Source organism: Tiliqua scincoides, chromosome 8, assembly GCF_035046505.1.
Source record: "Tiliqua scincoides isolate rTilSci1 chromosome 8, rTilSci1.hap2, whole genome shotgun sequence".
In the NCBI taxonomy this organism is placed as follows: Eukaryota; Metazoa; Chordata; class Lepidosauria; order Squamata; family Scincidae; genus Tiliqua; species Tiliqua scincoides.
This window is the reverse complement of record NC_089828.1, coordinates 29503558-29564505: the sequence shown is the minus strand read 5'-3', so window position 1 is coordinate 29564505 and position 60948 is coordinate 29503558. Positions and strand designations below refer to the sequence as shown.

Genomic DNA, 60948 nt, shown 5'->3' with positions numbered 1-60948 from the left:
TCGTCAGACAGAAGCATCAAACATAATTGGTGTAAAAAAAAAAAAATCTTGTGTTTAAAATCCCGGAAGTGACAATCAGCGTGTCGGTCTAGCGTGAGTCAAGTCTGCCTGAGTGTGGCCCCGCCCTTGTCTCTCTCCTGCGTCTGGAAGCCAGCCGCCGGCTTATACGTGGCCACGCCCTCCCTATCTGGCCACGCCCCTTTCCTCCCCCCTCCCCGCCTGAGCCAGAGGAGGCGGCGGCGGAAGATGGCGGCGCTCATCCCGCAGGTAGGAGGAGGATGAGAAGGAGGAGGGGTACGGCCTAGGCTGGGGGGAGGGGGCTGTAAGGTAGGCCCCCCTGTGTTGTGGGGGAGGGAGAGAATGAGAATGGGGCGTGTCTGGTGAGGGGTCCAACCTGGACCCCGACAGGCACAGAGGAGAGGGCAAGCAGCCCCGCAGGAGTCACCAGGACTCTCCTTCCTCAGAGCCCCCCTTCTCCGCCCCCACCTGTCGGCTTCTGCAGCCAGGCATCTCCCCCTCCCCAACACACACACGTGACCTTGGAGGGGGAATTTAGGCTGCAATCCTAGCCACACTTACTTGGGAGTAAGGCCCTTTGACTATAATGGGACTTACGTCTGAGTAGACAGGCATAGGATTGGGCTCTGAGGCTGCAATCCTGTCACACTTACCTGGGAGTAAGCCCCACTGACTATAATGGGACATATCTGAGTAGGCATGCATAGGATGGGGCTCTTATTGAGCTGGAGGGGCTCCCTCTCCCCCATCCTCCCACATGGTTCAAAAGGTGGTCTTGGACCTCGCTCAGGAGGGGCACTCAGTGCTTCAATCTTCCACTAATGGGGGAAGGGGCACCAGGGCAGGTGGGCCAGAAAGGAAATGGGGTCTGCTGACAAGGTCCCAAGTTCAATCCCCAATTAAAAGGATCTCAAGGAGCAGGTGATGCAAAAGATCCTTCTTTTGCAAGACCCTGGAGAACAGCTGACAGCTGGAGCAGACCTGGTTTGGCTTAGGATAAGGCTGCTTATCATGATGGATTTTGGTGAGGAAGCATCTGCCTTGAATTCAGATGGTCCCAAGTTCAGTCTCTGGCAGCATCTCCAGGTAGGTCTGAGAAAGAAAAAACCTCTGCCTGGAGAGCTGCCGCCAGTCAGTGTAGACAGCACTAGACTAGATGAAGCAGTAGGAATTGCCAAAAGTAACTGAATCTTGCCTGAGAAAGATGGGTCCAGAACCAGACTTTGGTGCAGGATGGAGACCTGTGCATGTTGAAGAAACTTGGGCTTGTAGCCTAAAGTCTGGTTCAGTAACCAGCTTATGAACATATGACTCATTATAATGACTCAGGCCATTGGGTCCATCTAGCTCAGTATTGCCTGTCAATTGGCAGCAAGTTCCCAGTGTCTCAGACAGAAAGCTATTTCCCAGCTCTGTCTGGAGATGCTGCTAGGTATGTAGCAGGTCTAGGATACTAGCATCTGCAGACCTGGAATCTGAAGGGGGTAGGTGGGAAAGAGTGTGTACAGTGTGAATTCTTTCAGTGTGCCAATGCCTTTCTGGAAGTAACAGTCATCTGGATTCAGCAGTGGAGCTTGAGCAGCCTTTATTGAATATATTTATATATTGCATTTTAGAAATCCAACTCTTCAGCAGGCAGTGAACATTAAAAACCTTTCTGCTTGTTGGGTCACTTCAGCTGTGCAGTAGCAGCCTTGCCAGAGAGAAACTAGAGGGAAAGGAAGATGGGTGAGAGGTCATGGAGGCCTCTGGCACTAGGCTTGCTGGTGTTGCATTGTGCCTGGGTGGGGCTTTTATGCAACCATGGGGTGACATGGTAGGTGGGGCCCACCACTATATTTACTGTTCCACAGATGGTGTTCTTATTAGTATTATGCTGCACTTTTCAGCCAAGGTGGGCTTGCAAAGCAGCTTGCAGTAAAAATCTGCACAAAAGTGCAATATAATTTTGAATATACTAGTGTAGGGGGCAGTCTCTCCAGGCCCCTGGGAGTTGATATCATAGTCTAGGTTCCAGGAACTTCCTTTTAGAGGGCTGGAGCAAGTGGATCCAAGGGCCAACCACTGCAAAGATTCTGCAAAGGCACAGAAGCAGTCCCTTCTCAAACTGTGACTTACCTACTTTGTGACAAATCAGTAGCCTGAAGGGTAGTTGAGAAATCAGCTCTCTTCAGGTTCCCAAATGCCTGGTCACCGTGCCTAGGTAGCCAGGCAAATAGCTCTTTATTGCCCATATTCACATTCTCTCTTGTCCAATCAGAAACTTAATATGAAACTAGGATGAATTTGTATACCTCTAAGAAGCTTCTGGTGCTGTTGGCAGAGCTATAGTCAGGGTGCTTGATTTTGCAATGCCTAGTTTGACTCTGGGTGGAAGTAGCAAAGCTATTCTTATGGGGGAGTGGTCTATTAATGGCTCTTAGTCATAAGGCTAGATGGAGTATCTAGGTTCTGAGGCAGTTCATCATTCAATACCAGATATTGGGGGACCAGCAAATAACAGGGGAAGTCTGAATTTTCTGGAGACATCTGACAGGGAACTGAGATGTTGGGCTTTTTGTTGGATTGATCCGGTATGGCTCTTCTTAAGATAGTTAAATGTTCAGGGCAGTGCACCTCTCAGTGAATAAGTTTGAGGGCAGATAAGAGGAATCTGGCCTTCGTGTCCTGTTTGTGGGCTACCCATCTTGATTTGACACTGTGAGAATGCAGGACTAATACAGGATGCAGGTCTAGTACAGGCTGCTTTGTTTTTATGCTTTGGTCACTGAGGAACTACAGAGTGAGAAAGATGTTCACAGGTTGACCATATGCAGTGGAGGACAGAGTGCCTTTTACCTTTAACCATCGTATAGAAGAGGGAATTTTGGCAGGTGGAGCTCAGCATGGAAGGGTTTAAAAAGCTGTCAAAATATCTTCTTCTATATGATGGTTAAAGGTGTAGGTACTCTGTTCTCCATTGCATATGGTCACCTGGATGTTCAGCTTGTGGAAGGTGGTATATAACATCTTGAGGGAAGACACTTTTGCATCTTTGTCTCAAGGGGGAGGAAAGTCCAGGGGTCTTTGAGCCTTAGTGTGTGTTTGTGTATGCAGGGAACAGATTAGCCGCCCATTATGAATACAAATTTGTAGGGTACAAAACTTTCTCTGCCTTGAGATTTGCTTTATTGTTGTAGGACTGGGGTACCTGATGCCAAGGGGCTGTTTTCTAGGACTTTTCTTGGACATAGCCCCAAGTTCACAGAGAGCTGACTGCATTCTCCTGCCCCAGCTGATTTGTATTCCTGTGAAGTTAATGGCTGCTGTCTAGCAGCGAAAGCATCTCCATGTTGGCTCGGGTTGCGGAAAAGGCCAGAGCCACGCAGAGCCCAGATGGCAAGCACAGCCATTCACTTATAAATTGCTCTTTTCAGAAGGGATGTTTTGAAGCGGAGCGCTTCTGGAAGCATTGTGTGCCTCTCACTTGCTCTTGTAAATTTCAAGCGCCAAGCAAAAGAGGGACAGGCAATCCCCACCACCAGCCCTGGCTGCTGCTTGGTGGTGCTTTCCCGATAGATTCTGCAACAGTTTTGACAGATATTCTTCCCATAACATTTTCAATATAACACAAATTGGGTGTGTTGTATGCATGCAATGTGCATTCAAGAGTGACCAATAATGTTTGTTTTGGTAATAGACTAGAGAAAGTTCTGGCTTCTGGTTTTCTTTATGCAGTATTGTTTTGGGGGATCTCAGGCCAGTTCAAAAAATAAATAGGTGGTTTTTGCTTATACTCAGGTTCCAATAGCCATTTATGGTTAAGTGAAACCTCCAGCTTCAGAAGCCACTAAATACTACTTGCTGAAGGAAAAACCAGAGGAGAAGCCTGTTGCCTTCCTCCTCTCTGTATGGGGTGTCTGGCTGGTCTCGCTGCAGATCTTCCCCTTTTCCCAGGGCCAAATTGGTAGGTTCTAGTGTCATCCCAAAGGACAAAGCTGGGCAGAGATTGATAATCCTCGAAAGCCTCTCTCAGTTATGTGGAGAATTCACCAAAAATCTAACCAATCCTGTGTAGCCAAAGATTGAGGAGGGCTGGGGCAAGGCTCTGACTGATTCCAACCAATCGCAGGCAGTTAAGGAGTGAAAGCATCAAGTCTCTTTATTTTAAACAAGGGGCAGAGGCAAACATATGGATGGTTTGATAATACAGAGAGGAAAAATTACAACAAGCAGGCATGAGAAATGGCTTAGGCATTAACATTGCCCTGGTGCGGATCTTATCGAAACTGCAAGCAGGTAAGGCAAACTTAAACACAGAATAATTCCCTGATGTGTCTCACTGTTTCCTATCTGGTATTTATTCCACTCTGACTTGCAAGGTCTATCGCACCTCTCTGTTTCCCAAGAGGCAGATGAAGCACACACAGATGCAGTTTCTGAGGAAGCAAGCTGGAATATAGCCAAGTGTCAAGTGTTAGGCTTGATGTTAAGAAATCCAGTGTTGATAATATCACTGTCCATCGCATAGGGTAGTTTACAACCTCCTAGGCATCCCTGCCTGTCCTGTGACCTGGTCAGGTGGGCTTGGATTCCCAGTTAGCTGGTGCACACCATTCCCAGCAGGAGCAGTGGCTTGGGGCTATTCCCTGAGTAGATGCTGATGAAGAAAACAGAGAAACCTCAAAATGACCTCTCTGTTTGCCCATACAGTATTTCTGCAATGGTGCTGATTTTCATATTGTTTCCTACTGAACTTTCTGCTGAGACTTTCTTTGTGTGTGTTGCATGTGGCTAGCGTTTGGTTTACCCTTGCTGAGTAAGAAACACTCATAGAAGCTACAGTGTATCCTTCCAGAGGCATTTGGAATGTATTTGCGGAACTTTGTGCTTATCCCTAGAGCTTTAAGGCCTACAAGCGAGATGAACAATGTGATTGCGCAACTAGGAAGGATGCTGTTGTGAAATTCTTTCTCTATTGTGGGAGGAACTGGTTGTGCATTGGTGCTACCACACTGGTTTATGGGAGTGTTGATGGTGCATGTAAACTTTTCCCTTCCCTCACTGACCCATATTTGGGTTCATATTATCATATTAACACTGCTGGGGTCATACTTTAGTTAGGGGACCTGGAACATGTGAGCTTTGCTTCCTTATTCCTGTTACTGTCACATTCCCCTGTTGGGTTTTGGCTGACTCCTGGGGATTATTTTGTTGGTTCAGTGTCTCACCAATGGCTTCTGGCTGCTCATTTATCTAGTTTCTTGTTTTGAAGGGTTTCTTATCTCATTCTGGCAGTTTCAGTGGCTAGTATACAAGAATTGAGCTTTTTTTTTAAAAAAAAAAATTACCAATTAACTAAGCACAAATAGATGGAGGAGAATAGGCTGTGGCTCCATTTATGTGGAGTACATTAAGAATGAGAAGAAAACTCCCTGCCCCAAGGAACTTACAGGCTAGAATTTAAGCACAAGGGATGCAACAGAAGAAAGGGAGGGGAATTAAGACAGGTATAAGCAGAGGAAGAATATGTGATTATTTCAGTTAATCATTTATTCCTTTTATCTACTATGTTCAGTTTCTCTAGTTCTTTCAATTTTTTTAATTGCTTCTTCTAGAATGAGATGTCTTGTTAGAAATAGAAAGTTATATCTTCAAAATTCTTAACCTGCCCTGTCTCCATTTACCCTGCACATGCCCAATCTTGTCTGATCTCGGAAGCTAAGCAGGGTCAGGCCTGGTTAGTACTTGGATGGGAGACCGCTTGGGAATACTGTGTACTGTAGGCTTATACCATAGTCTTTCGAGACTGAAGGTTGCCAACCATGTGCGGAAAAATGGTCCATAAGTTTTAATAAATAAATACAATTATTTGAGCTGCAGTTGTTTAAATGCATTGTCTGTCCTTTCTCATGGAAACTAGTCAGCTGTGAGGCAATGTTAGTCTGAACACTTGGGAGGGGGGAGGAACATGTTATCAGAACACTTGAGATGTCCTTGAGGCCATTTCAAAAAACAAACCTATGACTGTGGAGGGTGAATGAAAGACATAAAAGTGATAGAATACCTCCCTGCTTGCCTTGGGTAGGCTTCTGTGGCAGAGCAACAACTTTGCATGTAATCCCTGGCTTCATTGATAAAAGGATCTTGAATAGCAGGTGATGGGAAATGCATCTCTGCCTGAGACTCTGAAGGACTGCTGCCCTTATAGAAAGCTACCCTGCTGCTATAAGGCAGCTTCATTTGTTCAGGCACTGGAAAACTCCTTTGTCTGCTCTGTGTAGCTGGGCCAGGTGGACTGAGCAGCTCCTCCTAACCTTTGCTGTGCCTTCCCTGCAACTATTAGGCTATCCTATGGTCTCAGAAGAATGATGAGGGAGGGCGGTGTGGTGGGGGCAGCTGAACCTATTAATAGGTACAAGACACTGACCAGCTCTGGCTGTGGATGGGGATGATCTTCACTCTGGATTTCCCTCTCTTTCTCTTGCTTAGTTCTCCACTGGGAACCCTCTGTATGAGACGTATTACAAGCAGGCAAGTGTGAAAATATTTTTTTCTTCCATCTGTTGACATCTGTTCTTGAAATCTTGGTTTCCTTCCTCATTCATTATGAACTGTACCCATTGCAGGCAAAAGTGGTGGGCAGGGGGTAGTTGTGTTGGCCTATTAGGGAAAATGCAGAACTAACAGTAGCTCTAATGCCATTATTGGGGCCAATTTTAAAAAGTCACAAGTAATTGAATAATTGAGCACACTTCTGAGTTCCACAAAGTTCTTCATCAGACTGCCTGTTTATGCATATAAAGGAGGGGGAAGAAAAGAGATGCTTACAGCCAGTTGTAAAAGCCCTGAAGCTTGTCAGTTTTAAGATGAAGAGGGCAGCTAGTTTGGCTGTCCATCATGTGGGGGGGAGGGGGAGAGAGCAGTCTGCTTTTCCTGTTCTTCCCCCACTCCCTATTAATTTTTTTGTGGCTCTGTTCAAATGTTGATTTTGGTTTTTGCAGGTGGATCCATCCTGCACTGGTAGAATTGGGGCCAGTGATGCTGCCTTGTTTCTTAAGAAATCTGGCCTTGCAGATGTTGTTCTTGGAAAAGTAAGTTGAGTATCTACCCTGGAAGAAGCTGAGTGTAACCTATTTTGTATCTTTTCCTGAAGGAGGAATAATGCTGCATAGTGTGACTTCTGTAAATGTTGGTTTGAAAGCAGTCAACTTTGGGGAGCTCTGGCACTGGAGGCTAGGATGCAAAGGATCCTTTCATTGCCAAGACTTGGACCTGACCCAGTTGCTGCTACTAACTCACAGCCCAATCCTATCCAATATTCCAATCCCGGTGCAGTTGTACCAGTGGGGTATGCACTGCATCCTGTGGTGGGGAGGCAGTCACAGTGGCCTCCTCAAGGTATGGGAACATTTGTTTCCTTACCTTGGGGCTGTACTGCAGCTGCACTGGTGCTGAAAAGTTCAATAGGATTGGACCCTCAGTGGCTTTTGATTTTCCACACTCTGTGACAATCAGTCAAGCTCCCTCAATTGCACTGCTTCATCTCTACTGGTAACTTCCCATTTTGCAGCCTTCATGACAATGCACACCTAGGCAGCAGAGCACAGATAATCATATTCTGTTTGCAGCATCTCCTAATAAAGTATCTATAGAACCAGGATGTCCATACAAGCCCTTGGATTTGCCAGTTGGGTTATGGCAGCTCCTTCTGAATCTGTGCAGAAGAAAGGAAATTAGGGAGCAACAGGGCGGAGAGTTTACTATGACCATCACTAAGTTCTCTTTGGGTTACATTGTCATACATCTCCTAGTTCTCCTAGGAATATGTTTCTGAATGTATAAGCTCAGAGTTGTTCTAGACATTTATGTATTTTTTCAGTGTATAAACTGAAAAAAGTATCCATTCTATTGAAGAAAGACAAAGCATTTCAGTCCAGCCTCCCCTCCTCTTTGCCAGGTTGCAGTCATCTTTCTGGAATGAAATATACACTATGTGAGGGGCAGAACTCAATGAAGCAGTTTTTTTCTTCAGAGGGTTCCCTGCCTGGAAGAAGAGATTTTAAAATTTAGAATCTTTTCTTAACAACACACGCTTATTGAAATTATTGCAGGAAAAAGTTTGACAAATGTGAATCAAAACAATATTGGAAAAAAGTACTTTAAAAAAGCACTCAACAGAATGTGATGCAATGGTAAAGAGGATACTTTTGTCTTCCATGTTTGAATTTTATTTTCTTAAACTTTTGTTAAACTGTGTCAGCTTATATTTTTGTGTTCCCTTAGATATGGGACTTGGCAGATCCCGAAGGCAAAGGATTCCTGGACAAACAAGTATGTAAATGCATGCACAATCGGAGAGAAAATGATTTCATCAGCCTCTGAACCCCCCTCCCCCAATATTAGATAGGGAGTTTGCAGTTTCATTCTCTTCTGGGAGAGGCTTAAAAATGGATTCTAGACTTCAGTTTGTAGAGACAACAGGGCTTCTGAGCCTTCGACAGTCTTGTGAGAGTGGCAGTCTATCAACTAGTGTTCCTCTTCTAGGAAACAATGGCAGCCTCACTTGGGCCTGGGAACAGAAGGCCCCTTCTATTGCTCACATGCTGCCTCTCTACTTCATTCAGGGCTTCTTCATTGCACTGCGTCTCGTGGCCTGTGCACAGAGTGGCCACGATGTCAGCCTTGGCAGCCTGAGCCTGACCTTGCCACCTCCAAAATTTGTAAGTATCTGTTTGAAAATATTTTTTTAAGATTTTTTTTGAGAAGAACATAAGCTGTTTCTATCTTTGAAAGAGATGCAACAGTGTCTCTGGTTCCACTCAAATCCCACTTGGATAAACCTGATGAGGACAAGGCCAGTGGCATCTGCTGACTGTTTCATGTTGCCTCTGAAAGGCTTGTGCACTGAGAAAAAGAAGTCACAGGACGGGTTCTAATGCGTTCCAATCTGCTTCTAATTTCAGCATGACAATACAAGTCCTTTGATGACCTCTTCATCATCAGATGCTCACTGGGCAGTCAGAGTAAGTTTCCAAGAGTATTGCACTGTCTTATGATCCTTTGGAATTGCTTCTTCATTTGGGCTTTTATTTGTAAATTGGTATAGTTCTGCTACGAAAATGATGGGGTGGGCAACAATGGAAGCAGGGCTGAATATGGGAAAGAACATACATTTGTTTCAGTGCAAGTTGTCAGGTCCCTGCCCTGAGGAGCCTGGAAGCTGGGCACTGACTCAAGGGAGACAAAGACACAGCCCTGCTCCATTGTTGCCCTGCCAGCAACAGCTGTTCAGAGGTGGAACTGCTTCAGAACACTAAGCATCCGCTGATCTACCATAGTTAATAGCTGCTGATCAACCTCTTCTTACGTGAACTTATCCAACCACCTTTTAAATCAATCCATGCTAGTGGCCATCACGATGGCTAGTGGCCGTCATTTTTGTGAATTTTGATTAATTTGGCATTGTTTAAATAAATGTTTTCTTTGGTCTATCCTGAATCTTTGCCACTTAATTTCATTGAGAGACTCTTAGGTTCTAGTCTTATAAGAGAAAGAGGAAAAAATCCCTCGGTCACTTCTCCCTCTACATAATTTTATAAGCTCTCATGCCCCAACATCATAGTTGTTCGCTGAAGAGTCCCAAATGCAGTAGCCTTTTTTAGTAGGAAAAGGGCTCCAAACCCCTGGTCATGTAGGTTGCCCTTTTTCTACTCCTCTCCCAGTTCAGCAGTGTCTCCCTGAACAGTCTGTAGCTCCCCAGTTGTAAGTCTGAATTCAAGGGGAGTTCTTTTCTCATCATGTTTCTCTAAAGATGGATGTAAAAACTGCACCAAGTTGGTACTGCAGTCTGGACTCTGTAGAAACTCCCAGTGTGGGGGCTCACTGACACCTGCCTGCTTTTTAACGTATTCAGGCTCTTTCTTGCCAACTAGGTGGAAGAGAAAGCGAAGTTTGATGGTATTTTTGAAAGTTTATTGCCGGTCAATGGTTTACTTTCTGGAGACAAAGTGAAGCCAGTATTAATGAACTCAAAGCTACCTCTTGATATCCTTGGAAGGGTAAGCCATTCAACTTTCTTTTGCCCTATATATATATATATATGTATATACGTGTGTGTGTGCGTGTGCGCGTGCGTGCGTGTGAGAGAGAGTGATGTCACTGTTTTAGATATGACTTTCAAAGAGTAAGGAAATTAAAGCGAAGCTGAAAGGGCATTGTAACTCAGCTTAGTCTTGAGAGATAACTAACTTTGTGTGGTTTGCATCTTTTTGTTTAAAGTCTTGTCCAAGATGGTTCTTAAAATATGAGGGCTTTTTCCTTAGCAGTCATCCTGTATTCTGACTGCCTTGCTTTCTCCATCTCTCTGTCCGCCTGCTCTGAATGTTCATAGGTCTGGGATCTGAGTGATATCGACAAAGATGGACACCTTGACAGAGATGAATTTGCTGTGGTAAGTTTTCAGGTTCTTGCCAAACTGACCAAGGCAGCTGTACAGAGACAGCTGGTACTTCCAGCCTTAAGGCCTAGGGGTGGGGATATACCATGTTGGGGGGGGGGGGGGATTATTGGACTTAAACCTGCTCCATCTAAACTTTTGGACTGGTTCCATTTTTCCCAGGGCTGTGCCTACCTCAACTCTTTCTGTTCCCCCTCTTGCCTTGCTCTGTGCTTGTCATGCTTGGAGCCCATCGTCCTATCACTTTCTCCCTTCCTCCTCCTTGTTGACCTCTGAAGACATCTTTTTCCCTCTGGGCCTTGCAGGCAATGCACCTGGTGTACCGAGCCCTCGAGAAGGAGCCTGTCCCCTCTGTGCTGCCCCAACCTCTTGTCCCACCTTCCAAGCGGAAGAAGGCACCCATTTTCCCTGGGGCAGTCCCGGTCCTTCCTGCCAGCCCTCCCCCCAAAGACAGCCTGCGTTCCACCCCCTCACACGGCAGCGTCAACAGCCTGAATAGCACGGGAAGCCTCTCACCCAAACATAGCCTCAAGCAAGCACAGGTAGGTGTGGCTGTTGCATAAACCTCGGTATCAGTGTGTGTGTCTTGTGTCCATGAGTACTCTCTCCTTGTGCGTCTTGGGATCATGCGAAGCAGCCTTATACTGCCAATTCATGTAGTACAGAGTGGCAGCTGATTACCAAGCTCTCAAGTAGTTGGTGAAGTTCCTTGTCTAGTCTTCCTACCTGAGGGAAACGGGAAATTGGAAAATGCTGGTGAAGGTGGAGAGGAGAAGTAATAGTGTGAGCCTTTGTCGGCCTTTGTCAGAGGGGGCTTGACAAGGGGGTGTTGCTCATGAACTGGTTTGGTAGATCCCCTCCCCCATTTGCCTGGAATTTTCCTAAAGCAATGGATGTTGCATGGGTGTCATTTCAGCCATCTGCAAACTGGGTGGTGCCCATGACAGACAAGGTTCGCTATGACGAGATCTTCTTGAAAACAGATCTGGACTTGGATGGCTTCGTGAGTGGCCAGGAAGTGAAGGATATTTTCATGCACTCCGGTCTCTCCCAGAATGTCCTCGCACATATATGGCAAGAATCCTTTTCTTTTTCCTGCACCCATGTTATCAGAAAATTATATTTTCTCAGTCAGAAAGCATGATGCTAGTGACAGTGTTAGAGCTGTCACTTGATTAACAGGTAATGGTTGGTTGAATCTGAATAAACTGCCATGACAAAAATAGTAACTTTGAAGGCAAAGCATCTTTATTTTTTGAGGCACATGTATAATACACATCATCTGGTATGAGAATGAAGGGAGAATGTTTCTTCTAATATATGCAAGTAGATATACTAAAAATAATAGTAAATACAGTAATACCTCCTTTAACGCCAGGGATCCATTCCTGGAAAACAAGCACTGTCTGAAAGAGAACTATGGGACCTGTCATTGGAGGAAATGGAAACTGATTGGTCCTGCCCTACTGAGAATGCACTGCGCCCTTAGGCGACACTCAACCTTGCGTTACGGGAGGTTTGACTGTATTATCAGTAAGTAGATATAGTATTAAAAATGATGACAAGGAAAGAAAATATTTACTGATTTGGAATGCCTTTTATAGCCTATAAAAGTGTTTTAATAGACCCTAACCAATTTAATGGGTTCAGCCCCAATAAACATGCACTGGACAGCACAATGTAGTGAATGGCCCCTTTTTCTGGCAGGGCATTAGCTGACACGCGGCAGATGGGGAAGCTCAACAAAGACCAATTTGCACTGGCCATGTACCTCATTCAGCAGAAGGTCAGCAAAGGCATTGACCCTCCACAGGTCTTACTCCCAGATATGATTCCACCGGCAGAAAGAACCACGCCCATCCAGGTGAGTTCTTCTGGTGTGTGACACTTCCAAGGATGAATGGTTGACCCTGTCTCTCTTGTAAACATAAGGGCAGCCCTCAGTTACTCTCAGCAGGGATTCTTTCCCTTTTCTGCTGCTAAATGATGTATTGAAACTTGTTCCCTTAATTAGTAAACAAAATAATTTGCTACATTCGTACGCTGCCTTTCTTCCAAAACACTTAAGGTGATCTGAAGTCTAAAATGGCAGTTAACAATCTCAGAGAGATGGTATAGCACGTGAATCTGCCTTATAGTGTGTCAGATCATTCAGATTCATTCAGCCCTGTATTTTCTACACTGACAGCAGCTTATAGGGTTTTAGACAGAAAGGGGTCTTTTTTGATCCTACTTGGAGATGCTGCTAGGACTTGAACCCAGGACTTTCTGTATGCAAAGCAGGTATTCTGCCTCAGAACTATGGCTACTCCACACCAAATGGAAAAGGACTAGAAAGCAAATAAGTGAATTCATGTTCCACCTTGGTGGAGATAGTTCTGGAGGTAGAAGAGCCAAGTGTCAGCTGGTTCCAGCTAGACTGGTGGAGGCTTGACTCTGAATGGTTAATCATTGCCAAATATATGGGACTGCCTTTGAGAGCAAGCAAAACAGCCCTGCCTACCTCCTTTTCCCACTTTCTTCTCTTTCACTGAGATTTTCTTTTTCTCTCTTCTTTGTCTAAAAGCCTGGTATGAAACAGTTGGAAGTCCAATCACAATTGATCAGCCTGAATTCCAGACCCCGTAAAGTCATTGGCAAGGTTGATGGTTTGGCTTCCTCTGTACAGGTTGAAATTCTCTCTTCATCTTTTTTGTTCATGAACTGGAACCCCAGTTCTTGCCCCTTGGCAAATATTCCTAACTGCTTTCTCTCTCTGAAGTGCTTGATCTGCTCCTCTGTGTCCTTTTTTTCTCCTTAGACTCTCTCAGGCTACTTGTCTTCTGTAGGAACAGACTTCTCGACGCTTGCAGAAATGCGTCGTGTGAGTAAGCACCCTGAGGAATGCCCACTCTTCTTTAATACAGCATTTCCATTTTTCCCCCTCCTCATTCCAATATCTGCATCTTTGTCTGAAAAGCACTGTGAAACCTCTTATGTGATGCTGTTAAGGGGTGGTTAGAATTTCTCCTATTCTGAGCAATTTTGAGATGACTCCAGGCTCACAATTGATCAGTCTGAATCCTAGTCAGGGTTGTTTTGTCTTTCCATTGTCTGACAGTCAATATTTCCTCCAATGCAAGAATTCCAGGCTTTTCCTTGCTTCTTTCTCTTCTTCCTTCCATCCATTTGCTTTACAGTTCTGTTTTGTTCTTCTGGATGCATGGAATTCTGCTTTCCTTTTAATTAATGTTTGGCAGCTTCATATGTGCAAGGTGGCTGTGTCTGTCCATCTCATCCAATGAGGCCACATGTTCTAGCGTTTAGGGTCAGAGTAGCTGGAATGCTGGATCCTTGTGTTGATTTTGGAGGGAGGACAAACTGGAAATGCTGTTCCTGAATGTCGGAAATGAACTGGTTGCCTGGATTGGGAAGATGGATGGGCCTCAACAGGGTGTCTTGGCTCATTACAGGACAGTTCAAGTTCCGTTGGATCCGGAGAATTTACAGGCGTGAAAGAGCTGGATGATATTAGCCAGGAGATTGCACAGCTGCAGAGGTAAATGTTGCACCTGTTTGTGCCTAGGGCTTGCATCTCAGGGATGCTTTGGAAGCATGGGTGGTTCACAGGCTTTGCAAGCTGTTGGACTGCTATTTGCTCAGACAGAAATAGATGAGCTGCTTCTCTGGAACCGACTGAGAGTCACGAACTTAACATCAGATGTGAATATGAGTTCTTGTGCTGGCTGCAATGATCCAGTGTTTGTCCTATCCCCCAAGCTCCTCTTAAAAGAGTTGCCTGAAGATCTGGGTCTCTGCCTTCATGATCCTCGTTGGTGTTTCAAAGAATTGGGGCTGCAGGGTGTAACCATGGTCCCTTCTGGGTTTCTTTATACTGATTTTATAGGCAAATACTTTTATAAATATTGAACCTCTGCTGTGTTTAAAACATCCAGGCAATATTTGATATCACTTTCTTACAGTGCAATCTTATACCCACGTGCCCTTTGAAAATTAACCAGTAGGTAGCCAAGTAGCAGCTGTCAGTGAGAACTGGCTCCACCAGTTAATTCACTGTCTGTCATGGAGTTTGAAAAGCAGCAGTGGCCTGTCTGGAACAAGTAGCAACCCTGCAGAAAAACAACTGGGGTCATACTGGTCACTGCTGCCAGGCATGCTGTGGTTTCCCTTGTGGTATGAATTACTGGACACGTGGCGGCTTCTGTATCCTATTTCCAACTGAAAAACCGCCTGTGAAAGTCTATGAGATTTGACTGTTCTGCCCCATATGGCAGTTTACATTCCTGAAAAACAAAAGAGTTCTAGATGAGTAGTTGGCCAGCAGTGGCGGTGGTTGGCATTCACTAAGAGAGAGCAGATGATCACTGCTATTAGCTGTTGTAATGGGGTCTTTGCTTTAGAAAATGAGCAGATAGATTTTTAGCATGATTTTAAACTTGGAAGCTACAGCCAACTTTGTTCAGTGAAGCGTAATTTCTCAATCAGTCCTGAAACCTTTTCTCTCACAGGGAGAAATATTCTCTAGAGCAGGACATCCGAGAGAGGGAAGAAGCAATCCGACAGAAAACCAGTGAAGTTCAGGTAGCGTGTCATTCCATTTTGTGTTTAACAATGACCCATGGTATCTTTGGGGCTTTGCAAATGATTTCCAGTATGACTGATCTGATGATTTTTATTTGCTTTTTAATTGACTATTTCCTTCTCAGCTAGAGGAAGAATAATTGGAATGGTTAAAAATTGTTCTGTTTAAAAAGGAGTCCTCTGATTAATTTGGCAGCAGACTGTTATTGATGTTTTTTTGCTTCGCCCTGTTGGAAACAGGATGCTCTACTAGATGGCTCATCTGTCTGAACCTGCAGGGCTCTTCTGATGTTCTTATCTCCATCCCGGCTTAAGGCTTGCAGCCCAGATTAAATTGAGCTTTTAGTCTCCCTCCCACCCCACAACTGATAACCCTTCTGGTAGTTTAGCATCTCCATGTCACTGTCTAATGAGAGACTAAATCTCCAGGAACTACAAAATGACTTAGACCGAGAAACAAGCAGCTTACAAGAGCTGGAAGCGCAGAAGCAGGATGCTCAGGACCGCCTTGATGAGATGGACCAGCAGAAGGCCAAGCTGAAAGATATGCTGAGTGATGTTGGGCAGAAATGCCAGGAAGAAACCCAAGTGGTAAGTGAGGGGGTGGAGGGGAGCCCATTAGCTTTCAGAAGGGAGCCCAATAGCTGTCAGAGCAGCCAGGACTTCTTCATTAGTGGAAAGAGGGCTAGGAGGTAGGCAGCCATAAGGAGACTTCTCTCTAATCCTTGTAAGTCTCTTTTGAAGTAACTGAATGAGTGGTGCTAAGAGAGTGCGTTCCCTTTTGTATTTGCAGTTGGGTTCATAACTAGCCTGTGGAATCCAGGCTTAGATGGCTTTAAAAGGGATTTGATAGATTTGTGGAAGACAATTACTGTATGGAACCTCCAGATTTAGGAGCACTGTGCCATGGAATGAATACCAGTTAGAAGAGCAATAGCAACCAAGGATTCTTAATTTGTTTGACAGTGTCCTATTGAAGCACTTATCCGGCCAGTGTGGGAAACGGGATGCTTAATCAGAATTAGAGATTTTTATTGGCATTAACTCGTGTTCCAACAAATAAGTAATTAAAATAAAGTGTAAAATAAAAAGAAATAATAAATTTTTAAAAAGGTCACACAATTTTAAGGTTAAAATGCAACAAACCATACAAATAAATCATATTACATCGGTCTATTTTCATACTTTTCTACAATTGACAAAAGGAAATTATCAGTGCTCTGCAACACATCTACTGGGCCATCATTTAATAAGTATACAAATTTCAGCTGCTCTGAGAGCCCATTCTTCTTTGCTAGGTTAGATTCTAGATAAATAGAGCGCATATCAGAATGAACTGGGCAAGAGAAAAATATGTGAGAGAGGGTCTCGATTTGCAACAAAGAACAAGGGCAGTGCTGGTCAAGAAAAGGGACCTTATGATACCTTACTGAGGTTACGGCCTAAGGAACAACATTAAATCTAGCTTGTGTAATTACACAACGTTCCTTAGGATTAATCAAAAGAGTCAGATAAGGAGCCATCTGCTTGTGGGCTAATGGAATGTGGAAGTTTAAGCAGGAACAAGTCCTTGTGGTCTGGCTAAGGAGGAATGCTGAGTTAGATGTATCTTGGTTTGATCCTATTCTATCCAAGATCCAGACCAGATGGATCTTGGTCTGATCCAATGTAGAAAGAATTTGTCCTAGGTTGGAAGTCATAATAGGAATGAAACTTCCATGTACAGAGGCAGTTTGTGAATATCGGGTGCTGGGGATAACCAAGCAGACAAACCCTTTTGTGTTCATGCTTTTTTCGTGACCTTGCTGGAGATATTAAAGAAAGCAGGATGCTGGACTAGATGGACTCGCATTAATCTGATTGAGCAAGGCTGTCTGACATTCTTAAGTCTGTTAATGGCTATCCACAAAGGCTAACTATTCTAAGGAGTTTCCATCTCCAAGGGCTGGATGCTGGGCACAAGCAGCAGAGATGGCTGTGGCTTTTGTGTCCTGCTTGTGAGTGTCCCATATGAGTGCACCAGTGGAGTATATCATTTGATAGTGTCAGGTCAGGGCATATGTAGACATCTTGTAAAGCGTTGAGGCACTTTAAATTCCTGGTGTTCTTATGTCAGAGTGGAGTGAGAACAGCGCTTGAAAACATTTTGTTTCAGATTGCATCGTTAAAAATGCAGATTCAGTCCCAGGAATCAGATCTAAAATCTCAGGAAGATGACATCAGTCGAGCTAAAGGGGAACTGAATCGACTCCAGCAGGAGGAGACCCAACTAGAGCAGAGCATTCAAGCTGGTAAAGTACAACTGGAAACCATCATCAAGTCATTGAAATCCACTCAGGAAGAAATAAACCAGGTGAAGCACTGCCTCTGTTGATGGATAGACTCTTTTCCATGTCCTCGTGTGTGGATAAAGCAGGGACCTGCATTCTATAGCCCATGGGCCACATCTGGCCCACCAACTTGTTTTGGCCAGCCCACTGAGCCTAGTGGCACTTTATATGTGGCCCCCTCTCCTCCTCCTCCTTCTGCCCCACTACCACACACCTTGTTCCTCCTACTGGATGCAGTGCCTGCTGTTCTAGGTTACACTTGCTGAGAATATGATACAGCAAACAACCCAACAACTTCTTCTGTTGTGAAAGTTCTTAGAGTTTATGTACAAAATGTGTATATTTTCTGCAATTGTACTGCTCCAGCCCACCATAAAAGCAAAGACAGAGTGGTGTGGCCCTGGTAGCTAAAGTTTGGGGACTCCAGTATAGAGGGACATCCTTGACCTGATGAAGTTCACCTTGCCTAGGAATGTAACCAAGGAGAGCAGCAGAGCAATGTGTGCTTTGGGATTTTTAAAATTGACATAACTTTTAAAAGGGACTTCTTCCAAAACTAAGCTTGAAATGATGCAATAAGGCCAGGATTCCATTCGTCAGGCATATGCAAGGGTGAAAGATGCTTCTGGCTAGATTCACCACAGCTATGTTTTTTCCCCTCATCTGTTCTAATGCAGGCAAGGAGCAAACTGTCCCGTTTGCAGGAGAGCCATCAGGAAGCCAGCCGAAGCATTGACCAGTACAACGATGCCCTGAATGGGGTCCATGGTGGCAGCATGACCAACCTGGCTGACCTCAATGAGGGAAATCTGCCAAAAGATAGAAGTGGGTTTGGAACCTTGGTGAGGAACTGGGCAAAACTGACATACCTGAGGGCTATTTTCATGCAACCTTCTTCCAAGAATCTTCTCCACCCCCAGATAGATGCATTTGTACAAGTTTTATTAGTTCCTTAAATGAAGTTCTATCCTGCTTTTCCACTGTAAAAAGACCACAGGGAGGCTCACAAGATACATAAAAACACATGCAAATAGCAATGATTAAAACAACAAATTAACAGAATTAGCAACAGCCTGATAAAACTTGGATGCAATTATAAACTTGTAGGGGTGTAGCATGGCCTGGTGTCTAAATGGTAATAGTGATTTTGCCTGATGAATTTCTCAGAGAGAGAATTTCACGGTTAGGCCCCTCCCCACCCCCGTTATCTCCAATGGGAGTCTGAGTTGATGGGCAGATTTGTTTGGGAGGAGGTGCCTTTTGGGTGCTCAGTTTTAATAGTGAGAATCAGCACTGAATTGGGCAGATCTTTCAGTGCTGAAGTAGGAATAGGATCATTAGTGTAATTGCCTTGAGAATGTATTTCTATAGGGTCGTGAAGGGGTGGGGTCCTGTCCAAGTTGGTACTTATAGAGCAGATTATAAAATGGGACATCTGAAGCCTGTTCAGGCCAAATCTAGAGCATGGGTTGCTTGGTGTGGATTCAAGGTCACTCACTTGTGAGGTTATATAGCAAAACCTATTAATTGTAGCGGTTGCTGGAGAGGCCCTTGGCTCATTGGGTCTGCCTAATCCCCCTGTTGTTTCTGTGTTTGGTTATAGGATGACCCATTCAAGAACAAGGCCCTAACATTTAGCAATAATGCCCAAGAGCTGCACACAGACCCTTTCCAAACAGAAGATCCTTTCCGGTCGGATCCCTTTAAAGGAGCTGATCCTTTCAGAGGCAGTAAGTGTCAGTGGAAAGAACTGATCCAACACAATGGAGTCTTGTAGTGCAAGCAGTACCAGTTTGGTTAACCGCTGCCTTTTTTTCTCCTCCAGGTGATCCGTTCCAGAATGACCCCTTTGCAGAGCAAACCCCTGCAGCACCAGCAGGTAAAACCTGCAACCTTTTCACTGGAGCTGTGGTCTGTATTTTTTTTTCCCTTTAAAAGCACAGGAGTTTCTGTCTTTGGGTCCCTCTGTGAAGAGAATTATGCTGTGAAAGTTGCCATGTCTTCTCAAAGAAGGTGGGGGAAAAATATAATACAAGTATGGTTCCTAATTAGTGCAGCCAGGTGTCGTGGTTAAAATTATTTGTACAGCTATGTTGAGCTATTGGGGAAGGGCCATATCTCAGCGCTAGTCCCAGTTTCAGTCTCTGGCAGTATTTCTGAGTTGGACTGGGAAAGTCATAAGAAGAGCCCCGCTGGATCAGACCAAAGGCCCATCTAGTCCAGCTTCCTGTATCACACAGTGGCCCACCAGATGCTTCAGGGAACACACTAGACAGTAGACACAACCTGCATCCTGGTGCCCTCCCTTGCATCTGGCAGTCAGAGGCAGCCTACCTCTACTTTGCACATACCTACCATGACTTGTAACCCGTGATGAACTTTTCCTCCAGAAATTTGTCCAATCCCCTCTTAAAGGCATCTAGGCAAGATGTCATCACTACTTCCTGTGCAAGGAGTTCCACAGACTAATTACACATGGGGTAAAGAAATATTTTCTTTCCCCAGAAGTCCCTTCTCTGTCTGAAATCCTGGGGAGCTGCTGCTAGTCAAGGTGTAATGCAACTTGCAGGAATTGCACTGAAGATCAAGTCAGGAAAGGAGCCAAAGTACCTTGCTTATTGATTACAATACTGATGTCTCATTCACACTCTCACACACATTCCAAGCCTCTCTGATAATTGCCAAAAGTTGACTGTTTGCAACTGATGGCCAGTCAGCACAATTCTGGGGGTTGAAATGAAGGTGTTACTCAATGTATCTGGAATCTCCACAGTGTTGCACAGAGGACCACCACTCAACTTTCAGACCCTATGACTTTTGTCCTTCTCCTTCTCCTTTGAGTTTTTGCATTCTTGTTGTGCAACAGTTAATAATTATGTTGGCTCAGTAATTTGTGTTGGAGCCATACTAGCTTTCGGGGGGGATCTCTGTGTACCTGGGAATATTTGAATGTGCTAAAGCTCTTTTACTTGGACTTGCAATGAGCACATGTTGGTAACTTTATATCCCTAGACCTGTGAACAGACACACAGAGTTTTGATGCAGCAAAGCAAAATAGACAATGCAATAAGAAGAAATTGCCACTAGGGGGCTTAGTTTCATCATGTCTTTGGCTCAAAAGCAGACTGATATTCAGTTTACAGTGGGTAAAAAGTATTAAAGCTTCAAAACATGTCACATGCAGACAGTGTTAAGCTAGATGGACCAAGAGTCTGACTGGAAAGGATGGCTTCATATATGTTCACATGTTGTTGTGCTGCATGAATGAAAATGTTACCTGCCCCAGGGAATATACAAAATCTGATAGCAGGGAGAGAGTACCCAGAGACTCAATGAGTGAGTTTCTGTTTGCTTTATATTTGATCTTATTTAATATATTTGTATTAAATACAAGCCTGTCTTAGCTGCTTTGACTTTTGTTGTTAAATTTGCTGTTATGCCAAAAACAATTAAAACACACCAATAATTAAAACCAAAAAATTCCAGCAGTCAAAGCAGCAATTAAAATGCTGTTTTACTGTTGTACTTGCTTTCCCCATTCACTCAGATTCACCATTTAGTATTTTGTATTTAATGAATCAGAAACTCAATAAATAAATAAATCCTTCCTGCACCTGCCCCTTGGTCATTCATCCATGTTCAACTGAGGCTGGTGCAGTCTTCTGGTGTTCGGTCTCCCTGACTGTAGTGATGTCCTGCCTTTTAATTCTTCTGCCAGATCCATTTGGAGGGGATCCTTTTAAAGAAAGCGATCCATTCCAGACTTCAGCACCGGAGAATTTCTTCAAGAAACCTGAGAAAAGTGACCCATTTACCTCAGACCCATTCTCAAAAAACCCCACACTACCCTCCAAGGTAAGGCTGGGGGGAGGTTTTTGGAACTTGCCCTGCAGTGAGCTTTGGTGTTGGTGTGTGAAGGCCTATCTCTTGTCTGGAAAAGGCAAGGAAATACCAGTGGAAGGCTTCTCAAGAGGAAGAGCACATGTCTCCTGGGAAGCAGTTAACATTGTATTTTTTGAATGTTGTAAGCCACTTTGAAAATATGATGGTCAAAATGTAGGACGTAACCTGACATAAATAAAAAGAAAAGGGGTCAGAGAGTTTGGAAATGTTTCTGCAGGCTCTGGGTGGGGCAGGGGTTGTCCTGCAAATGAGGATTTTCTTGTAGACTTCTTGAAGAAGCAAAGCAAGCCTATTTGTCCCTGTACTTTACATAGTGGTCCTTTTCTTTTGTTCCTTTACTTTAGCCGAACTTCTTTGAGAACAGTGATCCTTTCCTCACATCCAGTGTTGCTTCCAAGGGTCCAGGTAAGTACAGAGGCTGTCTCAGAGGGTGCCATCTCCCACCTCTCAGTTATGAGAGTCTGCATTCACCATTGCCCTCACATGTTCTCTGTTAAGCTCTTGTACATTTATTCAGAGTCAGTCATGCCAAAGTAGGAACAGTAAAGGCTTTTAGACTGTAAAGGCTTTGGGGCAGGGACCTATCATCTTCTTCTCATCTGTGAAGTGTCATGCTCATGGATGGTACTATGGTAGTAATATTATAATAGAGGTAATTAGGTTTTTTTTTACGTATGAAAATATTCCTGTTCGATCTTCCTGTCAAAAATCGGACATTCTAAGCAGATAGCAGGTAAAATGAAACATCCATATAAAACAAAAAGAAAATTCTGCCCATGGGAACAATGTGAGGCAAAAGGGGCTTGCCCTCAGTGCAGAAGATGTGGGGTGGGGGCAGCCTCACACAATTGGCATGTGTGTAGCATGACTGGTCCAGCAAAGTGTCCCAGGCCTACCCTCACTCAGAAGCAGCTCTTCCATACTATGCGTGGTTCCAAATGAGCTCTTCAGAAGTCATGGCCCTGTAACCCTTCTTGATTTCAGATCCTTTTGGGACATTGGACCCCTTTGGCAGCAGTGCTTTCAGTAGTAGTGAAGGATTTGCGGATTTCAGCCAGATGTCCAAGGTAAGTTTGCCTGCAGACCATGTTTGCTCAGTACCAAATTGAGATTTGCCTTGGTTATATTGGAGGTGTGTGGTAACTCAGCCCTTTGTCTGAGGTGTCAGCTGCTTGGAAGCTTGAAAGAAATTATGGATACCTCTGTTTCACTTCCTTCTCTGAAAGCTTAACAGGGACGCACAAAGAAGAGGGATATTGCCTTCCTATGCTGCTTGAGAGTTTTTCTGTGGGTTGCTGCTGGAGAGAGACCTCTGCTGTGGCCCAAAGTGCCAATTCTTGAATTCTTACAATAAACATTGAAACTTTTCCTGCTCAGCTGCGAAACTTGTGGAGTGGCCTTTAGTAAAATACTATCTCAGTCTAGCCTACCTTATAGGGTTGATGTTTGTTTGAAATAATGGCAGAGGTATAGGAGTAAACCTACTGGAAGGCTGGACTTGCAAGAAGCATTTGTAATTCAAGCAACTTTTCTCTCACTAGATGGCGAAAACCACTTCAATTCCAGAAGTTTTCATTTCAATTGTCAGTGCACCAACCAGTGGCTGATTTTCTCTTCCTTTAAAATGTTTGTTCATTTGTTAAAGCATTTGAGGGTCCTCTCTTTGTTGAATGTCTATGTTTTAAAAAATCCCCTTCAATTCCCCAGCAAGCCTGGCAGTAACAGAAAAGAGGAAGAGAGCCTTCAGATTGTCTCCAACACAGTCCTGGGAACTAAGGAGTCTTTTCAAATGTGTAGGGCAGGGAGGGAAGAGCTGGAGTGACATGAGTTGGGAGGGAGGTAGATCTACCACATTCTCCATGTTCCCTACATGCCTGTACCTTGACGAGAGTCAAGTGGACTCCATGTAGTCTGCAAATTCTCCTTGGTTGCTTTATGCAATTCACTGTGTCTCAGTTGCAGCTCCCTTCTGGAGAAGTGGGTCTTAGGATGAATGAGCCATTAAGTCCTTTCCAACTGTGTTCTCACAGTCTGAAACTGGATTTAGCAGCTCTGAGAAGAAGCAACCTAGCATTTTAACATGTGTGTTGCTTTCATCATTCTTTTTATTGAATATATTTATGTAGAGAGATTTTGCCAGGATCCAAAGAACCATGTGATGAGAGTGGTTTGGTTTGCGAAACTCAAACAGCAGTGATTCCCACCAGCATACCATTCCCCCCCCCAACCCAGTGCCACATGACAAATTGCTCCAGAAGATTGTGATCACAGTTTGTGATAATGGCACAGTGGGATCTGTCATTTTGAAAAGGGATTTTTTTTTTAAATGCTGCATGGCTGCTACAGCTACCTTGGCTGCATTTTCAGATCCTTCTGGATCTCCTGTGCCCAAATCCATGCCATATCACACTGGCTCCTCTCTGTTTATTTCAGAGCTGAAGCAGCTCACAAGCAGTGAAAAAAGCTTCCCATTTCCATCCTGGTAGGTGAGGCTGGCAACCATAGCTCAGCACTGATTTGACCTTGGGTTCTTGAGAGCCAGCTGACTCCATAGCAGCCTGAATGCATCTCTTTCTACCCTGCAGCCTGCAGTTTCAGATCCATTCAGCTCCTCTTTCGGAGGGTCTGGTTTCTCAGAGGACCCTTTTAAGAGTAAGGTCGACACTCCTGCTCTCCCACCGAAGAAGAACATGCCCCCAAGGCCCAAGCCACCCAGTGGTGAGTCTTTGTGTGTGGGGAATTTTGTCTCCCGAATGGCGAGGAATGGTCAGCTGCACCGGGGGGAGGGGTGGCAGCAGTGCTCAGGGCTCTCTCTTTTTCTTTCTTTGGATTAGTTTTCCCCAGAACATTTTTAGGGTCATAACTACCTTCTTATCCTTCTGGGGGTATACCTTGCTGGTTGTTAACGTTTCCCTTTTGGACTGAAACTGTTGTGGTGCTTTGCCTTGCCTTTTGGGGATAATCTCTGGATGGATGCCTTAAGGTGCCTTGGCAAAGATCAATGTGTTCTGCCAAAGCTGCTGTCTATAAAGAGAGTGGGGCACAGTTCAGCCTCTCTGAGGCTGCCACTAGCATCTGTGGTTCCCGGATAGGTGAAGTTTACCAAGTGATATCTTCTTACCTTGCTTTTTTCCCAGTTCTGTGCAATACAAACACTGCAATAGTTCTGCATGGGCTGGAAATGGCATGCAACCACACTTTGACAGTAGTTTGCTTTGCAAGCTCTTCCTGGGCTGGCAGGTTCCCTGCTGTTGGTAGCATTCAGCCTGGGAGGGGGGCAAGTACAGGTCTTTTCCTAGTATCAAAGGATGAGGGCTGTAGCTGTGTGGTAGGGCAGCAGCTTTTCATGCAGAAGGGCTCAGGTTCAGTCCCTGGCAGCATTTCTGGGCAGGGCTGGGAAAGACCCCTGTTAGAAACCCTAAAGATCCTCTACCAGTCACTTAGAGCAGAAAAGACTGCACTAGATGGACCGCAAGTTTAGACGCAGCATCATTCATATTGACCTTGACTTGTTTTTAAAAATGGCAAAGATGTTCTCTGAAAATTTTTCTGTTTTGCAATATGTGATGGGACTGAAAACTGGCCAAATTTTGTTGCTGCGTGGGCATGTACATTTGCTGCGCACATGCTCATAGGTGTTGTCAGGAGAGGCCACACTGATCCAGACTTTGTTACTTAGGCCCAGCAGAGAAAGCTGCAGTTGACTTAACCTGCTGCTCAGTTGCAGAAACCTCCGGGGGGGGGGGGTTGTGTCACCTTCTGATGCTGCAGAAAGTTTTAGTGCTAGCAGTGAATGTACTAGCTTTTGAACAGGGAATATAGCATTTGTTTATTCTTATGAAATTGATGTGTTTCCCCCTCCTGCACGTTGCTCATGCTGGTTCCTTGGGTGGCGTGGAACAGAGCTTTGCTCTGTTTTTCTTGAAGATCTACCGAAACCAGTTGGTTCAACAAGCTCCCTTTGAGAGTATTAGGAGTGCCTTTTACTGCAATTGACTGCTGATACAGATCTACCAATGCTCACCGCTAACTTGCTTCTAGGTAAAAGTTGTTGAGTGCCAAAAGAGAGAAACAGATTTTTTTTAAAGTACAGGAAGTCTCTGTGTGGGTGTCAGTGATTGTCAGTCAGTTCAGTGCCTCTTGGGCTGTGATCGTGGGACCAGCTGTGCTTGCCCCACCCTGAGCCACTTCCTCTTTGCACACTCCACACTGTGGTTTGAGCAGCAATATCAGGACAGAGACTTTGCCGCTAACCCAGGGAGCAACCTTTGGTGTCAGTTGACATTCAGGAGGCATTGCAGTGACCTTCTAGACCTGGAAAGGTTGATGATGCCAAGAGTTGCCAGTTTTTTTCCATAATACATACTCTGAGCATATAGCCATGTTGCTTTGCAGTGTGGACTCTCCCCTGCTATTAGTGTTGAATCCGGATTAAACACCTGTTTTATGCATAAGCACTTCAGGGTTCCTCTGTCCACGTTTTTAATGCTGCAAGACCTTGCATTTTTCCACTACTCAGGAAAGTACAAGCTGCATCCACATGTGGGAGCACATGTGCACTTTGTTTTCCCCTCAACTGACAGAAAAGCATGAGGTTTGGGATTATGAAAGTGATTTCTGTTTATGAAAGTGTTGATGTGCTGGAAAGATCTTTACCTGGAATCAGTAGGACTTTTAGAAAGTTCCTTAGAGAGGATGTTCTGCAACTGCCAAGGCTCTTTCCCTGGCTGGCACCCCTCCCGACATAACTTGGAAAGGCAGATTCCTGAGAAGGGCCTCGGTGATGAGCATAGCATTTGGCCAGGATGGCTTGCAGGGCTACAGAGCCCAGCAGGAAAGAACCTTTTTGTTGAGGTACTCTGAGCAACCAGCCAGGCACTCTGTCATCAGCATGCACCAAAGCAGAGGCTGGGTCTGGGAGAAGTACCATTTGTGGAGCTCAGAAGTGCTACGACAGTGTCCCTGGCCTCAGGCTGAAGCATAACTAAATGGTAGAACACCTACTTTCCCATGTGAAAGGTTCCAGGTTCAAACCCAGGCAGCATCTCTAGTTAAAGCAGAATCAGATTAGCATGCCTGGGAAAGGCTTTCCGCTGTCAGAGGTCCTGTGGAGTTGCTGTCAAGAAGAGAATGATCTTGATGGATCAGGTCAGCATAAAACAGGTTCCTTTGTTCAGTGAAGAAGGCCAAGGAGTCTGTCAGCATAACTATCATCTGGAGTGTTCCAGGTTTTTGGTTTTCTTGCCTGCTATGAATCCATAGTGGGGGTGGGGTGGGAGTCCTTGCAATGCTGGGAGAATCAGCTGGTGGGCTTTTAAGAGTTTGGTGGAGTGAAGATGAGAACTGGTGATCTGGTAAGGAGGTATTCCTGAGCGGGCTCTCTGGCTTTTAACTGATGGATCGAAAAAATGTGCCTATTACCGTGCCTTAAAGGGCAAGTTATGGTTGAAGAGGGCAGTTTCTCAGCAAGGTAGAACTTGAGCTGAAAGAGAGGCCATTGGTGTTTCCCCTGGCAGATTTAAGGAGCAAGTGGTGGTGTTACCCTCTTCAGTGTATGAGTGACTTGTGGCAACAGAAGCTGACAAGGCGCCAGAGCTGCTTTCCTCGGTCAACTAGTATTCTTCACTAGTTGGTACCACATGCACCAACTAGTGTGTGCGGAGCTGTCACCCAATCAAAGAAATTGGAGTTGATTAATCAAATGGACATTCATTGATCAAATTGGCATAAATGTGTATATGACTGAAAAGAATATTTTTGCCCTCCCAAATCATACCTTTTTTGGTTTATGATGGTTCATATTTGTGTTACACCAGCTGCCGCTGTCTTAGAAGAGGCATTCCCTCCTGTGTGGGGGGGGGGGGAGCTTCTACAAAGTTGGTGCTTGCCATCAACAGTTCTTATAAGTATTGACATTAAAAAGTAATTTTTTTCCAAGTAAGGATGTTTTAGTCAATTAAAAAACCTAGTTAGCCCTGATGAAGCACTGAGGTGTGTAGCTCACACTGTTAGTTAGGTTAAGTTCCAAGCCCTCCTCTAACAGGTTCCTAGCCTGCCTCTAACACATGGGCTTTTTTGGTGCGTGAAAAGAGTCTTTTGCCAGGCAAGACACCACTCTTTGATCAATTAATCCAGTTGCTTTCAGTGTCGAAGCTTAAATCTCAAATTGGTGGATTGCCCCAAGGTCACAGCTCAAGCACAGGCCCTCATGAGAACTGAAGTCATGTGGCAGTTGTGTTTTTTGCAGTAGATCACCGCAGAGCAAAATGTGCATGGTGAACCAGTTTCCGTAGGTTGTGTGATGTGCAAGAGCTGGAGTATCACAGGCCTGTTCTTTACCTTGAGACTGCAACCCAGGACTTGTCAACTTCCGGGGCGGTTTCAGTGGGACAGTGTATCTTCTATTTTTGGAAAAGAAATTTAGATAACCCTAGATACCCTGTTTGACATTATTCTCCTGGCTTCTTGCAAGCAGCTCTCTTGTTGTTCTGAAAGGCTGCCTTTTGCAAGCTGGCATCTCATCTCGGTGGTTAACGCCTCTGCTTCTCAACTTGAGGACCTGGCTTCAGTTCCCACACCATTAAGGCCATTTTCTCATTGGTGGCTGAAATTATTAATTCCATGATGAGGCAAAAGTTAACCATGTGTTAGGTCATTGGGGCGGTAAAATCAGATCAGCTCCTTTATTCTTAGGGTCTGCCAGTGTTCACAGTATGGTATGAATGCTGTCAAGTTACTTAGACTTCTCTTCAGCCTCAGTGCTGAAACAAATTGAACAGGCAGGGTAGGGATAGAGTGGGAGATGGTCTGGTAGAGGGCCTCTTTTGCAGTTCTGCCTGCTATTTGTTTTAAGTCAGTAGCATAAGAAACCCTTCGTGATTGGTGTTAGGACTGTGCCTCGTGCAGAAGTTGGCGGGTTACACCGAGGCATGCTGGGACAGGGAAGCTGTATTTGCATTTCCTGAGGAAGAGCCTCTGCTGCCTTCATCAGGGCTGCAAGCAGTGCAGGAACAGGGTAGCCAGGTGGGCTCTTGGCTGAGACTCCCAAGCTGCGGCTGCTTGTGGGTGCAGTAAGCATCCTTTTGGCTTCCTTAGTACTTGCAGGTGCCTTTGAAAGGGCTGCCAGTGCTGAGTCTGCTGAAGTGCCTCATTGCAAGTGGAGGGGGCTGTTGGTGCTTGGGTGTTTTTCTTCTGCCTTCTCTGTAGTTGCAAGCAGGAAACCTCATTCTCAGAGGGAGGAGACCCAGCGAGAAAGGGGCATCCCATGCCAGTAAGCAGGAAGAGGGAACAAGCTGTTTGGGGTTTGCAACAGGCAGCTACCAAGTTGGGGGGGACGGACTTCTGTGACTAACTTGCAGAGCAAACCCTTAAAGTGGTGCTGTCTGCCACCTTTCTCCCTTGCCAGAAAGGAGATTGCCATGGTGGAGGGAGATATCTGTTCTCTTTCTGACCCTTGAGTTGTTCCCTCAGGTTCCTTATCATTCCACGCTCTAGTGCTTTTTTTCTGTTGTCGCCCCTGGAAAGTCTGAATCTTAGTCTTAGTGTCTACATGTGCAGCAGGACCAGGTGGAAACATGGACTGGACCACATTAGGTGGGAGTAGCATAATTTTTTTAAGTGCTTTCTCCACTTGGAAGACTTTCCTCCACTTGGAAGGAACCTAATCATCATGAGAGAGTGAGTGAGAGAGTAAGATGTTGTAGCACAGCCCTTTGCATGCCATACTGGTTTTTAGTTCACAACAAGTGTTTGGGCTGGGGTTGTTTTTTGTTTGTTTGTTTGTTTTGGTCTTTGTCTCTTTACACAGAAGTGGCATTTAAGACTGGTATTGCCTGCTTGCCACATCTAGTGCTGCAGTTCATTAGAGTACTTTATTCTGCCACATGCATGGACTGGGCCTGCTGTAGGCACTGAGCACAGGCTTTGATCAGAAAAGAAGTTAATAGGGAGGATGACTGGAGAGCAGCTCAAAGTGTGTCTAACTGAGATTTTAGGTTGTAGATCAGCAGTAGATCTCAAATTCAGTCCCTGGCAGCATCTCCAGTTAGCCCTACCTGGGAAAGATCTATAACTAAAACCCGAAGAACCACTCCCACTCGGAATAGACAATACTGAGCCAAATGGACTAAGGATCTGACTTGGTCCAAGGCAGCTTTCTGCCTCGGAGGGAGGGGAGAAAGCTGGGGCAGTGTGAGGAAGAGAGCAGGAGGCTACTTTTTCAGGAGCAGAAACTCAAAGCCACCTGGAAAACAAGTTGTGTAGGGTCTAGGGTGAGAATGGGGATTCTGACCTTTCTACACCCAGAAAGACAGCAATAGAACCAAAGATGAGACTTGCTTTGCCTGGCGAAGATCCTGGGTTCAGCCCCTGATAAAGGGGCTTTAAAGGATCTTAGCAGCAGCAGGGCTGAGAGAGGTCCTAGAGAGCTGCTGCCAGCTAGTGCAAGTGATATTGGGCCAGGTGGATCAAGGGCCTGACACCGGAGAAGGTGGCTTGTATTAAAAGAGTAATCACTCACTGATTTGAGTACATGCTTTATATGCAGAGGTTCCCACGTTCAGTTCCAGGGACCTCTTAAGGGCCAGTGCTAGGAAAGACCCTTCTCTGCCCAAGACCTGAAGGAGCCCCTACCAGTCAGAGTAGGCAGTAGTGGGCTACATCTCCAAGGGTAAAAGGCAACTATGTGTGTGTAGAAAAGGGAAGTGGAGAGAGTGCCTTTCTGCTAGGGGAAGCTGTAGGAAAGTCATTCTGCACGTGGGTCCAAATCCGAGTCCTGGATTTGCAGTGCTACTAGAGGCGCTCGGAGTAACCCAGTTTCAGTGCCCTCCAAAAGGGCAATGCATCTTCTCCCTCCACTGTTCATAGGAATAAAGCCCCCAGCCAGCCCTTTCCCCAGGGCTGGCTGCACAGGCCAGTCTCATCTGCTACAACGGGATGGGTGGAGCTGATATGCTCGCTTGACAGTGTTTTGCTGTGGTAAACCATGTTATTCATCTCCGTTTTGCTGAAGTGAGCCCTTCGGTGTGGTTTGCGTCGCCACTTGGGCAACTGCTGAAACTCTCTTGCGGTTTTTCACCAGAGGGACCTGTTTTGCTTTTATTGGGGGGAGGGAGGGGGAAGAAACCTGTTTCCCCAAATCTATTAGCAAGCGATCGAACATAACAACACCTAAAATAACAACCATGCTGTCTCTCCCAGGCCCATGGCAACCCCTTCTAATAATAAACTTTCAAAGCTATATTATTATTATTATTAATGTGCATTTGTTGCTTCCTTTGCTAGAATTGTTCCTGTAAAAAAAGGCGAGATACATATCAATTGAGCAGAAGCTCTGTTTAGATATTGTGGTTTTTTCCATGTTGCCTTTGTTTTTACCAGCTGCAAAACTCATGTGTGGCCTGTCTGTTTACATGACAGGACTTTTGGAGGTGGGTTAAGAATGCTTTGGGGAGAAGGGGTGTGTGTGTGAGAGAGAGAGAAAGAGAGAGAGAGAGAGAAATCTGTATTCAATCCATCTTTGCCAAGTTCTTAATGCTCTCACCATAGAGCAGCCATTTTCAACCACTGTGCCATGGCACATTGGTGTGCTGCAAGTGGTCTACAGGTGTGCCCCAGGAAATTGGGGGAAGGTCATTTATTAATAGGGCCAATGGGGGATGTGAGCCCCCACTGGCAGCATGGTGTGCCTTGTCAATTGTCAAAACCCTGATGGTGTGCCTTGACAATTTTAATGCCTTGTCAGTGTGCCGCGAGATGAAAAAGGTTGAAAATCACTGCTGTAGAGCCATTTAGTCCATTTCAAAAGTTGGGGGGGGGGAGTAAAGTGTTGGGCTAGACACACAAGTGGTGCACATTTTGCATTCCTGTGGGAGGGCTAGGTTTTTTTTTTCTTCTTCCTATGGTAAGTAACCTTCTCCCTTTCTTCCCTTTTTTTTCTTCACCTCCTTCCCATCCTCCCCCCTCCTGTTTTTCTCTTTCAACCTATCCAGGTAACAGTACTCCTGTAAGTCAACTTGGGTCTTCTGATTTTGCCAAGGGCCCCGATCCATTCCAGCCGTTTGGGCCTGACACCAGTGACCCATTTCAGAGTAAAAAGGGGTTTGGGGACCTATTTAGTGGAAAAGACCCGTTTGCTCCTTCCTCCTCTTCGCATAAACCTTCTAAAGACTCTTCCCTGGGGTTTGCTGACTTCAGCTCTGTAAGTTAAGTTCCTTCTCTCTGAGCCAAAAACAGCTTCTTTCCGCGCTGCTCGCGGCAACCTCGGGGTTTGATCTCTGGGTGTCCGTTTGTTGTTTCTGTTTCAACTGTACAAACTCTTTCTCTCTCTTCTCCTTCCTCTCCCACCCCTTGCTTCTGTCTCTTAGTCCCTCTGGCTGACTCCCTCTCTTGTAGTTCTGTATTGATAGTTCTGTACCCAACTGCCTTATTGACCAATAAAAAGCGCTTTGAGTTTGACGCTGCTCATTAGAGAGGTTCGTTTGCTTGCTTTCTAACATGCTTCTAGCAGAAGAGCTGCTGCTGCTACTGCCTGTTCTTTCCAGTCTGTTCCAGCAGAATCCAACCTTTTGTATTGTGATGTTGCACTGAGGTTGGTTGGGGGGAGCTACAGCCTGGAACACCCAGTAGAATACACAAAGCGGGGCCCGTGGCATCTGGAAAGCTTTTATACCTCTTGAATATCAACCAAGGATCCTGTTTGCAAAAGGTTTCTGATTTGAATGCCATGAACATATTAAGATTCAGGTTCATTGTTGTAGCTGCTCCAGTCCTGTTAGCTATGCAGTGGACAGAGACGCACTCAAGCGTGATTTTAATTTGAAGAAAATGGAGGATGATAATCCATTCATTAAATATATACATCTATCACAGAACCAAGACAGATAAGACAAGAGTTGTTGCCAGATGCTTCAGAAGAGAGACTGGCAGTTGGGGTGGGGTAACTTGGCTCTAAATGGCTTTGTTATTAAGACAGAATGAAGCCTTAGTGTAGGGGCAAACAGCTGCTTTGCATAGAGGAGGTCCCAGGTAAAATCCCCAGCAACATCTCCAGTCAGAAACTTTAAGAAAGTCTTTGTCTGAAATCCTGGAGAGCTTGTGTCAGCCTGTGTAGACACAGTACTGAGCTAGACAGGTCAAGAATCATGTTGTATGTTCATCAATTCATTTGTAAGTTAGGGAGGAAATGTAAGTTAGGGATCAAATGTAAGTTAGGGAGGGTGAAACATTGCAAAGGAGAATAGAATACCTCAGGTGAAGATTGGGGAAATGGCCAGGTTGTAGTGCTTCTGTGAGAGATTCCAAGGAGTAGAGGTGGGGTATAGCCTAGTCAACAGACTGAACTCTGCAGCGTGAATGATGAGTTACAGAGGATAGGAAGCAGCAATGTTATCCTGTTGAAAGCAGCAATGATATCCTGTTAAAGCACTATCTGGAGCTTGAAGGAATTTGGAAGAGTTACACCAATAAATAAAGTTCCCAGGATGCAGGATGATTATGGAAAAAGACCAAAAGAACCTCAGACCTGTGGGCTTTGGAATACTTAGCCCAGAGAAAAGGAGATGGGGAGTGTTTGGTGTGAGAAGTGGGGCAAGTTGACAGTGCGGTGGTAATGGCAGGATATGTTGACCATAATCAGATATTTAGGTGGTTATCAGAAGGCAAGAAAGAAAGTGTTCACTTTCTCCACTGAGGACAGGGTAAGAAGCAAATTGCAGGGGAGTCTATTTCAGATGGTGAGAAGAAAAGAAATAGGTAAGCAGTTCACAAGTAGTAGCCAGGTGTCTAAGGAGAAGTAATTGCAAGGTTCCCTTCCTTGGGGATGTCTCTAAAAAGTCTAGAGTGGCATCTATTGGGAGGGTAGAGGAGCTGATCTTCTGCCCCAAAAGATGCTTTCAGCTTTACAGTGTTGCATTTATGGGAAGAAAGAGGGGCCTGCTAGATATAAGGAACCTTAAACAAGCCTAACAGTAGATGTGATATGAATGCCAGCAAGAGAGAAGCTTCTTTTGATAAACAGGAAAACCCAGCTTGGGTTTCTTTTATTTTTTTAGAACACACCTTCAACCTCTTATCTTCCTCGGAGTTTCACTCACTCTTTTGCTAGTTTGTGCAATCCGTCACTAAGTCAAGTTTTAACATCTGGTGGGGATTGTTTGAATCATCAGGCAGACACAAGGGGTATTGTCAATTTCACCATTCCAGGAATCTGTCTTTGTCAAAATTGCCACTCCTTGGCAGGCAAAAAAGCACTCAGCTTGTTGTCTGGTCCTATACCAGGTGAGTCATTGGGAGCCCTTCACCCCCATATGCATCACTGCATGCAAGACGTATCCTTCCAGAATGCAAAGGCATTCTCAGTGGAGGTGAAGGCAAGGGGAAACTCTATACATGTACTGGAGGATACATTCACAGACCTAATCCCTTCATGGAAGGGAATAGAAGATCCATGCTTGCAGGAATTGGGGTGCATTAAGCTACATTTAACTCTCCTAATATACAGCTTGACAGCAAGTGATGTCTTCCGGTCACCTAACACACTTGTGTGGAGAAGACAGATCTAGTGTGTGTGTGCTGGTTGCATGTGCACACAATAGCTATGTGAAATGGCCAGGTTCGGGGGCAATATGCAGGAGAGGTCTGTGGCCTTTATGTCCTGCTTGTGGGCTTCCTACTGAAGAACATATTGGGCCACTGTTGAAAATGGGTCTACATGGACCTTTGGTCTGATCCAGCAAGGCTCTTCAGGTTAGACATAAAAGTTAAAACTAGGGCCTTCATGTACAGGAACAGTCTGTCCCTGATCTGGATCAGGGGTGTCCAAACTTTTTGGCTGGAGGGCCAGTGTCATCTCTGACACTGTGTCAGGGGCCAGGAAAAAAAAGAATTAATTTACATTTCAAATTTGAATAAATTTATATAAATGAATATATTAGAGATGGAACTTATATGAATGAATGAAAGTCTTGCAATAGCTCAAGGCCTATGAAAGGCCTTGCACAAAGCCAGCCTTTCCTTTGCTGCTGCTAATGCATCGCAGATGTGAAGCAGTGGAGGGAGCCCTGGTACCACAGCTCACGTGAGAGGTTGAACAGTTGGCTGTCACGATGAGAGTAGTTGCATCAGGCCAATGCGGGCTCCAGCAAGTCTCCAGAGGGCCAGAGGCACATTGGAGACTGGGGGCTCCCTGAGGGCCAGATTGGGAGTTTTCGAAGGTCACGTGGCCCCAGGGCCAGGATTTGGGCACCTGGATGAACAAGAAGATGCGCGGGGGGGCTATTGCATTCTATGAGTTTCCTGGAGGCCTCTGGCCATTGTTGGAAATTGGATTCTTGCTTAGGTAAACATTGGATCTTGAACTAGCAGAACTCTGCTTACAGATTTACACCTGTGTTGCTGCAAATCACTCATCTGAATATCTGATGAACTGTTTCTTGGCTAACTGTATAACTATTTAAAATGGGCTCCTGCTTAAATTAGGTGATTGGACCTGAGGTCCTGCTTGTATCTCCTTACGTTTATGATGATTTTGTGTGAGAATTAATTTTATTATTTTCCACCTTGAAATGGCCCATCCTAAGGAAGAGGAATCTAATGTAATATATCCGTGTGGCTGAGGTGTGTAAATTTGAATCTGTGCTGCTCCACTCTTTCTTTTTTAAGATATAGTTATGTCCATATATTGACCTAATGGTCTGCTTCCTGAATGCACATGAACCGCTTGTTGATCCTGGAGCCTCATTTCCTTTAGAAATCCTTGAGCAGTCACCAGAATTTTGACAAGCCCAATATCCTGAGAAGCCTGGGAAGGGTTGTGCTTTTGCTGGTTTCTCACCAACGGTATGTGGAATGCCAGTTGAGTTCCATGTTTAGCTCCTGGCCTTCCTAAAGTTGCTTTGCTTCATGCCTCCAGGCCTTGGAAGATCCTCCATCTTCCTCTTGTTGCTTGCTTGCTCTGCAGTGTCAGCTAGGAATAGTTTGGACACATTCACAACCATCCACATCCATCTGCCGCTGGCAGACATATATCCATCCTTAAGAATATGATACAGGTGTGATCCAGCAGGGCTAGCCTATCTGCAAGGCCAACTGAAGCTGTCATCTCAGAGAGCAGATTGGTAGAGGGTACCTGTTGTCTACTTCCATTGTCCTGCCTCTCCTCTTTCTCCTACTCCCTGGATTTGAGAAGGAAGAGGGGAAGAATTCTGCTTTATTTTTTAATTCAGGGAGGGGGGAGTTGCAGACCAGCAACCACAAGAGGTAGTGGCATCTGAGATGGCAGCATTTGTCTTGGGCACTGGGAGGTCTTGGGCCATCCCTGGTATTCGGTGTGGAAGCAAGACTTAAGAACATACGAAGAGCCCTGCTAGATCAGGCCAAAGGCCCATTAAGTCCAACTTCCTGTATCTCACAACTGCTCACCAGATGCCTCAGGGAGCACACAAGACAACAAGACACCTGCATCCTGGTGCCACTCCCTTGCACCTGGCATTCTGAGGTAGCCTAATTCTAAAACCAGGAGGTTACATGTACCCATCATGGCTTGTAACTTGTGATGGACTCCTTTTAAAGGCATCTAGACCAGATGCCATCACCACATCCTGTGGCAAACAGTTCCACAGACTAATTACATGCTGGCTAAAGAAATATTTTCTTTTGTCTGTTCTAACTCTCCTGACATTTTTAGTGGATGTCCCCTGGTTCTGGTGTTGTGTAAGAGGGAAAAGAACACACCTCTATCCTCCCTATCAATCCCCTGCATAATTTTGTAAGTCTCAGTCATGTCCCTCCTCAGGTGACTTTTTTTAGACTGCCCAAAACACTGTAGCCTTTCCTCACAAGGGAGGTGCCCCAGCTCAGTAATCATTTTGGTTGCTGTCTTCTGCACCTTTTCCATCTCCACTATATCTTTTTTGAGATCTTGCAACCAGAACTGGACACAATACACCATGTGTGGCCTTTCTATCGATTTGTGCAATGGCATTATAATATTGGCCATTTTATTCTCAATCCCTTTTTAAATCATTCTAAGCATGGAATTAGCCTTCTTCACAACTGCCGCACATTGGGTCAACACTTTCATTGAGCTGTCTACAGCACCCCAGGATCTCTCTCTTGATCTGTCATAGACAGCCCAGAACCCATTAGTCCAATGGTTCTCACACATTTAGCACCAGGGCCCACTTTTTAGAATGAGAATCTGTCAGGACCCACCGGAAGTGATGTCTTGACCGGAAGTGGCATCACCAGGCAGGGAAATTTTTAACTATCCTAGGCTGCAATCCTACCCAAGATTAAGTCCCATTGACTATCATTGTTAAAAACTTATACATAGTAGCTTGTTAAAAGTACAGGTCTGTAACATTTCCCCAAATGCTGTCACATACCATGGCAGCATCAAGTCTAATATATTAAAAATAAAATACTGAAATGAATGGGGACCCACCTGAAATGGGCTCGCGACCCATCTAGTGGGTCCCGACCCACAGTTTGAGTAACACCGCATTAGTCTGTATGTGAAGTTTTGATTTTTTGCCCCAATGTGCATTACTTTACACTGATACTGAAATGCATCTGCCATCTTACTGCCCAGTCTCCTAGTTTGGAGAGATCCCTCTGGAGCTCTTCACAGTCCTTTCTGTTCTTCACCACTTGGTGAAGACTTCCAAGACAGCAAAAACAAAGCAAACTCTTCAGATGATGGAAAGCACACTTTTGCTTAGGTCTTGTTTGATAATGAGATTCTGATTCTGAGCAAAGTGGAGTTTGGAGGGCTTGGGGGTTGGAATAACTTCTCTAGTTGTCAGCATTTTACTCTTAGGATATTAACGGTGACTCCAGTGTTTGTGTACCATACTATCTGTGTGTGACACCAACCAATCGCAGTTTGTGGTGTTTGCTCTTGTGCCACATACGTGCTGAGCACGTGTATGATGTTGCAACTGGTCTTTGCATCAGACCAGAAAGCCCCGAAACTTTGGCATTCACTGGTTCGTTTTAAAGTTACACTGCTTCACCTCTCCTCTTTTTTCCTTCTGTTAAAAAAATTAGTGCATTTCTCAAATAGCTGGACAAAGAAAGGAGGAAGGGAGTGTTTTCCAAAAACACTGTATAATGAGAAGTTAATTCTTCTTGGGACTCCTTCCTACTCCAAGTTGTGCACCACAGTAAAAATAAGTGTTGTGGCACCTTAAAGTCGTTTGGCTGTAGCTGTAGTCTGCTTCCTTTTAGATGCATAAAGTGTTATGCTAGGTTGATGTTGGAGTGTGCGCATGCATGTGTGTGTTTCACACACCCACACACAAAATGTCAACTGTGGGGTTAAATTTCTATGAAATACAAACAGTCAGGTCTGTGATAGTTCTCTATAAATCTTCAATGTATGCAGGATAAGTGCAGTGGCAGCTAATGATAGTAGTGACTGGTGATAACAGTCCTCTTAGGATCTTTATACACACAGTATACATTATGCCATAAATAAATGTATGTCTAACTGTGTACACTGAAGTAGAAATGACAGTGTGGGCAGGAGCAGAATCTGAATTTAAGATTGACATTGTATATTGCACCTACAAAGACTTGAGTTGACTCTTTCCATAGATGTAAGACCCTGAGGTCCTGTCCTTGTGCTGATGATTGAAGTTTGAGAAGTTGCCCAAAGGAAGGGGAACAGAGATGTGCCAGATCTTTTAAAAGTTGGGTGGGGACCAGATAAAGGAACAAGTTGTCTTCCAAACATGGGAAGATACCTCAGTACATTGCTTTGCCTTCTAGTGCGTGCTGGAAAAATATCTTAAAATACAGGCAGGGATATGCTGCCTTGGATGAAATAACATTAGCTTTGGATTGAATCAGCAGAGAAAGGCTCTGGTGTGTCACTGATTGTCTACCGGTATTGATAGACTTTTGCATCTAGTTGAGATGATGGACACAAATTCGGTCCCTCGAGTTGCGAGAGGGAAAAACAGCCTTTTGACTGATACATCATACTCCAGAGGGGAAAAGCCAAAGCGTATCCTTTGCTATTGTTTATGTATGCTAAATCACTCAGCTTTTTTTCTCTTCATTCAAGTGAGGGGGGAGAGAGAGAAGCTTGCCTACTATTTGCTTAACCAGTGTTACAAATAAGCCAATAGGAGGAGCCCAATGGATGTTGGAATGTCCAGCTTTTTAATGGCTGGAGACTACAAGGGGTTGAGGAAGCAGAGGATGTTGTTGGGGTATACAGAGGTCAAGGAAACCAAAGAAGCAAAAAGAGTACAGGTAGACTATCGGATAAATATGTGAGAGCAAAAGTATTAAGGCGTTTGAAAATTACTTTTATTTCTTAAAATATTCTAACCCTGCCCTTCATCCTGGGGTCCCTCAATAGGAGAAGCTGAAGTAGAAAATGAGAACAGGGAGCCAACATATGGAGGGCAGAAAAGTGAGATATGATTGTCATGACAAGAATTCAAACCACAGGACAAAGGTCCCAGAGGGTGCTGAATGTCAAGAGTGTTGCAGTTGTCCGTGCACGTGATTGAACAAAAGTTCTAGTTACATTAAAAAAGAGAAAAAAGGTGTAATAACAATGAGGTGTTAGCACTTGGGAGGAAACCCAAGGAGAAAGGAAGGGGAATTAAACAGCATGCCATGGTTTTTAGATTGAGGAAGAAGCAGAAAAGAGAGGGTGATGACTTGAGATCGGCAGGGGGAAACCAGCTGAGGTTTTATCAGAATTAATTTTTAAGACATGAAAAAAAATGTAGAGATGGCATCCGGAAACCCTAAATTAGGAGGAATTAGAGCCACTGAGACCTTGAAGGACAGCAGCGTAGAAATTATGTTGGAGACCAAAAGAATAAACAACAGAGCCAAGATAATATGTTAAAACCAGGCAGCCTGTCTGGGACTATCAACAGATAGTGGAAAAGAAGGAAGACCCTTAAAAGAGACTGGAGCTGGAAAATCAGAACCAGTAACGGAGCTACTCTAATGTGCATCATCTTGGAGCCTGAGTCACCAGTGACAAATTCCTCTGTTGCTGTTGCCAACATGGCAGCACTTCCCTTGCTTCCGGGTCTTTGTGACCAGATTTTTTGACTTGAATGAGGCAAAGAGAGTTTGTGGGGTGGGGGAAATTTCAAATGCCTGTCCCACGATGCACCGCATGCAAGGGCCACCTATAGTGACTATTGAGTTGTCTACCCCAGTCCATTAACTGAGTGTCCGTTTGTTATTTTTAGCTTGGCAATGAGGAGCAGCAGCTGGCGTGGGCCAAGCGGGAAAGCGAGAAAGCAGAGCAGGAGAGGCTGGCCCGGTTGCGAAGACAAGAGCAGGAAGACCTGGAGTTGGCCATTGCGCTCAGTAAGGCTGACATGCCGACTTCTTAAAGGCCATTGGCTGTCCGCCCACACGCCCCTGATGAACCGTTCCTTGGTACCAGTTCCTAGATCCTTGGTGGGGGGGGATTCTTTCTTTTTTTTGTCATGAAGTAAGTCCGATTGCCTAACAGGACCAAGTAGAGCAATCTGGGAGCTGCGCAAGGGATACAGATCTTTTTTTAACTGTTGGATAGACTTGCTGGACTGAAGTGATGGCTTGTCTAAGAAAACTTGCAGCCTTGATGCACTGACAGACAGGCCTGCTGTGCCCGTTGACGGAAAGCTGCCACACAAGTGTAAGCCTCCTGCTCCACCCATTTTCCCTGTGGCTATGTGTTGCCAAGACTGGTTTAGCATAAATTGACACTCATTCTGGAAACTGCCACTCCTGACTTTGAAAGACAGTCATGTTCATAAAGTGATCGCTTGGCTTTCATTTTGTCGTTACGTTTCCTTTAATTTCCTTTCCAGCAACTTTTAAACTCGTCCCATCAGAGTTCCAGAGAGTAAATGCTTTTCTACATGTTTCCTGCTTCCCTTACAAGAGAACCCCCTGGACATTTACAAGTGAGGGGCCTGGGCCTCACCTGGGCTCTGCCGCCACAGGTGACCGATGGCTCTTCCATATAAAATCATTCCGTTAATGCCAGGGAGAAAGATCAAGCCAAGCCTTTACCATGCTAGCAACATGTAGAGTAGAATCGCGTCACCACCTTGCCTTTTTCTAATGGATCATCTGGAGCGCTTCCCCCTTTGCACCCTGGAAAGGTGCAGGGTTTGTCTCTGCAAAATTTTAGAGCTCTTTCCGATTGTCCAGGTCAACTAACGGCTTTACTGTGCATTGTATCCTCAAAAGGGAGCAATCTGGTAAACCCACACTGATTCATAATGAAACCAGGGGAAACGGTGTACGTTGCGGCTAAGGGCAGGGCTGTGTGTATGCTTTACCTAAAAAAACAGCAAAAATATTTCTGCATCCTGGAAAGCCTCATGCAGCTTGTGTGCATTTGCATCTCTTGCTTTGTTGAAAAAGTGAGCAGAGAGGTGGGGTGGCGGGAAGGTAATAAGATTTGTTTTGTAGCAAGAGATGTGAAGGCAACAAACATGTTTGGAAAGCCACTTTCTGAGCTGTGACTGGTTCTTTTTTGCCTTTTCTAGCAGTTCCTGCTGGTTTTCCTACCAACACCTCTTCTACCTTGGACTCTGCTCCCAGATTGGCCAGGTGGGGCCTTGCCCATCCTGATGGCCCTCAGTGAATGAATCTGTGTGCGTATGTGTGAGAATCTTCTTGTCTGTCTGTTTGAGTTCTGGCTGTGTGACTCTGCACTGAGACTGCACCATCACTCTTGTGTTATGCGTGTGGCTGAGACAATTGGGGGAGACCCTCATTTGGGGGAATGTGTTCACACATTCTTGTGTGTCTTGCTGCTCATATTTTTTTTTCTTTTACGGTGTAGTCATTGCCCTTTTGCCCAGTTCACTCACTTTTAGCCTTATCTTTCCTGGCTTAGAAAGAGACACCTTAGTGTTGATTTCTAGAAAACTCAATGGGCTGTTGGTTGCCTCAGGGGAGGATGCTTGTGGCAGTAGAGCTTTGTCTACAGACTGCAAAGGTCATTTGATCTTCCATGCTGATCCTTACTGGAGGTCCTTCCCCAGATATGGACTAGTGATGCTTCTTCTCCTGCTGGCTTGGCTAGAGTGTGCTCTCCCACAATCAGGCAGGGAAAGAATGCTCCTAGCCAATGGAGAAGAGGTTACTGCATTTGGTTGGGTGCTGCTGATTCCCTCCCATAGGTCATTCTTGTGTAGTTCTCTGCCACCCCCGCTTCTATTGCCCCTTTATTAGTGGTTTCCAAGCAGGCACTCTCCCTCCACTCCTGCGGATCCAGAAGGTGCTAGAAGAGATGCTAGCCTGTGATGTGGGATATACACCTCCTTCTGTTTCCTGCCTCATCCTCATCTGCCTTGCACCTCTTTCTCTCTCCTGTGTTCTTGGAGTGTCTTGTGTTTTTTTTTCTTTCCTTTCTTGTGTCTGGTGCCACTTTTTCCTGCTGCTCTGAAAGGAGTGAGCTGGCTCCCCAGATCTGATGCTGCCTGTCAACTTGGGTGCCTTGGCATTGGGCTGAGGACTTTCTGCCATGTTCCTCAGCCACCTTGCGTGCCACAGAGTCTGCTGTTCACTCTTGAAATGGTTGGGAGCTTCCTGTGGATTTCTGTGCTACTTTTGGTATTGTCTAGTGGACACTGCTGTCCTCCTTTCTTCTCTGGTCTCCTGGACTTATTCCCCTCACTTCTGACTGCAGGATCATCATTCCCCCTTCAAGCTGACCAGGCTGTTCTGCTGCTTGTCCTTCAGAAATACCCTCTCCTGCCTCAGAGCCCAGGGAGCAAGAGCCCCGGGACCTTCTTTCAAATTCACCACCATTAGCTTGAACAGTATTACTCCTTGAAGTGGAATCTTGGGCCATTGTTTCAGGTCTTAGTGCCAGCAGCTGTTTCAGAGAGAGAAATGGACAGGCCCATCACTTGGGACTGAGCTCCTCCTTGTCATGGAAGAGTCTGTTGCTGCTGTTGTCTGTAGAGTCTGTTGCTGCTGTAGCCTGCACTTGGGTGCCTCCATGCTGGCCAAAAGTGGCTCTAGACCCCCAAGGAGAAATCCAACTGGTCATGGGGAGAAAGAAGCACTCCAGCATTTCCTCTTATCTCCTAGATGCTGAGATTCTAAGCACAGACGTTTGGTTCCCCTTCAGGCTGCTGGGCTGAGAAGCAAAACAGAATGTTCAGAAGTTTGTAAAGGAAAATTTTTTTTTACATATGTTATGTATATAATTTGTATTGTACACATTTCTCTCTCTCTCTCTCTCCCCTCATGCCCATCTGTATATACAGGATAGTGGACTTCCTCTTGCCTTGTTTGTGGCTAGCTGTTATGGAATGTAATTATATGTTGTACATAACAGAAACAGTGTATAGTTTGTGTGTATATATTTAGTACATAGATCTGGAAATGAAAGAGTGACACTGGTGGTTAGAATTTCAGAATCTCCTTGCAAAAGGCAGCTGATCGTTGCCTTACTGTGAGTTTTCAGAGACAGCTTGAGGCAGGAGAGAGCTGAAGTTCTCCATCAGAGCCCACAGTGCTTTTGCGATACAGAAATGCATGTTTCTGGAGACTGAGCAACCTCTCTGTGGTTGCTGTCTGTGTAGCTACTGTTGTGGTGTTCATGATCCTGCCTTGGCTGGCTTCATTTAAACTTTCTGTGTTTCCCTCTTTTTAGCACAGGGTGCTTTAGGGTGGGAAGAGTTCTACCTTTTGCATATAAGAAAAGCCCTTGGTGTCCCAAAGCATGGAACAGTCCCAGAAATTCTTCTAGGAACTAGGAGGGTGGAGGAGGATTACCACCACTTGAGGGACTTGCTAATTTGCCTCCTATATCAAGAGAGGCACTCTGCAGCAATGAGGCTCTTGCAACTCATTTCCTCTATACATCCTCTTCCCATCCACAGTCTTGTGCAGATGCAGACACTTTCCCGTTGGCATGACGGTAACTCTAGATTTCTGTTGCAAAGGCTTCATCAACTTGGGTGAAGCAGAAGTTGCCCCAGCTACTGCTTGTCCTGATAAAGGGAGTTCAAGCACCTGTGTCATGGTCACTGGAGCTGCTGTGGGATTCTTCTCACCACCACTCCCAAATTCTTGGGCCTGTGTCCTTTACAGGGTGCCCTTCACCTTCCCTTCATGAACATGTCTTGCTGTTGTCTGTCCCAGGTACCCCTCAGTTTTGTGTCCTGTTCAGAGGCAACTCTTCATTTTTTAAGGGAGGGCTCAGCTCTTTGGGCTGCTCTAGAAACCACCCCTGTTACTACCACCCCATCCACTACACAGATCTTTCTGCTTGCAGATGTGACTTCTTGTCCTTCTGGCTTGAGCCAGAAGTCTGTCTTCCACATGAGGTTGGGGCTCATTCCTTGTTTCTGTTCTTGTTTCCTTGTTCAGTGCTACTGTTGCAAAATTTCTTCTCGCTGTCTTCTCACGGGTGTATGGTGTTTTTTAATCTGTGTCAAAATAGCTTGTCCATCAGGGAAACCCTACTGTGTCTATAGCCTATTCCTACTCTTTATTTGTTACTTTGAAATTGGGCAATGTTTTTTCGACTGCCTCTTGTATACCCAAACAAATGCTTTCACTCCTTGCTGGAGGAGATGCGTTCTCCAGCTGTTTTTTAACCCCAATAGAAATGCAAGATGTCCTTCTCTTCTTTTAAAGAGGTGAATAATAGGGTCACCTCTCAACCTTTCTTTCCTCTTTGGTTTCCGCCCTCTCTGATTTTTAAATGCAAATGTCGTGAATAAAGGAAAGGCAAGGTAACCTGAAAAGGGAGCTTCAGAAGTGGTTGGTGTCTATAGGTGGATGGGGGAGGAGGGAAAGGAGACATCTACTGCTCAAAGGGAAGAAGTCGAGCAAGTCCTTTGGCTTCCAGCCTTGGTACCCCTGCTATGATGGTGGAAAGAGGCAGGCTTACCCAAGAGAAAACCTGACTAATGTATCCAAATATGTACATTACTGTATCTATATTTATCCTTGAAATACCATATAATGGAATTGTTGGGGGGGGGAGAAGGAAGTTAGGGGGTGTTGGATTTTACCCCATGCTCTGTGTTTATTGTTTAATATAAGAGAAATGTTATTGTTTTAATATAATAAATGAACAAAGTTACTTATTTTGGAGCTTTTGGAAATGGAAGATGATTCTTTTTGGTCAAACCAGCTTGTGTTTCTGTCCTCACGTGTTTATTTTTTCCTGGGTCTGGCTGCTCTTGCCCAGAGCACTCTCAGTATCTCTTTCCCTTGCACAAACTGCCTGCAAGAGAACTTGGCCAGAAGGTTCCAAGGGGACAGGGAGAAGAGCCATGCTGTTGGACACAGACAACAAGAAAGGCATCCAATCATGCCACCTTGCCTTGAGTCAGGCCTTTGGCACACAAAATCTTGCTGACTGTACTCTCCCATAGGCAGCAGCTCTTCAGGATCTCAGGAAGAGGGTCCTTTTCCATAACTGAAGATGTCAGAGATTGAATCTGCATGTTTGTGCTCCATAGTTGAGCTTTGGGCCATCCCCCTGCTGTGTGTTCCCTATTTGCAATCCTAACCACACTTTCCTGAGACTAAGCCCCATTGAACAAAATAGGACTTACTTCTGAGTAGACCTGGTTAGGATCGTGCCCTCATAGTTAATATTTTGAGCATCAAGGAGGCCTTCCAAAGGCTCAGTGGCTCAAAATAGATCTGACTCAACCTTTGGACCCTCAGCTGTGAGAGGATGGAATAAATTGGTCCAGGGAACTGACTCCCATATCTTTGATTTTGGAAGTTGATGAAAATCACTACCTTTCAGGGGCTATGTTGAAAAGACTCCACTGTCCAATTAACTCTTTAGTGTTAGCTGTAAATTAAGTTAAGGAGCACACACCTGGTTTTGGTTGTACGAGTCCCTTGTTCTTTCTTTTGCAGGCCCTTTCAGGCTGATGGCACAGAGGGGTCTAAATGTGGGGGAAGGAGGTGGAGCCTGGGGCTGGGGAACTTGCTCCAATCAAGGAAGCATCCTTCAAGTGGTTCCATTTAATGAGAACAACAATCCTCTGGTGCTCTCGTAACACATGACACTTGTTACACCACAGTTTTTACCCATAATTTTCCATCTTCTGATGAATTGGGGGCCTGTGGCTGAGGAAGGAGGAGGAAATAGCTGAACCAATTGCAACAATCTCTGCGATCATTTTAGTACATCCTCTGTTTCTGGAATAATATTGTGCAATGGTTTCGGGTGAATCTGACCTTCCCTGCAATATGGAAACAGCCCCCCCAACCCACAAGGGATGTTTCACTGTCAGAGCATAATCTGCAGCTGCTGTTTGCAGGAGGGAAATTGCTTTTGCTGATACCTTCAAGAAATGATAGAATTTCTCTTTTCATGAAAGGACAGTTATTTCTGCCATGACTTTAAATAGCTCCCCAGTCATTTTCTTCAAGGGTGTAATTGAGGTACTAATTTTGGAAACCTAGCACAGAGAGCGCGCCCTTCCATGCAAATCTTCAAACATGTTTCCTTTTTCTCCTCTTGCCAATTAACCACTTGAAGGGGTGGTGGGGAGTGGCCAAGTATAGCTGAGTGTAGTGATGTATATTTACGAGGGGCTGTGGCTTAGGCGAGCAGCTGCTTTGCATGCAGAGCAGCCCAGGTTCAATTCTCAGCAGCATCTCCAGAGAGGGCTGAGAAAGACCTTGCCCAAAAGCAGGAGAGCTGTAGCAGTCAGTGGAGAACTGTAGACCAAGAATCTGAGGCAACAGACAGCAGCATTCTGTATCCCATCTTTCCAATTCTAAGCTGACTCAAGGCAGCTGTTTAAAATACCCTGTCCCAAATCACTCACAAAAAGTGAGGGAGGTCTTGCAAATCACACACCCATCCTTCTCACTTTGTTCCTCCTTGCCTGGTAGGACATCTCATCAGATGCCTACGAGGGAGGGGGAAGCCAACCAAGCTATGCACTTTCCTTGCTACTGATGATTCTGTAGGATTTTTTCCTCCTTGTAAGCAACAAAAAAGATTCTTCCTAAGCAAATCTTAATGGCTGCACAGAAAAACTGGGTATGGAAGCTGCATAGGGCTGTGCTCTTGAAACTTACTACTATAACTGCAAACAGCAGCTAGGTGCCGTTCAGTTTTAGGAATGAATCATAGCTGTCTACTCCCTTGAGAGACCTTTGCCTCCATACAAAGGTTGACCTGTCTTCTTGTGCTTGGTCCAGAGCGCATGAAAGCAGTAGTCCCAGGAAGACTGGGTACAGGTCTTAAAATAAGACTCCATAATTACTGAAATGCAGTGTTTACATTTATAGGTTAAAAAAACCCAACACCCACAGCCTGACTGCTGGCACAGCTGCAGCTGCATCTGGAAGAGATTTATGGGTGCTACTAAAAAAGGATCTCGCCTAAACTAAAAATGAGACTCAAATTATAGCTTTGGTTGCTTTTGAACTGAAGAGCTGTTTTGGGTACCAAATCATGGCCTGTGGTCTGCCTATTTCTTGCCGACGGAAAGCCTTGAGGAGTGCAAGGACACTTCGGGGTAGGCCTGCTTAATAGCCTCATGTAAATTCAGACCTTTGCAGCAAGGGATTTTAAAGAAAGAAACATCAGCCAAAGTTGGTTTATTTTAGAAAATCCTGTTAAAATATATTTTTATAAAAGAGGAATAGGCAAAATACCTATTTTGTCTCCCATCTGCATAATCCCAATGCTTTGGTATAAAATTATTTACAATATTTATATATATATATAAAAAACAAGTTTTAAGTTTCTTTACAAGACCTCAAGCCCTGTAGTCCTAGTGTAGGTCACAGCAGCTGTGAGCATGTTACACGAGTCAGGTGTGGCCACCAGGGTCCTTCTGAGAGCCCTTCTGCTCAGTCAGAAAATAAGGACATTTTTTTGGCTATGGTGACCCTCACCTCTCCCCATCCCGCGCACAGTCTCATACAAAATGCTACCATACAGCTTATGTTCTGGGCAATCATAAAGACCATAGTTACAGCTGTCTAGCCCTTTGTCATGGTTGCTCGCTCAGTCCCATAAATAAGCCCCGTTCTCTCCCAGGAGGCAGAACGGCCGTCAACTTTGGAAGCCTCTTCAGGAAGCGCCGGGTTCAGCAGCCTCCTCGAGTCAGTGCCCATCCTCAGCCTCTCTCCCATGGACGTAGTACCAGCTACAAGATCCCAAAAGAAGTGTTCTGGCAAGTCCTTGGCTTCACCTGGGTGGGCTACATGTGCCTCTTCATGTGCAGGGCTAGGTGATCGGAGCGGGAGAAGGCGCGGTCGCACAGGTGGCACTGAAAAGGACGGTGCCCTGTGTGCTTTCTGTAATGGCGTGTCAATTCATCGGACCGGGCAAACTTCCAGCCACACCCATCCCAGTTGCAGTGATAGGGCTTCTCACCTGTTTAAGGGGGGAGGGAAAGAAAAATCAGCATTTTATTGTGCCAAGACAGGAGCATGCAAGCACATTGCTGCCACCCCTGCTGCAACCCAAGACACAGGAACCATCTTTCTTGAGATGGAAGGCATTCTAGGAAGGAGATGCTATCAAACAAACTCTCTTCCATGCAAACAAAAAACCACCCTGTTGCTAGAGAGCATCTCCTAGCTGCAATGAAGCTACTTCAGAGCTTAGTTCTGAACAGACACAGCCTAGCCTTGTCCAGGGGGCTTAGCACCACCTTAAGTCAAATATAATTGATACAGCCAATAGCCGCTTGCTTAAATAGCAGTTACCTACTTTGATAAAAGGTCACACAAATGGAGAAAAAATCCATTCCACTCCAACTCCCCAAGAGTCCCCCCTGGAATTAATCCTCAGTGCACCTTGATGCTTCAACCATTTCTGCCCAACACTGCATTTTGCAACAGGGACCAAATGTGTACACCTGTGGCTGGGTAGAAATGGGTTAAATGGTATGAGTGTCACTAAGTGGGTGCTGTCTGGGTGCAGAAGGAGCAGGTGTTTCTCATCCTGTGATTGACCCACAATCACAGCTGGACCTCTTTTGGGCCGTTCCTCCCTCTCCACCCACTCACCCACCCACCTGGCATACAAGTCCCTTGCCACCACCAGGGGGCACTTACCTGTGTGGGTCCGCAGGTGTGCCTTCAAGTGGGAACTCTTCGTGTAGGTCTTCCCACAGCCAGTATAAGAGCAGGTGTGGGTGGCAGTCCGTTTGCGGGGCCAGGAGCGACGGCCTCTCTTGGGTTTAGCCTCTAACAGCTCCAGGGGTGAGGACGGAGGAGTTAGCATGCCCCTTGGGGCAGAGGCCTGGCAGGAAGGGAGGCTGTCATCAAAGAGGCTGAACTGTGAAGAGCTCTGATACTGGAGATGGCTTTGATGGTGGGGAGGGAAGCCTGTGGGAGGGTGGTAGGTCTGTGGGAGTGGCATGGCAGGTGAGGAGCACAACAGCTGTCCTTGACATTCTGCCACCATGAGGTCATCAGGGCTCAGAGGGGGTGTGTCTGCCCCAGGGATCTGGGGAGACCCAGACATCATGCAGGGGGGGCTGCCTTCTTGCTTGATCTTGGAGCAGGCCTGAGGTACTAGCCCCACCAAGGGCCCGTAACTGTCCACATCTGGTTCCGGCTTAATGCTGTCCACAAAATGTTGTGCCCCAAAGCCAGAGGCTGACACAAAGAATCGTCCATGGATGTTGCCTCCACTGGGCAGGCAGTAGTTCGCATCCATCTCAGGGCCAGCAAGGTCCGTCATGAGAGCAGAGCTGTAAGGAGGGGGGCTGCCCTGCTCCAATGGATTGTAGCATCCAGGTGATGGACTTGTCCCATAAAAGCTGTCCACTGGAGTTGCAGAATAGTCACCTCGGGGAGTGAAGGGACCACCGTCTGTGGTCTCGTTGCCCATGGCCGTGGTGTCTGTGCCCATGGAGAGGATCAGATCCAAAACATTGTTAAGATCGTCATCATCCTTGTGGGGGCTGAGGGGATCCAGCCCTAGTCTCCCTGTCGGCATGGGGCAGTGGCTTGGGAGAAGCTTGGCCTCCAGGCTACAGGTCCATCGCTAAGGAAGCAGAAAAGGTGCTGTTAGCAAACAGGCCCAGGTAAACTAGAATTTGGGGTACAGCCTCACTAGGTAGACTAGACTCACTAGGTGGGCTTGGTTTGGAGAACGGAGAGGGGACTGCCTGAAGTCAAACACCTGCTCATCTGGCTTGGGACAACCCACTCCTTAGGCTCTGTAAATGCAATGGGATGCAGGGAGGGGGACTGCCCTCTCTCCAAGTGATGCTCCCCATGCAGGGAGAGCCAAAGAATAACTGTCTTGCCATATGGGGATGATGAACTTTACTTACCCCCTTTACAGGTAGGTGAGAAACCCCTATACTCACTCCCAGCCACTCCCATTCAGGTACACTACAGTGTGGACTGGGAAGGGTTAAAACAATTCAATGAGTACTGAATGAGTAAATGAGGACAAAGCAAGAGAGAAAATATGCAGTACATTTAATAATAATAATTAAAAAACACATGCAAATATGAGAAGAGCCCTAGTGGAGTGAAAGCTGATAGTGCATTCACAGCCCAATCCTATGGATGCCTACTCTGAAGCCCCATTATAGGTAAGGGGGCTTACTCCCAGGTAAGTGTGGATAGGGTTGCAGCCTTAGAGCCAAATCCTATGTGTGTCTACTCAGAAATAAGTCCCATTACGGTCAATGGGGCTTACTCCTAGGAAAGTGTGGTTAGGATTGTAGCCTCTCTCAGCAGTGTCTCACTTACACCCAGGTAAAGGTGCATCGCAGTGCAGACGGAAGGTCAAGGCGGAAAGGGGCACGCTCTGCCCTTTTCCATGGAAAGCGAGAGTGCACCCGAGCATGTGCAGAGTGGCTTTCCTCGTAGCTCAACCACTGAGCCCAGCGACCCACCCCGGTGCCCAGCTCCCTGGCGGCACTCACTTGGTGGTGGAAGGGGGGCGCCGGTGCAGGCGGTGCGTGGCTGTCCTTGCAGAAAGAGGCGAAGGAGGGCAGGATCGGGGCCGGGGGGCCGCTCAGCAGCGCCATCGCGGACTCGCTTCGGGGTGGATTGGCCCGGCTCCTGCCGGCCGCGCAGCTTTTAAGAAGCGCCCGGCGAGAAGGCAAGCCAATGGGCTGCAGCGCAGGAAGCGCGTCGAGTCCGACGGCCGGGAGGGGGAGCCGCACCGAGGCGATGGAGCGCTGCTGCTGCTGCTCTGCCCGGACGGGCCGGGCCTAAATTTAGCCCCGCTATAAAAGGACGGCGGGCAGGAGGAGGAGGAGGAGAAGGAGCTGTGGACGCTGCTGCTCCGCTGGCCGGCCGAGGCTCCGCACTGCAGTGGCGTAGCTGGAGGGGGTGCGAGGCACTAAGTTTTGCAGGGAGCCTCACCGCAGCCTGCAAGCAGCCCCTCCATTCCGGGCGGGAGGAAGCCTCCGTTTTGCCTCCCCCCGCGCCCGGAATGGAGGGGGGTTGCACCCCCTCCAGCTACGCCCTTCTTGCACGTTGTGGTGATGCTCCCTGTAAATTTAGTGCCTCGCACCCCCTCCAGCTACGCTACTGCTTGCACGCTGCGGTGAGGCTTCCTGCAAATTTAGTGCCTCGCACCCCCTCCAGCTACGCCACTGCTTGCACGCTGCGGTTAGGGTCCCTGCAAACTTAGTGCCTTGCACCCCCTCCAGCTACGCCACTGCCACAGAGCTCTGTGCACCTGGATCCTGGCTTGCCCCCTCTGGGGATCTTGATTGCACAGTTGGGGAAGACAGAAGGAAGGGTTTGAGGTGACAATCCTATGCATACTTTCCTGGGAGTAAGCCCCCATTGAAGGCAATGGGACTTATTTCCGAATAGACCTGCCTAGGATTGGGCTGTGAAGGTGCAGAATAGCAGAGGAGGGAGGTGCTCTGCACGTTCTCAGAGGCAGTCGCGTCTGACCTCTTGGAGCGTTGGCAAAGGTCTTTGGAGCTGGTTTTCGCTGCAGCCCCCACGCAACTCTGGGACCTCTTTGCAAGGCCAAGATAAAAGATAGCTTCTAGGCATGTGCAGAGTGTTTTCCCCCTTCTCACTCACCTAGGTTCAGGAAAGGCAGATGCTATGGCTGATGGACAAGATGCTATTCATTCACACACACCCCCTTTACAACCTGCTTGTTACCAAAGAAATGGCTCTTCTCATGCTCCTTGAGCAATTCAGGTTAGAAATCAGACCAGCCATTTTCAATCATTTTCATCTCATGGCACACTGACAAGGTGCTGAAATTGTCGGGGCACACCATCAATTTTTTGACAATTGTTAAGGCACACCATGCTGCTGGTGAGGGGCCCACATCCCCCAATGGTTCTACTAACAAATGACCCTCCCCCAAACTTCTGTGGCATATTCCTGGCACACCAATGTCTGCACACTGGTTGAAAATAGCTGATTGAGATTAACGAATCTGGATCCGGTATCCAGAACCTGGTCTTGCGTTTGAGAACCAGGCAGAGGCCAATTGTGCAGTCTAAAGGTTCTGGCTGTGGTTCTGCTGGCACTTACTTGCAGCGTCTGGACTGTCCGCTGGCATGTGCAGGCCCTAGAATATGGGAAGGACTCAAGTGTCTCTCAGCATGTGCGGTGCACCTTGCCTACAGGGTAAATAATAAAACAATATATATCAATATTTATATACCGCCTTTCTCTGGTTTTTTAGATAGCATTCAAGAAGGTTTTCATGGGCAGACTTAGAATGCAGTCCTAGCCAACTTTCCAGCACTGGCATAGTGGTGCCAGTGGGGCATATGCTGCATCCTGCAGTTGGGGGGGCAGTCACAGAGGCCTCCTCAAGGTAAGGCAATGTTGGTTCCCTTACCTCAGAGTTGCATTGTGTTTACCTCGGTGCTGGAAAGTTGGTTAGGATTGCACCCTAAGTCTACCTATGTAAACCAGCTTGAATGGGGTTTTTAGAATATGTTCTGTGGAAGACTCACAAAACCCTCAGTCACCAGATGTGCCTTCAAGGTGTAGGTTATCTCTTCTGCCATCAAGTGTGCCATCAAGCTTCAGCAGGCATCCTACACATCTCCATCACTTCAACATTACAAACAGAATGGGGAAGGGGCCTACTAAGAACTAGAATTTCAAGGAGAGGGGCTGGAGAAGGTCTGTCTCTCCCCCCCCCCACTCTTAAGATGGCCCAATTAAACTAGACACCCCCAGCCTAATTTTATTGTTTTCAAGCTCCCACAAGCAAACAAACTTGATTAGTTCAAACTGGAGTGATAGGTACACAGAAACTGGGGGTGGGGGGGGGGAGAATTCTAAATAAAGCACTGTGATACCTTTATTAGGACCAACCAAAATGTCACAAAAGTAGTGAGCAAGACCTCTTCATCCACAACTTGTCTGTGAGTGAAAAAAAAACATAAGGTGGGGGAGACAAATTTGGGCATGATGGAAGAGCCCCAAGTTTGTAAAAGTCATAAGACGGAGGACAGAAGGTTCTATTTGACCCTATTAGATACAAAAGCAATTGCAAGTTGCATTGACGGGACAAAGAAGCAAGAGTCGACCCCTCCTTGTGAAATAGCCGATAACATTTAGTGGTTTTGGGGAGCTTTGAGTGGAGAATGAAGAATGAAGTGAACTAGGCAGGTTGCCAGACACCTAAATTCAGAACTTGGGAATTTGTAGCCATGATGAGATTTGAGTCACAGATTTTCTGTCCAGCAGCTCACACTTGTCAGCATTAAACCAGGCGCAATGGCAGCTGTTCCATCTGTACAGAGACACAGTGGTACAGACAGTGGTCAGAGTGTTGAACTGAGACCAGGAAGTCCTGCGTTCCAATCCCCTCTGTACTGTGAGGTTCACTGAGTAGCCTCAGGCCTGTCACATGCTCCCTCTCAGCTTAGCCTGGTTCACAGGGTTGTTGTGAAGTTAAGTGGGCAGGTGGGAAAGAACCTTGTAACCCACTCTGAGCTCATCAGAATACTTTGGAGCTAGATGGAGGAGAAGAATGCTCTTGCAGAGGCCTCTGCACCCATGCATCCCACTTACTTTTAAAATGGAACCCAACCTCTCTTTCTGTGTGTTGTTGGGGCAGCTCCATGATTTAAACACTCCAAAGAGCTGCCATCATGCCTTTGTTTGGTCCCAAGTCCAGCAAAATCCAAAAATTGCTTCCTAAGTAGATAGATTGCTACAGCTCCTTTGACACCATGTGGTAGAAACGACAAACCTAGGTACTGAGAGCCTCTTCTCTGTATCAGGGACGTGCAGTGGGTGGGGAGGCAGGTGAGCACATGGATTGTGGGTGCTTGGGCACCTCACATGGCAGCAGTGCTTTTCAAAGGACTCTGGTGGGGAGGCTCTGCCGCACCTGCCTCCCCACCCACTACACATCCTTGCTCTGTATGTGCGAATCAGGCACAAATGAGCAGTCACTTGAGTCTGGCCTCTCACTTCCATGGCTTCTGCTGCTCCCGCAATTGGAAAGGCTAAATGATAGACACCTCCGATTTATTTATTTATTTATTTGTGGTACTTCTAGCCTGCCTTTCTCTCCCCCCTCCCAGTGACTCAAGGTAAATTAAATGACATCTATTTGCACTGTTGCAGCCACCTTCCTCTGAGGAAACTTTTGCTCCTGGGGCAAATCCTTTTGAACTCCCGCAAGTGATTCTTGCAGCAAGCTGACATAATGCATGTTTAGAGGCTGTGTTGCAAAAGATCAGGGGCCAAGCAATAGCAGCTGGCTCCCTTCAGGCAGATGTGCTTGGTAACACAGTACACAAAGTGAGGTGAGTCATGCCTTTGTAATGTCACACTTGTGTAATCTCTCTCTCTCTCTCTCTCTCTCTCTCTCTCTCTCTCTGTTCATGAACAACCCTCCTCCACCAAGGAAACACTGTCAAGCCTTTTGCTGCTGCTGTGTGACTCAGCCAAGGCGCCCATCCCTCTCTGGATGAGGAGAGAGTTCCCCCAAAGGTCTCCTCAAGTGTGGCAACATCATTGCATCTTCATGGCTACAGACAAATATTTTTGTGATCCTCACATTACACAGCTCCATGTGCAGTCCCAGCCAGGCAATCCTTGCTGGCGCTCGTCCATCATCCTACCAAACCCGCCTTTGCGAAGCTTTGCTAGGGTTGGGTTGACATCTGAATTGGCAAGCCAGAGCTGTGGCTGTTGCTCCTCCTCCTGACATACCTAGAGATGTGGAGGCAGAAAACGAAAGCAGGCGACAGCTCAAATGTTGATTGTTCAAGAACATTGCTGGATTAGGCCAAAGGGGATCTATCTAGCCCAGCATCTTGCCTCCCAAAATGGCCAAGCAGATGCTCCATTGGCAAGCCCAGAAACAAAGCATGAAGGCAATAGCTCACCCCTGTCATTTGTCCCATTTATCGGACTATGCAGAGGTAGACTGCCTCTGAACATGGGGGTTTCATTTAATCACTGTGACTGTTTGATAGAACTGTCTTCCTCTATGAATTTGCCTGACCTTTTCAAAAGTCCTCTAAGCCAGCAGCTACCACCACAGAGGCAGTAAATTTCATATATTAATTCTGCATTGTGTGAAGGACTTCATTTACTGTCCTGAATCTATGGCCCATCAATTTAACAGGGTGACACGTACCCCTCAAGTCCTAGTCTTATAGGAGAGAGAGAACAGAAAATATTTTGGAAGTTCAAATTGTGATGAGCATTTGAAAAAACAGCACAAATGACTGATCAGCATTATGCTTGAATTGTCATTGCATCTAAGGAAAAGGCTGGTTCGTTGCTGCCCTTAGGTTAAGCATATCATGTGCTTGGGTGATTGATGCTCTCTTTTCTGCACCTGCTGTAGCCAGCAGGTGATTTGCCAAGTTCAGCGCTGGGGCAGGGCTGTAACACCTTGACCAGCCATTGCTTATAAAAAACTCTCCTGGCCATCAGTAGCAAGGCAGGGTCAAGGACAGCTCCCGGCACATCCAGAGGGAAGAGTGAAAAGCTGAATTTAGATTGAAGTCAGTACAGGATCAAGCCTCATTTGAACAATTGTTAATTGTCTGGGTTGCAGTTAAGGACTCAAATCACCTTGAACAAAATCAGATCTCTGCCAGCACTGAGTTCTGACACACAGAAGCACAGTGAAAATATCCTAAAGATTGAAAAATAATATCCCTGCGTCGCAACAACCATGTTGACGGTGCCCAAAAAGACACCTTTTAAAGTGGTATCCTCTTATGTATAGCAGGGGAAGAGCAATTGTTCTTCTTCAACCCAGCCTGGTGCCTTTTCTGGTGTCCCTCTGCATCTTTTTAAGACTGTGAGCTCTTTAAGGACAGATAGCTCTTTATTAATTATCTGTGTAAACCCCTTTGTGAAATACTTTTTGTTGAAAAGTTTTATACAAGTATTCTTAATAATAATTGTAATACGATTGCCGCATCAAGAGCATGGAGCATGCTCCTCAAAGAGGTTCATGTGTCCACCACTTCACTGTTGACTTTTCATTGTGTGGCCCAGATTTGGCTTGCTTAAGGGGATCTGGATTTTTGGCTCTTGTGACTGTTTCTGGTTTTGTCATCATTCTGTTTGTTTTTCCAGAGAAAGGTGGGGTATAAATATTTTCAGAAAGAAAAGAAAAAAAATTCCCCCAAAGGCAAAATAGGGACAAAATCAGTACAATTATATATCAGGAAGGGAGATCAGAAAATGGGGGCTGCCCCCTGACAAAATAGGGACATCTGAATAGGGATGTCATAGGGATGTCAAAATAGGGAAGTGATATGACACCATATATTAATCATCTAAGCCAAGAAAATAAGGTAATGTTCTTTCCCTATAGAGCAATTGTTTTTCTCATATGCAGATTTAATTGATTAATCTACTAAAAATTCCTATGATGAATTGATGAAGGCTGCAATCCTGTGCACACTAACCTGGAAGTAAGCTCTATTGAATTCAGTGGGGCTAACTTCTTAGTAGATGTATGCAGGATTGTATTGTTAGAGTCCTTTAATTAGGTGATACACCAGTTACTCATCTGTGATGCAAATAAGAGCCTTGTTAATTATTTGGGCTTATATCTTACCCTTTCCACTGAAGTTCAGGGGGCTAAGCAAGGCTTTGAGTCTCAGAAGCTATGTAGTGAAGTAATAAGAAAAGTAATTCCTTTGAGCCTGTGCAGAGTACCCATTTTGGGGCTAACAACCAGCTTCCAAACAGTTGGAATGAGGCAGAAGGGCCTTGGGTTTGCTCAGGGTCTGAAATTTCTGCTTCCTTCTTTAGAAATAAAGGACCTGAAGGCAAATATTCAAGGCAGGAGTATGTTACTGTAGTACTGCCTGTAAATTAGATGGTCATGTCCTGTGATATTTGAAGCCTGAGTCATGGGAAAAGCAGGACCAAGAGGTTCAGTCAGGCTGATGGCTCTCTGAGTTGGCAGCACCTGCTGTGGACATCACTTTCCCCAACTTGAATTCATGGAAGTCTGAATCACAGGCTGTCATAGTCTGCCAAAGGAAGACGGGCAGCAATGACCGCTTAGGCTCAGCAAGGGCTTTCCAGCCCCCCCCCCCGAGTCTTGTTAGGTGACGTAGCAACATGTCGTGAATGTATGTCATATCCTTTTCTTCCTTCAAAAGAAAGCTTTATGTCAGCCTGGCAAGATGTGGTGAGGAAAATGGCCTCCGTAGATGCTCATAGGCACTCTTGTCTTTTTATAATTTTCAGATGCGAGATAAAAATAAAGACCAACCAAAAACGACAAAAATAAACAGTACAATAGAAGGAAGTAAATGATGTCCAATCTGATATAAACACTTACTACACACTGCAGCAATGACCCCCTGGTTATGACCCTGCTGTGGCGATACATTGTCTGCAGTATAGATCCCCATGCAAAAGGCCTTGAGATATACACAGACAGATGGGGCTTGGGGCATTTTTCTATTCTGGGGTTACCATTCTCTGAAGAGCCTCCTGATTTTTCCAGGAAGGGAAATTCTCCCATTGGTGGAGATCTGGCAGAGAAAGCATCCCCAGGTGAAAATCTGGCCGGTCTGGGACTCTGAGCAATTTGCCCAAATGCTGCAACGGGGGTGGGCGGGCGGGGCGTGAACGGGACGGGGACCAATAAGTCTTCTCATACATAGAACCACTAGGAGTCCTGAAACAGATCCTGAAATTACATGTTCTCTTGAACCTGCCCACATTTCACAGATGAAAAGAGGGACATCATGTGCTTATAACATCTGTATTTGAGTCCTGAATCTATGGCCCATCAATTTAGGTGGGCAATACCTGCCCCACAAGTCCTAGTCTTTTAGGACAGGGAGAAAAAAAATTCTTTTGAAGTTCATATGCGCAGAAACTGATAGTGCAATCCTAGACATGTTTACTCAGAAGTACGTCCCACTGTGTTCAAAGGGGCTTATTCTCAGGTAGGTACTCTCAGGTAACTCTCTGCTATAGGCTTGCAGCCTGAGGGAGAGATGAAGATATTTTCCTCTTGGCCTAGCCTCACTCAGCTTCCAGACACCTGTACTTTGGCATTCTCTGCCTGGCAATGCAAGGCTCTCCAGTTTCATCCCTTGTGTTACACCTCACTCTCCGCTGCCTACTGTATCAATTTATTCAGCAATAGCTTGTCCACCACTGGTTTGAAAGCCACAACAATATTCATTCTTGGGACTACAGAGATATGAGACACACATCCGATTACAGGAGGATGTCCACTGTTTAAATGATGTGATCTCAGCAGCTGCAGTGTGTGAAATGGAGGCTATTGTGTGCTGCATGGAATCTTAATGTTCGTGTGCATGCGTTGACATGCATGTGCACTAGACACCAGATCAGGCAGGCACATGCACACACACATGCTCTCTCTCTCTCTCTCTCTCTCTCTCACACACACACACACACACACACGCACACACACGCACACTTAACTTCTAGGAAAAACTGGGGGGGAGGGATGGCTGAGCCCTGAGACAACATGAACTAAGAAGATTTTAATAAGAGATCTTCCAAAAGGAAGACGGACCAGAAAACAGAGACTGTCAGTGGTCAAACACTGGGAGCATATGCACATTCTCTCTGTGTGTGAAGGGAAACTGAGGCACGGATGGAGGCATTTGCCTCTGGGCCCAGCTTCTCTCCTTGGCTCTACAGACACCTGTGTTCTGGCGCTCTCTGCCTGGAGCCAGCGCTGCGTGTCCGGCCCTGAGGCAGCAGCGTGAGCGAGTGCGAGAGAGCAAGGGGATCCTCTGCAGCCTTTATATACCCAAGTTATTTTTAACCACAGCCTCCCCTGCTGATGGCAGCATTTCCTCTCTCAGGCGTTCAGGAAGCCTGCTTGGCTCTGTTTCCTGCTCACACGCGCTCCTGGCACACAGAACCTGGAGAACAACAGGGCGCTGCGGGGAGAGAAATCTGGCATCTTCTCAAGCCCTGACAGAAATCCTTTGAAAGCCTCGAAGGGAGGGAGGGCAGCCAGCCAGCCGGCTGAGGCCTAGGCCGAGGCTCCTTGAGCAGGGGCCCCTTAGGCCCAAAACCACACCAAAAGCAGGCTCCCCGGGTGTCAATAGGCTCTTTGCTGAGTGGGCTTCAGCCATGGCTGAAGAAGGCTGTCTTTATAACGCGGAAGGAAAAGTATTTTTATGTTTTCAAGAGAACCATGGGGGGGGGGGATGGTGGCATTTTGCTCCCTTTCAGTTTCTTTAGCATGCCTCAAAATGATACATCATATTCAGATCGTTCAGCATACATTATCTCTACAACCCCAAGTAGGCTGAAAGAACAACCCTCCTTCACAGCTTATGCAGCAATTGTCCCTATTTACCTGGGATGGGCAGTTGCTATTTTCTGATTCGTGCCCCTGTCAATCCACCGACCCTCTTTTGGCCTTTGGGAGTTTTCACATTTGTATCCTATCCTTCCTCCACTGAGCTCATGTTTTTTGACTTGTTCACATTTGTAGTCTGAGTTGCTCGCTAGCATTGTTATCAAAGGTCAGAATTCAACTCCCTCCCCAGAGTCAGGGCTGGCCTGTCCTTGAGGTTGCCTGAGGTGGTTGTCTCAAGCAGTGAAATGGGGGGGGGGAGCCCACCTCAATCCACGCACTTGTCTCCACTGCTCTTCCACCTCTCACTGCCTGGAGGGTAAAAGTGGATGGGGTGGTTGGGGCACCCCCTCCCCGAGAAGCTCTGGAGGTTTTCTGGGTGTGGGATGTGAGTGTATGCGCAGTGCTTGCTGCACAGCGCTTGGAGCAACACCCAGTGTGTTGAGGGGCCTTTCTGTGCATACCTGGATCAAATTGGCTCAGATCAGATACATTCTGGGAGTGGGACATGATGATGATGGACATGATGATGATGACTGACACATGACAGTCATTGTGTCACCCTATCCTGGGAGCCAACCAGCTCTTCAATGCTATTGAAGAGGCGGACAGAGTGGAAGTAGATGGAGGAGAGGTGAATGATGGGCTACTGCTTCATCTCCCCCTTATTTTTTCTTCCACTCCATCCCTCTCTTCCTTTTCCCATCCAGAGAATGGGAGGAGCAGAGCTTGGCACATCATCAAGTAAGAGGGGCAGCACTGGGTACGCTGCCACAGGTGCTAGAAGATCTTGGGCCATTCTTGACCCATAGTCTGTAGACATTGAGGCTGCAATCCTCTCCACACTTACCTGGGTGCCATCTTCACTGACTATAATGGGACTTACTTTTGAGTAGCTATATATAGGATTGGGCTGTCAGTCTCAGAGAGCAGATGCATCATCTCTAGGGTCAATGCACATGCATGAGCATGGAAGTACCCTGTTCACAGCACCAACTCTTTCTCTCTCTCTCTGGAGAGAGAGAGAGAGAGAGAGAGAGAGAGAGAGAGAGAGAGAGAGAGAATTTGCTGAGGTATCTCTTCAAACTTTGAACAGTCTATCATATATTGTATGATAATTATAATTTATGTTTATCTCACCTAGTGAAAGAATAACATTCTCCTGACTTTTGAATCTGTGGAGGATAGATGGAGGAGTGAGTGTGGGGAAATGATGGCTTAGCTTGTCCAGTTTCTGCCTGATAGAAGATACAAGAGGAGGGTAGACTTCCTACTCGTGCCATCATGTTAAGCTGTCCTGTTTGACTTTGATGCATGTGTGTGTGTGTGTGTGTTACTTTTTCTGCAGTCCTGTTGGAACCCACAATGCAAATAACCTTCCTATGCTAGAGAAATGGTGGGATCTTCCATGATGGATTGGTTGACCACTTTTGGCTCCAGAATGTGCAGATATCTCCAAGTGACAAGCGGTGGTAGCGATAATTTTCTCCTTCTGTCATGGCAGTAGAACTTGGGGTCACCAAAGATTGGCAGTAGATTTGGGGCAGTCAAGAGAAAGAACTTCTTTATGCAATGCAGAATTAATTTAATAGAAAGTTCCTCAAGATATGGTGATGGCCACTGGTCTAGAAATCTTGAAAGGAAGAGTCAGCAAATTCAGGAAGGAGGAAGAGAGGTCTATTAATGGCCATTAGCCATGATAATGGAGCTTCTAGGTTTAAAGATAGTTTGCCTCAGAATACCATTTGATAAGGGATAGCTGTTGGAGAGAGCTTTGATATAAAAAGTTCATAAGGCTTCCCAGAAGCATCTAGACAACCACTATAGAAAACAGGATGCTGAACTAGATGGGCCCACCTTGGTCTGACCCAACAGGGCTCTTCTCATGTTCAAATGAGCGGGTGCTGCTTCCCACTGAGCTGCAAGGGTATCAT

General features: G+C 45.9%; 2 protein-coding genes across 5 annotated transcripts; one reads left to right on the top strand and one right to left on the bottom strand.

Annotated features, from left to right (window-relative positions):
* The first annotated feature begins 221 nt into the window (after window positions 1-221).
* Window positions 222-54292, top strand: EPS15L1 (epidermal growth factor receptor pathway substrate 15 like 1). 4 transcript variants are annotated; one of them, XM_066636672.1, is made up of 25 exons: window positions 222-267; window positions 6490-6531; window positions 7002-7091; window positions 8284-8331; window positions 8625-8720; window positions 8964-9023; window positions 9933-10058; window positions 10391-10450; window positions 10762-10998; window positions 11373-11530; window positions 12164-12320; window positions 13257-13319; window positions 13909-13994; window positions 14965-15037; window positions 15467-15628; window positions 17193-17390; window positions 18045-18209; window positions 18971-19097; window positions 19193-19246; window positions 21086-21222; window positions 21615-21675; window positions 22255-22337; window positions 23856-23988; window positions 31260-31468; window positions 39495-40050. In XM_066636672.1, exons 1-25 carry the CDS (start codon window positions 247-249, stop codon window positions 39639-39641), a joined length of 2793 nt encoding a protein of 930 aa, XP_066492769.1. In that variant the 5' UTR covers window positions 222-246; the 3' UTR covers window positions 39642-40050. The 4 variants fall into 4 exon arrangements, with proteins under 4 accessions (XP_066492769.1, XP_066492771.1, XP_066492770.1 ...); XM_066636674.1 differs by lacking the exons at window positions 31260-31468; window positions 39495-40050 and adding an exon at window positions 54083-54292; XM_066636673.1 differs by lacking the exon at window positions 13257-13319.
* Window positions 46834-50273, bottom strand: KLF2 (KLF transcription factor 2). Its single transcript, XM_066635449.1, has 3 exons — window positions 50151-50273; window positions 48319-49255; window positions 46834-47632 (listed from the first exon to the last, which is right to left on the bottom strand). Exons 1-3 carry the CDS (start codon window positions 50253-50255, stop codon window positions 47457-47459), a joined length of 1218 nt encoding a protein of 405 aa, XP_066491546.1. The 5' UTR covers window positions 50256-50273; the 3' UTR covers window positions 46834-47456.
* Window positions 54293-60948: the final 6656 nt, after the last annotated feature.

Excerpts from the sequence above, each read along its gene's own strand:
- KLF2 (XM_066635449.1), bottom strand. The coding sequence starts at position 50,255 with ATGGCGCTGCTGAGCGGCCCCCCGGCCCCGATCCTGCCCTCCTTCGCC. Across the intron at positions 49,256-50,150 it reads CGCCCCCCTTCCACCACCAA|CGATGGACCTGTAGCCTGGA; the intron begins GTGAGTGCCGCC and ends CTGCTTCCTTAG. Across the intron at positions 47,633-48,318 it reads ACACCTGCGGACCCACACAG|GTGAGAAGCCCTATCACTGC; the intron begins GTAAGTGCCCCC and ends CCCCTTAAACAG.
- EPS15L1 (XM_066636672.1), top strand. The coding sequence starts at position 247 with ATGGCGGCGCTCATCCCGCAG. Across the intron at positions 18,210-18,970 it reads GAAGTGGGTTTGGAACCTTG|GATGACCCATTCAAGAACAA; the intron begins GTGAGGAACTGG and ends GTTTGGTTATAG. Across the intron at positions 23,989-31,259 it reads AAGGCCCAAGCCACCCAGTG|GTAACAGTACTCCTGTAAGT; the intron begins GTGAGTCTTTGT and ends CAACCTATCCAG.